This window comes from Eucalyptus grandis, chromosome 1, assembly GCF_016545825.1.
Source record: "Eucalyptus grandis isolate ANBG69807.140 chromosome 1, ASM1654582v1, whole genome shotgun sequence".
Lineage (NCBI taxonomy): Eukaryota > Viridiplantae > Streptophyta > Magnoliopsida > Myrtales > Myrtaceae > Eucalyptus > Eucalyptus grandis.
In genome coordinates this window covers 4,820,532-4,890,913 of record NC_052612.1, presented here as the reverse complement: position 1 = coordinate 4,890,913, position 70,382 = coordinate 4,820,532, and the positions used below count along the sequence as shown (strand labels likewise).

Here is a 70,382-nt window from a genome sequence, read left to right as displayed (position 1 = left end):
TTACTTTTTCTACTTCACATGTTACCTGATTATTTGAAATCCATTCCTTCAATAGAAAACATCGAACATGTTCCAAGATGATCTTACCCCTTTGATACCACCAAGTGAAAGATACGACTATTTTGACCAATATATCTAATATTGCTGGAAAAAATTGTTCAAAAAATTTTAAATCTTTTAATTGCATCATTTAAGTTATAAGCATTTTTACGTTATACTAATTAAGTCTATCGGGTTAATTTTTTTTTTCTGAAAATGACTAATGTGGATACCGATCATCTTATGTGAAATAACTGGAACAAACATATACAATGGGGGGCCATTGACCACCGAGTTAGGGGTAGCAACCCCGCCAACCACTAGATGTGGCCTTGTGAGCCCTCACTGGCCACGTGCCCCTACCAACCGTGGAGAGGGTCATGACCCTCACCTAGCTTTGAATGAGAATCCCTCGTTAAACACCACTGGGCGAGGGTCACAGCCTTTACTTATAGTTGGGCAAGGGCCGCAACCCTCACATAATGGCCAACAAGGGCTTGTTACCCTTGTGCATGGCCCTCACTCAAATCTTGGTGAGGGTTCTCGGCTCTTGTTGGCCACGTGCATGGCCAACAAGCCCTCGCCTAGTGACCAACGGCTTCCTTTAACAATTAAAAGAAAAGTAAAGAATGAAAAATAAAATGAAAGAAAAGAAAAGTAAAATATTAGTAAAAATTGTTTATGTTAGTTTTAGCTATGGCACGTGGCACGACAACATTCACGTCAACCATTTTTAGTCAAAATTAGTCAGAAAAACCAATTAACAAAATATGAAAATATTTAGAACTCAATTGACATAATTAAAATATTTAAGAATGAATTGATAAAAATGTAATAGGTTTAGGGCATTTTGGATAAGTGTTCCAATATTCTCACGCGCGTTCTCTGTCTCTCTCTCTCCCCCTCCCCCTCCCTCTCCCCTCACTCCTCCGCCTTGCCTCCATCATGTCGCCGCTCTACCCGGGCATATCCGACAAGTCTAAAGATAGGCTCCACGTGAGACTCTGCCACACCAACGAGCCCCCTCAGCCTCTCTCTTCTACCTCCCACGTGCCGCATTGCTCACGGCTCGGGTCTACAAGCCAGCCTCGGCGCGAAGTTGACAATAGCCTTGGACTTCAAAAAGCCACTATATCTTTCACCGACCCAATCAACCTCGGATCGACCTCTATCCAGTGTCAAACAAGACCAAGATTCGAGCTCAGGCTACCCAAGATTTGAGATTACAGCTTGGGTCGCGTGCGGCCGAGTTCAATACTTGAGGCTCATGCTCAATTTTAAGGCTCAACTCTCAGCTTGGCTTGGGATCACACTCATCGTTGTCACCATTTTGTCCTCATTGACGAAGCGGCGATGAGAAGCAAAGTGTGCGTGTAAGGGAAGAAAGATGACAAATGCAGAGATCGAGAGATCGACTAATCGTTGGGTCGAGCTGTGGAGCTAGAGGAGAGAGAGGGTGACAGTACGTAACGGTGCTGTCCTTGATGGACCGCATAACCGTGCAACTCGAGTAATAATTATTTTACATTATGTTCACTAAACACTATTTGTTTTCATGAAAATTTTTTGAGTTAAATGTCCTATGCAAAAAGCCGATTAACATTCTGGGCTAAACCCGCCCAAATGCACCCTAACAGCCTTTGAACATCGACAAAGCCAACCAACATGGACAAAGCCACCGAACATTGCTCGCGAATATCATCCTACCACCTCCATCCACCATCTTCAATGCCACCCCCTCAGCCCCTTTCCCTCCTTCCATCCTCTCTCTCTCTCTCTCTCTCTCTCTCTTTGAGATCATAGATGTCATAAGGACCTTTTGATTCTATAAGGACCAGAGAGCTATTATTGTGTAATATTATCCGCTTTGGGCCTTTGGCCCTCATGGCTTTAAAACGTATTACATATTGATGGCTTTATATGAGATGGGCTTAAGGCCAGTCCGCCCATGCTGGGCCCAAAAGGCCCGGCCCACAGGAATAGGGCCCGTGGATGGGGGAAGGTATAAAAGGGAGGAGAGAGAGAGAGAGATGACACTGGTTGAAAAAAACGTACGTACGTCTTCTCCCGCAAGCTCTCTCTCTCTCTCCAAAAAGAAAAGGAAAAATAGTAAAGTATACGGCGCGTTTTTCTTCCTTTCAAAAGCGATTTTGCTTCATCGGATCAAACAGGACAAAGTTTCTCTTCCTCTATCGACGTCGGTGTCTAATCTGTGGCTAACAAGGTAATCCGTGGTGTGCTTTACGATCGGTGATACGTGTTTTTCCCGGATTTCGTCTTCCGCATTGATTTAGGGGTTCGATTTAGTGTCGAATCCGGTTTTCAGGGATCCGTTATTCACAACATTGGTATCGAGCCCTAGTTCACGTTTTCCGACCTGTTTGATGTCTTTTGATTGATTTTCGCGAAAACTTTCGGCCGTACGGATCGGGCGAGAAATCCCGACACCCGAGCGCTATTCGTCCCTTTTTCTGAGTTTTCGTAAGTCCAAATCGAATTATAATGGCATAGGAAGAAAGGCGACGTCGAGGCGAGTCTGGCGACATGTTGTGCACCGTCGGGAGACGCCGCACGCGCCCACACGCGCGGCCAGAAGGCGCTGCGCGTGGGCACGACGCGCCCGGAAGCGCTAGCTCGCCAAATGCGTGCGGCACACGCGCCGGTCAGCGAACCAGCGCGTGCGCACCGCCGGCGAGCGAACCGGCACGCGCTGGTCAGCAGACCGACGCGTGCTGACGTCAGCATGACGTCACCCAACATCCGTAACCGCTGGGGTGACGTCATCGATGACGCGCAATGACGCCGATGGCAGGGCGGTCACCAGTGGCGACCCGACGAGAGACCCGACCCGACCCGAACCGCGGACGCCCGGCACGCGCGCTGCACGTGCCGGATGACGTCTGCGTGACGTCATCCCACGCACACGCGCTGCACGTGCGGGCGGTTCGCGCGAACCGGCCCGACCGGTCCGACGACTTGACCATTGACCCGTTGGCCATTGACCGACCGTTGACCGTTGACCATTGACCCGAAAAAAAAAATAAATAAATAAAGAATTTGTTTCTTTTTCAATTATGTCTGTGTGGGTTATAGGTAATCCATTTTTTATTATGCATTTGTTGCATGAATCATGGAAAATTATGTAGTTTCCGTTTTGTTTATTATGGATTATAAGTGATCCATTTTAGTTCTACATTTGTTGCAGGAACTATGATGCGTTATGCACGGATACCTGCAATCCCGAGAACGGACGAAGGAAGAGCTAGATTGAAAAGGCTGATGAAAGAATTAGCTGATTATCGGTGGCTTGATGGTGATTTAGTATCACACATGGTCGGGGTCAATCGATGATACAGAAATCATCCTGGAATGGTTATCTTATGCCGGATTTTGAGAAGGTGCCGGCTTTGATAAACACTCTTCCACCTGAATGGCAAGCAGTGTTAGATCGGCTATGGAAGGTCAACGTGGTCCCGGGTTACAGGGGGCTAGTGGAAGCTTTTGTAAGAGAGTACTATAGGATTGAGTTGGCCAAAACTTCAACCCTTAGATTGAGCACCACATGGCACAGAGTGAATGCGCCTTGGTGGCGACATGAGAGCTCTCCAAAAAAAATTTCATGGTTGGCAAATGTGCCTTCAAAAATCTCAGATATTTTGACTGATAGATTAGAAGGAACATTCCCTAATTATTTCTTAGATTAGTTTGAGATGTTATTGAGTGTGAATATCTTTTTCTATGTTGATATTTTCTTTTGTGTATATTACTTAGTGTAATGGATTGTTGTATTATGTTGAAAGCATTATTGTTTTATTGGATATCAATTATCTGTTGCTTTCTGTTATTGCTGGTTGCTGTGGATAATTAGCTGTGGGTAGTTTAGAAGTTTTTGTAGCTTCATAGAATTGATTTTACATATGACAATCATATTAATGATAGTTTTAAGTTAGGATTTTTGGAGGATGATTGGAAACGTAGTGACCTTTTGATTCTAAAACCTTACTTGAAATTGTTCATTAATATGATGGGTCTATGCAAAAGGGATGCATAAATGATAGGCATTAATTATTCGTGCATATAAGTCTGATGTGTTCAGATCGATGGTTTCAGCAACTAAGAACGTAATTGCTGATATGAACAGCAACAATTGTGAAATATTGAATACGAAAATTCAATATGTGCTGGAAAAGCTATAAGCACTAGAAGCTCTTGACCATATTATGGAAGATCTTGAGGATGTTGTGCGCCACCTTGAGCTGGTACAGGACCGCTTAACGGCATGTGAGCTAAAAATAGATATTTGCAATGCTGGTAGCTTAGAAAGGGCTTTGAGCTCTAAGCGCAAGCGTATTGATTTGTTCAATATGTGGGAATGCAAAGGATCAAGTCCTTGTTGTAGGAAATCAAGAGTTAACCAACACAAAAGAGGAAAACGTCCTCAAGTGAAGAAAAGTCAAGTGTGAGGTGTTACAATTGTGACAAGAAAATGTCACTATGCTCGCAACTGTTGTGAGCCGAAAAAGGTAAACACCTCTTGTACATTTGAGAACTTTGATTATGTGTCAAGTTCTGAATTATTGGCTGAATCCAATCCTTTGTGGACTGTAGATTCAGGAAAGACAGACCATGTAGCAAAGGATAGATGATCCTTCGTGGAATTCCGACGAATACCAACTGGAACTAAGTGGATCTATGTGGGAAACAACTCCAGAGCTGAAGTTAAAGGGATTGGCACCTGCCAACTGAACATGTGTGGTGGGCGCACCTTGTTCCTACATGATGTTCTAAATGCTCTGGAGATTCGTCGAAATTTAAGTATCTGTTTTGATGTTGGTTAAGCTTGGTTTTAGTGTGAACTTCCGTGATAATGGTGTAGATTTGTATTTGGATACAAACTACCATGATTCTGGTCACTTTCTAGATGGTTTTATTGTACTGAATGTTGACTGTGGTGATGTCAATATGTTATTCCCTTGTTTCACGTCTTTTACTTCGTGAGATAATGATGTGAATGTGTGGCATGCTAGACTTGGTCATATTGGCCAACAACATATGAATAGACTAGCCAAAGAGGGCTTGTTGGGCAATATTGAAAAAGTCGATTTGTCCATATGTAAGCATTGCCTAGAAGGGAAAACGACAAGGAAACCATTTGGAAAAGGTAAAAAAGTTAACGTTCCTCTGCATTTAATCTATTCTGACGTTTGTGGTTTAATGAATGTAAGAGGAAGGCATGGGACTGTTTACTTCATCACTTTTAATAGATGATTATACTCGATTCGGATGTGTCTATTTGATTTCTCATAAATCTAAAGCATAAGTTGTTTCAAAAGGTTTATGAACTTGGTAGAAAATCAATTAGACAAGAAAATAAAAGTATTGAGACCCGATCAAGGTCGAGAATATTTATCTGATGAGTTCAGAAAATAATGTGATGAAAAGGAATAGAAATACAGTTGTCTATTCCATATACTCCTCAACAAAATGGTGTTGCAGAGAGAAGAAACAGAACCCTACTGGAAATGGTTAGGTCCATGATGGCGCATGCTAACTTACCTATCACTTTTTGGAGTAATGCGTTGTTAACTGCCGCCTATATACTTAATCGGATGCCTTCCAAATCAGTTAGTTCCACTCCATATGAGTTATGGATAGGTAGAAAACCGGACTTAAGTTTTCTTAAGCCATGGGTTGTGCTGCCTATACTCATGAGTCCTCTCACAAGTTTGGGAAATTGGGTCCCGAAGGAAAGAAGAGTATTTTAATGAGATACTCCGAACACTTGAAAGGGTATGTGTTCGTAGGTGAGCAGGAAAGTGAGAGTATAATTGAATTTGAATCATAGGATGTCACATTCTTAGTGGATGAATTTCCTAAGAAGGGCGAAATAGGGGAAGATTACCCCTATTTGAGACCTCGGATCAGGATAATGATGTTAGTGGAGGTCGTCCAAGTGGGAGTAATATGAGAAGTGATGAATTGAATTCAACTCATTCTCAATTACAACCACATGATGAGATGATATCGTCATTATCTAATCCAAGTGGGAGCATAAAGGGGAATGATGTGCTAAATGTACATTCTCCCATATAGCGAACAAGTTGCCAAAGTATTCCCCGTCGACGTTTTGACATTGAAGGGGAAACTTTTATGATTGCTCCGCAAGATGAGGATGAGCCAAGAAATATTAATGAGGCTCTGAAATGCCCTAGTAAGGAAAAATGGATTTATGCAGTGAAAGAGAAGATGGAGTCAATGAAGTCAAACCAAGTCTGGGAACTGGTTGATCTTCCAAAATGACGCAGAGCTATTGGGAACAAGTGGGTTCTCAAAATAAAGCGAAAAGCTGATGGCTCGATTGAAAGGCATAAGGCTCACCTTGTGACGAAGGGGTATAATCAATAGGAAGGAATTGATTATGAAGAAACATTTTCTCCTATAGTGGGATTTACCTCGATTCGCATAATTCTGGCAATAGTGGCTAGTATGGATCTTGAGTTACATCAAATGGATGTAAAGACTGCTTTCCTCAATGGAGAATTAGAGGAAGGAACATATATGGAACAACCTGCTGGTTTCATAGTGAAAGGCCAAGAAGAAAAAGTATGTCGACTTTTGAAGTCGATATATGGCCTTAAGCAGTCGTCAAGACAATGGTATATATGATTTCATAATGCCATAATGGCATATGATTTTACAATGATAGATGAGGATCATTGTATATATATATATATATATATCAAAAGATCCAATGATCAATTTATGATCATATCATTATATGTTGATGATATGCCAATTGCCGGAAGCAATATGGAGCTTGTCAATACTGTCAAAAGTCGGTTGTCTTCCAACTTTGAATTGAAGGATATGGGATAATAAACCCAAAGACACTCCTATTGCAAAAGGTGAAGTATTGAGCCATAGACTGTGTCCAAGGACTCCACAAAAGAAGGAACAAACGAAATATATTCCTTATGCTAGTGCTATTGGGAGCTTGATGTACGCTATGATGTGTACAAGACCCGACATATGTTATGCAGTTGGAACGGTGAGTAGATACCAATCCAATCCAAGTCAAGCACATTGGAAAGCCGTTAAATGAATACTAAGGTATCTAAAGGGGACTGCTGATTATACGTTGAGTTATTATGGAAAGGATCTGCAACTCAAAGGCTATTCTGATGCTGATTGGAGAGGAGATTTAGATGAAAGAAAATCTACCTCTAGGTTTGTTTTCTTACCGAATAATGGCACCATATGTTGGAGGAGTAAGAAACAAAAGTGTATAGCCTTGTCCACGATGGAAACTGAGTTCATGGCATTATCAGCAGCAATAAAAGAAGATGTTTGGCTTAAGAGATTATTGGATCATTTAGGTATTATTTGAAGTACTGCAGATTCATTGTTGGTTAACTGTGATAGCCAAGCAGCAAAAGCATACACCAAAGATCCAAAATATCATGGCAAGACCAAACATATAGATACCAAGTATACTTTCGTCAAGGATATGATTACACAAAAAGATGTGAACTTAGAGTACATACTACGCATAGAATGGTAGCATATCCTATAATAAAGCCAATACCTAGAGATGTGTTTTGTGGCTATGAGAAATCTCTAGGATTGTGTAGAGTCTGATGTACTGGATTGTAATTTCCCTAAATGTTCACATTTGATGAATTTGTGTTTTTCATCATTAATGCCTATGAATCTTTGTTTGATCTTTATGCATCTTAATGCTCAGTGCATTACTTTAAGTTGAGCAAGTATGTTGGACAGATATAAGATTAGCCCACTCACACGGGTAATCGACTCTATTTACTGTGTGATAGATAGAGATGAGACTATTTTTAAGCTTATTATCTAGGTGATAATCGAGAGCTCAAGCTTAAAATACGTATATCGCCTTAACTAGGTGTTAAGATGATGACATAATACTTACTATGTCCGAAAGTAAAATACCCCACATATTTTACTTTATCTGTCTATGATGCCAGATGTGAGTTCTGATGAATTTTGTGAATGAGTAGATACGTGAACTCAAGTTAGACATTGGGTATGTCTGAATTATCATCTGTACGGTATTGAAGGTGTAGACATACGCTCCATGGGAAAGGAGTTGTTACCGTAATACGTGTTTCATACTACGTATGCATGAGACGACCAATAAGAGAGGCAAAAGTTTGATCTCAACTTTTATGTCGTGTGAGACTCTTGAGGAAAAGAGTTCCTCAATTTTTTAGTCCCCTCATGACTCTTACTTATTCTCAAGATTTTTATTTAGTGTTTGCTATCTTAGGGTGTTGCCAATGGTCATGAGTTGATTCGATCTAATGGGACATTTCTAGAAAAGCAAGCTGAACTGAAATTGAGAGTTTGAAGGAAAGAGGAAGATCGTTTTTGGAGAATCACATTGTAGTTTTGTATTCACCGATTAACCAATTATGACTGTCTTTGGGATAATCATAATTGTGAATACAATATATATATATATATATATATATATATATATATATATATCATTGTTTAAAAGAGATCAAGAGAGATATAAATATGATCAATCGATCTAGGGTGCTGCATACTAAATCTACTCGGAGTGTGATGCCCATTATGAGCTGCTATATATTCCTAACAGATGTATGGCAACGAGCTCTCAAAGTATGCTGGTCGCACGGATTATTCACCAGTATGAATGTTGAAGAGAGGTAAAGAGAATCCTGTTTAGCCCACCATGTGCAAGTGGGAGATGATGGTTTTATATGAGATGGGCTTAAGGCCCGTCCGCCCATGTTGGGCCCAAAAGGCCCGGCCCAAGGGAATAGGGCCCGTGGATGGGGGAAGGTATAAAAGGGAAGAGAGAGAGAGATGACACTGGTTGAAAAAAAAAAACGTATGTACATCTTCTCCCGCGCGCTCTCTCTCTCTCTCCAAAAAGAAAAGGAAAAACAGTAAAGTATACGGCGCGTTTTTCTTCCCTTCAAAAGCGATTTTGCTTCATCGGATCAAATAGGACAAAGTTTCTCTTCCTCTATCGGCGTCGGTGTCTAATTTGTGGCTAACAAGGTACGCTCGAATCCGTGGTGTGCTTTACAATCGGTGATACGTGTTTTCCCGAGCTTCATCTTCCGCATTGATTTAGGGGTTCGATTTAGTGTCAAATCCGGGTTTTCGGGGATCTGTTATTCCCAACACATATAGTAGAGAACCCAAGTCTTGCAATTAGCCCAAGACTCCCCCCAATCGATGAGATAGGAGACATATACTTAACCTCGCCCGCATACTACCAAGGCGTTGCACTAAACCGTCCCTCCATACTTCCTAGGTCTATGTCGTCATATTCTTCACCACTTATGGCACAATGTCCTGGCTATGGCCCCACACGCTATCGAGAGTTGGCTCTAATACCACTTGTAAGGACTAGGGGGCTACCACTGTGTAATATTGTCCATTTTAAGCCTTGGCCCTTACGGCTTTAAAACGTGTTATACATAATAGAGAACCCAAACCTTATCAACTAACCTAGGACTCCCCCTTAGGCGATGTGGGACATGTAACATGCGACATGCACTTAGCCCCGCCCACATACGGTTGGGGTGTTTTACTAGACCATCCCTCCATACTTCTCGGGTCTGGGTTTACATATATTCAAGGTCCTCGACGGTTAGGAGTTTTCTAGCATAGAGTTTTTTTGGGTAGTTGGAGAACTTAAAATTATAGTTAAGGTTGTCTTTTTAAAGAAAAAATTATCAATATGCGAATAATTTTTATTATTAAGTCAAATTCAAATTATAATATGAAAACCCAGAATGTGAAGTCCTCGTATTAGAAACATAGGTGATAAATTGATATCAAGATAAAAAATGAACATGATTCTTTTTTTATATTAGGCTGAAAAACGGGGCTAAAAGAGTATCTTATGTCTTTCGCAAGACGAGATCAAAGTGAAAAGGATGGAATAAGCCCATTGGTATAAGTCTTGTTTGCAATTTTATGCTATGTTTGGCAATCATGATAACATTTATCTTATCCCGCATTCAATATCTGTTCAAGACAAGATAAAGTCGAATATAATGAGGATATAGACTGAATAAAATTATCACATAAGAGAGATTGGATAAAAGTTGATAAAATTTCTAACATTTATAACAAGAAAGTTATTTTTCTCATATAACAAACTTCTTAAATTAACAAAATTAAAATTATTTATTAATATAAATAGTATTTGGATTCTAATATAAGAAATTCAAAATAACAAAAAACAACAATTTAGCTATTTTAATTTAATCTTATTTTTATTTATATATTAAAAAATTTATAATATAAATTCAATGCATAACATGTTTTAGGTTTATTAGTACAATTAACTATTTAATAATTTTGTTAGAGAATGATGGAAGGGGAAGAAAGAAATAAAAAAGTAATTAATTAAAAAGAGAGGAAAATGAAATAAAATAAAATAAAAATAAAAATAAATTAGGCAAGAGTATTACAATAGATTTTTACCTTTTTTGGTTCATTTATAGTAATATACAATTTATATTATAGGTGATCTATTCCCGGTCCGATTTGGTTCCACTTAGGAACCGGAAACTGACTAAGAGAATCGGTTCCCCATTTTGGGACCGAGAATCGGACCACACCGAGAACCGGACCACACCATGCAGTCCAGTTTTCATCCCATAGAATCGTTACTTAGGAATTAAGTTTTTTTTTTTTTAAATAAAGAAAAATACAAGACTTGTTACTATTTTTAAGTTTTATTGCTATTTTTAAGAAATTAAAAAATATATATATTTTTAAAAGGTCAGTCTAATCCGGTTTCCCCCCGGAATCAGGAATTGGACATATTACAAGTTATATTTTTATGGAATCGGGAACTGGACCAATTCCTTCGAGAACGGACCAACTAGCCAATCTGGTCCGGTCTTGACGGTTTCTAATTTGGGCAATTCGGCGTGCTCACCCCTAATTTATATTAAATAATGTGCATAATATGATGTGATTATATTCAACTTTATTACTACAATAACCAAATAGTTGATAGAATATAGCAAAATCCCTAAATTTTATATCATATCTTATCTAATTATATTCTAATTAAAAATCCGGACAACCGAACGTAGCCTTAAAAATAAACCTGTCCATATATCCTTCCATTCGATCCTTTTAGGTCTTGCTATTATCTCAACTATTACACTTGTTTTACCTGACCTTCATCTTGATCATGATGATCGCAAGTATAGAAAAACAATGCAAGTTTTTTCTATTTTGACTTCACTACTTAATGCGGATTGGTTATTTGTCAACACAACTTTATCCATATATTTACACATATATAAGAGCTAAGTTCGGTGGTAACCCCTAATAAGTCAATAAATTTTTCACCGCATTAAGCCACGTCAGCTAATTTCTAATGGTGTTATCGACATGACAGCAAATTTCGTCACTGAACGAATGAGGGATGATCCAAACACACTTTTCAAAAAGGAAAGAACTTTCTTAACAAAAAAGATTAAGGACAATTTTGATCTTTTAAGCTAGAGAATCAGAACGAACAGCCACATTTCACCTTCATTGTAATTATCATTACCACCTATAATTATGTCCTCTCTTAGTTGTCCAGTTTCCAATCATTATTTGAGCTTCTTGGCAATGCCCTCGGTTTGCTTCAATTGCACTATGTAGTTTATCCCTTTAAAGAGATGATTGACCCAACCACCTTCCTTCAACATAAAACTTTTGGAGATGACTTTTGGGTAGCCCGAAAGGCTGCCATTAGTTTAGGGATAGGATTGGAGTGGAGGAGCACGATATAGATTGTTATATCTACTTGAATTTGTGGATTTTGCAGGGGCCTATTTCGACCCTTGTACCTCTGCCTTCTTTTATGAAAATAGTGTTTTGTTGTTTAACTCGAAAAACATTGGTATCAATTTCAAGAAGCTGTACGAGGGTCAAGATGACAGGCACGATGGATGAGACAGAATGTATCATACACTATTTTCATTGTATATGTTCAACTATTCCTGTGGGAGTTGACTCCTTCAAGAGGAAAGTCACTTAATCTCCTCACAAATCCTTACAAGAATTACTATCATTCACTAATTTTAGAGCTTTCCTTTTGCAAAATGGATAGAAATTCCTCAACATGAGCCATTTTCAAATGCAGCCATAGTGGAAGTAATGCCCACAATCCAACTTTCCAAAATTCATAAGCAGAGTCATCCTGCAATAGTTTTAGCAAAATGCAAAGTACAATTTAGTTGCAACATGATTCAGCTTCGACATTAGATTTTGCCGAGGTTGAGGGTTGTTTTTATTGCGACCTAATGTTCGTGGAAATGACTTCCCCACTCAATCCTATGGAAACATCTCCAACTTGTTCTTCAAGGCAGATCAATTCCTAATGAGAAAACATAGGTGAACTTGATTGGGCTATATGGCTTCCAACTCTTAATTCCTACTAATCAAATTACTTAAGCAGTAACTGGAATGCTAGGATGGCAATCAGAAGGGAAAGGCAAGCTACAACTTGTCCCGAGATAAGGTCTTCGCCTCTGTGGGCCATTGTTCACAGAAGAATGCATGAGGTATGTTTCATAAGATGTAATATTATTGTATCTTTATGTGCTTATCATGTTTTGTCATAGGAACGATGAGGTCGTATTTATAGTACTAGACTTGAAAGCTAAATAAATTTTTGCATATTCTCAATTTAGTTACTTAGTTAACTATGATGATCTCCTTGGAAATCTAGTAGATATATTTCCTCGTAAAGGATTATTTGAGATAGAGAACTTAAAATCAAGATGGATTTTTACTAACAATTATGCGATGCATTTCCATATCGTTCATGCTCCTAATGTCAATAGATCACTCCATCCTATTAAACTTTTTATTCCCATTCCTATACCGGATATGAACATTTATAGTCAAAGCCAAATTACAATAATATGTGATTATACATAATTTTTAGGAAATTTTATATATATATATATATATATATATATATATATATAAATTTGTGTCAAGCAAAAAGGAAATTTCCCATTAAAGGGAGATAAGACATTTTCCTACCTAACATGGATTTTCATAGACACAATAAAATTCTTCATAAGGTCTATGCTATTACATACACATTATTGGATTTAAGATACTATACACATTACACATGACCTTCTCGTGGGGAATACAAAAGATATTATTGTCATATATTCTCTTTTGCCAATTCTAAATAGGTCTACTTTGGAAACAACTTGCTTGTAGCAATTCGCCTCATAAAATATCTTAGCGCAGTCATTTTTTTTCATCAAGGCTAATTGGGTAAGTTCAAACTTGCCTATATTCTATCCATTCAAATTATTTATACAAACTGACATATTTGTTTTTTTTTTTTTTTTTTTTTTGTCAGTCATATTTTATTTCTATTTTAACTCTCAGATTTTTCCATACTTTCTTGTAGGGCATGAAAGTTGAAACCCCCACTTGAAATTATATCGTCCTCACTTCCACCCTTACCCCCAAGAAGATAGGGATTTAAACTCGCCATCTTCTTCTTCCCATGTGGGAATGGTGGCCATTGGAGTGGTTATATAAAAGTGCTAGCTCAATCTAGTTATTAACAACCATTGGGATTCGCTCCAGTGGCCACTCTTCCAACATGGAAGGGGGAAATGAGGGGTTCAAATCCCCACCTTCTCAGGGGGGATGGGGTGGGGACGCATAAGTTTCAGGAGTGGATTTCGACTCCCACGCCCTGCAAGAGGCAGGACAAAAGTCTGAGAGTGAGTGTAGAGTATGACTGACCAAAAAAAAAATCTGGTTATTAACTATTGGGTTAATACCCTAAAAAACCCCAAACCGGTACACTTGTGACAAATTTACCCCAAACTATATTTTTTTTACCATAAAAAACCCCAAACCGGTACACCTGTGACAAATTTACCCCGACTAACTATAAAAAAATCCTAAACTAGTACATTTATGACAAATTTACCCCAAACTAATTTATTCGACCACAAAAAACCTCAAAATAGTAAATTTATGACTAATATACCCTCCGAAAAATTAGATTAATACCACAAAAAAATCACAAAAATTATAAACTGTGACAAATAGAGTGTAAAATCCCAAATTGATATATCGGTCAATTGTCACGTGTTATTTAACTTTATAATTTAACAAGAAAATTTAACTAAAATTAACAAAGGGTAAATTTGTCACAAGTGTACCAGTTTAGGATAAATTTGTCAAAGGTATACCAGTTTGGGGTTTTTGGTGGTCAAAAAGATAGTTTGGGGTAAATTTGTCACATGTGTACCAGTTTGGGGTTTTTCAAGATATTAACCTTTAACTATTTTAAGGGAACTTGAATTCCATTTTTGAATTTTCCCTTTGTTGTCATTTATTAAACTACTGCTTTACAATTCTTTCCATAACGCCTTTGTCACATACCAAAGAGTAAAACAACAATATAATAATTAGGAAATATCAATTTGTAGAGTTGTTTTGTTTTTCCAAAAAGAAAATTAAGGACAGTTCTGATTTTTTAAGCTAAAGAATTGAAACGAACAGCCATATTTCAGCTTCACAGTAATTATTATTACTGCCTATAATTATGTCTAATCTCTTAGTTGTCCAATTTCTAATCATGATCTGAGTTTCTTGGCAATACCCATGGTTTGTTTCAATTGCACTATCCGTTTAGTTTATCCATTTAAGAGATGATTGACCTAGTCACCTTCCTTCAACTTAAAACTTTTGAAGACAACTTTTGAGTGGCTCGAAAGGCTGCCATTAGTTTATGGATATGATTGGAGTGGAGGAGCACGAGATAGATTGTTATGTCAACTTGAATTTGTGGATTTTGTAGTGACCTATTTGTACCCTTGTACCTCTCTGCCTTCTTTTATGAAAATAGTGTTTTCGTTGTTTAATTCAAAATACAATGGCATTAATTTCAAGAAGCGGTTTGAGAGTCAAGATGATAGGCAAGAAAGATGACGAAATGCATCATACACTATTTTCATCGTACATGCTCAACTATTCCTGTGGGAGTTGACCCCTTTGAGAGGAAAGTCAATCAATCTCCTCACAATTCTTTACATGAATTACTATCATTCACTAATTTTAGAGCTTTCCTTTTGCAAAATGGACAAAAATTCCTTAGCATAAACACTTTCCAGATGCAGCCATAGTGAAAGTAATGCCCACAATCCACCTTTCCAAGCTTCATCTTCATAAGTGGAGTCATCCTGCAATAGTTTTAGCAAAATACAAAGTACAATTTAGTTGCAACATGATTCGGCTTTGACATTAGATTCTGCCGAAGTCGAGTATTGCTACTATTGCAACCTAAGGTTTATGGAAATGAATTCTCCATTCAATCCTATGGAAACATCTCCAACTTGTTGTTCAAGGTAGAGTAGTTCCTAATGAGAAAACATAGGAGAACTCGATTAGGCTACATGGCTTCCAACTGTTAATTCCCGTAGATCAGATTACTTCTGCGGCAACTGGAATGTTGGGATGACAATCAGAAGGGAGAGGCAAGCTACAGTTTGTCCCAAGATATGGTCTTCGTCTCTTAGGCCATTGTTCACAAGAGAATGCATGAGGTATGTTATGTAAGATGAAATATTATTGTATCTTTATGTGATTATCATGTTTCGTGATAGGAACGGCGAGGTTGTACTTATAGTACTAGACTTGAAAGCTAAATAAATTTTTGCATATTCTCAATTTGGTTCATTAGTTAACTATGATAATCTCCTTGGAAATCTAGTAGATTATTTCCTCCTAAAGGAGTATTTGAGATAGAGAGCTTTAAATCAAGAAGGATTTTTACTACCAATTATGTGATGCATTTCCATATCATTCATGCTCCTAATGTCAATAGATCATTGCATCCTATTAAACTTTTGATTCTCATTCCTATATTGGATATGAACATTAATAGTCGAGCCAAATTATGATAATATGTGATTATGCATAAATTTTTAGAAATTTTATCATTCCTATATATAAATATGTATGTATATATAATTTCATGTCGAGCAAAAGGAAATCTCCCATTAAATGGAGATAAAATATTACATTTTCCTACCTAACACGAATTTTCATAGACAATGAAATTCTTCGAAAGGTCTATGCTATTACATCCACATTTTTGGATTTAAGATATCATACAAATTACTGATGACCTTTTCATGGGAAATACAATTGATATTTTATCATATATTCTCTTTGCCAATTCTAAATAGGTTTGCTTTAAAAACAACTTACTCACAGCAATACAGCTTATAACAACATATCTTTGTGCATTCATTTTTCTTCATCAAGGCTAATTGGGTAAGTTCTATATTCTATACATTTTCCGAATTACCTCTATAAACTTATATGATTATATATTAATTATATGACTAATCGAGTGCTAACCCATTCTGGTTATTAACTATTTTAAGGGAACTTGAATTCCATTTTTGAATTTCCCTTTTGTTGTCATTTATTTAATTATTGCATTAGAATTCTTTCCTTAACACCTTTGTCACATTCCAAAGAGTAAAACAACAATATAATAATTAGGAAATATCGTTTTGCAGAGTTGTTTTTCTTTTTTCCATAATCCTTTTGAATATTAATTGAATTTGGCATCTAGTAACATGTTACCCATCTCTACCTCTCTTTGGAACTATATACGCGTGTGTGCGTTAGTTTCTCTACTATAAATACGTTTTTTGAATTGGAATTAAGAGAAGTCCTTATCTATAGCACCTAAAGACCATTGAAAAAACAGTCTCGGTGGTTGGTAACATAATCTCAAATGCCTTTAGGCAAATGGTCAAAGCAAGGCTCTATACGCCAAGTCCAATGATAAACTCCACATTAGACTCTGTCACGCCAACGAGCCCCCCTTAGCCTGTGTCTTCTACCTCCTATGTCATCCATTGCTCACGGCCTGAGTTTGCGAGCTCACCTCCGCCCTGAGTTGACAATGGCCCTAGACTTTGAAAAGCCACTTACGGCTTTCGCCGACCCAATCAACCACGAATCCACCTTGCGATCACGCTCGTCATTTTCACAGTTTTGTCTTCGTTGGCAGCGGGGATGAGAAGCAAAGGGTGAGTAGAAAGGAAGAAAGACGACAGATGTAGACATGAAAAGATCGACTCGTCGTTGGGTTGAGCTGTTGAGCTAGGGAAAGAGAGAGGGTGATAGTACGCAGTGCTGCAGTCCTTGGTGGACCACCTAAACTTTTACTTCGACATCAGCACTGCGTACCAAGCACTACTTATTTTCATGAAAACCTTTTGAGTAAATGTCCTCTGTAAAAATACAAAGCCTTTGGGCTAAGTACGACCCAAACGCACCCCAAAAGCCTTTGACCATCGACAAAACCATCCAACACCAGTGGCAAACATCTTCCTACCACCTCCGACCACCATCCTCGGCGCCACCACACATCTCTCTCTCTCTCTCTCTCTCTCTCTCTAAGATTGCAGGCGTCATCCTCTTCAAGCAAAGAGAGATGAGTGGGGGCTCAGCATTGTCGCCAGTGAAGGCAATTGGCGACGAGAGGGGCACAGGCTACGGCAGCGGCTGGTGCGATAATGACGGTGGTGCAGGAGAGTGGGGACCAAAGCTACGCCGTGGCGGTTGACGTTTAGGATTTTTCCAGTGGGGAGTTTTTTTGGGCGGTTGGAGAATAGTATTATAGTAAAAGGGCTTTTTTCTTTAAAGAAAATTGATCATTTGTGCAAGTAATTTTTAGTATTAAGTCCAATTTTGTATCTATATGAAAACTCGGAATGTTCATAATATTAGAAATTGAGGTGATAAATTGATATTAAGAAAAAATGAACATGATTTTTTTCATATTAGGCTAAAAATGTGGGCTAAAGGAGTTCCTTATTTCTTTCCACAAGGCCGGATCAAAGCAAAAGAATGGAATATGCCCATTGGTATAAGTCCACTCTGTAATCTTAAAGATAAACTTATCCATTTATCCTTCCATTCAATCCTTTTAGTACTTGATATCATCTCGACAATTACACTTGTTTCACCCAATCTTCATCCTAATCTTGATGATTGCACATATAAAAATACAGTGCGAGTTTTTTCTATTTTCACTTCCCTATTTTATGCGAATTGGTTATACATCAACACGAGTTTACCCATATATTTACGCATATATAAGAGCTAAGTTTGACCTTAACCCCTATTAAGTCAATAAATTTTTAACCGCATTAAGCCACATCAGCAAATGTCTAATGGCGTTATCACCATGACAGTAAATTTTGTCACTAAACCAATGAGAGATGAAAATTTTCTAAAAGCACGAGAACAGTTTTGAAAAGAAAAATAATTAAGGATAGTTTTGATTTTTTGAACTAAAGAATTGGAACGAACAGCCACATTTGACCTTCATAGTAATAATTCCAGTTTCCGATCATTATCTACTTCTTGGCAATAGCCATGGTTTGCTTCAATTGCGCTATCCGTTTAGTTTATCCGTTTAAGAGATGATTGACCCGGCACCTTCCTTCAACATAAAACTATTGGAGACGACTTTTGGGTAGCCCGAAAGGCTGCCATTAGTTTATGGATAGGATTGGAGTGGAGCACGAGATAGATTGTTATATCTGCTTGAATTTGTGGATTTTGCAGTGACCTATTTCGACCCTTGTACATCTGCCTTCTTTTATGAAAATAGTGTTTTTGTTGTTTAATTCAAAAAACATTGGCATCAATTTCAAGAAGTTGTACAAGAGTCGAGATGACAAGCATGATGGACAAGACGAAATGTATCATACACTATTTTCATCATATATGTTCAACTATTCCCGTAGGAGTTGACTCCTTTGAGAGGAAAGACAATTAATCTCCTCACAAATCTTTACATGAATTACTATCATTCACTAATTTTAGAGCTTTCCTTTTGCAAAATAAACAAAAATTCGTCAGCATGAGCCATTTCCAAATGCAGCCGTAGTGAAAGTAATGCCCACAATCCAACATTCCAAGCTTCATCTTCATCTTCATCGGTGAAAGTAAACCTACAATAGTTTTAGCAAAAGTACAATTTAGTTGCAACATGATTCCACTTCAACGTTAGATTATGCTGAAGTCGAGGATTGTTACCATTGTGACCTAAGGTTTGTGGAAATGACTTCTACACTCAATTCTATGGAAACATCTCCAACTTGTTCTTCAAGATAGAGCAGTTCCTAATGAGAAAACATAGGAGAACTCGATCGGGCTATAGGTTTTCAATTGTTAATTCCCGCAGATCAAATTACTTCTGCGGCAACTAGAATGCTGGGATAACAATCAGAAGGGAGAGGCAAGCTACAGTTTGTCCAAGATATGGACTTCGTCTCTATGGGCCATCATTCATAGGAGAATGCATGAGGTATGTTCCGTAAGATGTAATATCATTGTATCTTTATGTGCTTATCATGTTTCTTCATAGGAATGACAAAGTCGTATTTATAGTGTTAGACTTGGAAGTTAAATAAATTTTTGCATATTCTCAATTTGGTTCCTTAATTAACTATGATGATCTCCTTGGAAATCTAGTAGATATTGTTCCTTGTAAAGGAGTATTTGAGATAGAGAGCTTTAAATCTAGATGGATTTTTACTACCAATTATGTGATGCATTTCCATATCTTTCATGCTCCCAATGTCAATAGATCACTCCATCCTATTAAACTTTTGATTCTCATTCATATACTAGATATGAAATTTAATAGTGAAGCCAAATTATGATAATATGTGATTATACATAGCTTTTTAGGAATTTTATCTTATATAAAAATTCATGTCAAGCAAAAAGGAAATTTCCCATTAAATGGAGATAAGATATTACCTTTTCCTACATAACACGGATTTTCATAGACACAATGAAATCTTCAAATGGTCTATGCTATTACATAAACATTATTGGATATAAGATAGCATACACATTACTCATGACCATTTCGTGGGAAATACAACTGATATTTTATCATATATTCTCTTTTGCAATTTCTAAATAGGTTTTGCTTTGAAAACAACTTACTTGCAGCAATATAGCTCATAACATATCTTCATGCATTCATTTTTCTTCATCCACTCTAATTGGGTAAGTTCTAAATTCTAATCATTTTCCAAATTATCTATACAACCTTGTATGATTATATATTAATTATTTGACTAATCGAGTGCTAGCCCAATTTGGCAATTAACTATTTTAAGGGAACTTGAATTCCATTTTCGAATTTTCCTTTTGTTGTCATTTATTTAATTATTGTATTACCATTATTTCCTTAACGCCTTTGTCACATTCCAAAGAGTAAAACAACAATATAATAATAAGGAAGTTTTGTAGAGTTGTTTTTTCTTTTTTCCAAAATCCTTTTGAATATTAATTGAATTTGGCATCAAGTAACATGTTACCCATCTCTACCTCTCTTTGAAATAATATGTCACGGGCCTGAAATGCGCGAGAGGTTTAGGTCGTTCGCCCGTGGACTTCCCTACTATAAATAAGCCTTTTGAATTGAAGATGTCATTAAGCTAAGATTACGGGAGTCCATTTCCCTTTATTTATGTCGGTAGTTGGTAGACCTTCAAAGATGATTGAAAACAGATCAATGGTTGTTTCCAAGCTCAACTATAAAAGGGGTGCCCTCCTTCATTTGGAGGCATCCACTATTTCCGCAATACAAAGCAAGTCTTCTTTCCGAGCTCTTCTCTCTAGATACTTTCTCTGACTCTACGATCCGGGTGGCAGCGAGTGAGGGTGGTGGTTGGCTTAGGCGTTTTGGCGATCCATCCCGATCCTAAAGTGTGCTGTCACGATCCCCGATCGTTGACCATACGTGTGCGCATCAGTTTCTCTACTATAAATAAGTTTTTGAATTGGAATCAAGAGATGTCCGTAGCTATTAGCACCTCTGGACCTTGAAAGACCATTGAAAAAACAGTTTCGGTGTTTGGTAACACAATCTCAAATGCCTTTAGGCAAATGGTCAAAGCAAAGGCTATCCGCCAAGTCCAGTGATAAACTCCACATGAGACCCCGCCACGCCAACAAGCCCCCTTTGTCTTCTACCTCCGATGTCACCCATTGCTCACGGCTCGAGTCTGCGAGCTGACCTCCACCCAGAGTTGACGATGGCCCTGGATTTTGAAAAGCCACTTGCGGCTTTCACCGACCCAATCAACCACGTATCAACCTTGGGATCACGCTCGTCGTTGTCACTGTTTTGTCTTCGTTGACAGTGGCGATGAGAAGCAAAGGGTGAGTAGAGAGGAAGAAAGACGGCAGATTTAGAGATGAAGAGATTGACTCATCGTTGGGTTGAGCTGTGGAGCTAGGGAAAGAGAGAGGGTGACAGTACGCAGTGGTGCTGTCCTTGGCGGACCGCCTAAACTTTCATTACGACGTCAGCTCTGCACCGCCCGAGTAATAATTATCTTACAATGTGTTTACCAAACACTTTGTTTTCATGAAAACCTTTCGAGTTAATGTCCTCTGCGAAAATGCGAATCGTATGGGCTAAATCCGCCCGAAACACACCCCAAAAGCCTTTAAACATCGACAAAGCCACCCAACAGCGCTCGAGAATATCCTCCCACCACCTCCAGCCGCCATCTTCGGCGCCAGCCCCATTTCCCTCTTTTAGCTCCATGGGGACCTAGATTCAAGGTCCTTGATAGTCGTCCTCTTCAGACAAAGAGAGATGAGTGGTGGCTCAACATTGTCGCCGACAAAGGCAATTGGTGTCGAGAGGGGCAAGGTTATGGCGGCGGCTGGTGCGAGAGTGACGGTGGTGTAGGAGAGTGGGGACTAGAGCTACGCTATGGTGGTTGAAGGTTAGGATCTTTCTAGTGGGGAGTTTCTTTGGACGGTTGGAGAACTTAGAATTTTAGTAAAAGGGCTTTTTTTCCTTTAAAGAAGAATGATCATTAATGCAAATTAATTTTAGTATTAAGTCGAATTCTGTATCTAATATGAAAACTCAGAATGTGAAATGCTGATATTAGAAATAGAAGTTATAAATTGATATTACGATTAAAAAAAATGAACATGATTTTTTATATATTAGGCTAAAAAAGTGGGCTAAAGGAGTATCTTATTTCATTCCGCAAGACCAGATCAAAGCAACGGATGTAATAAGCCCACTACTATAAATTTAGTTTACAATTCCAAATATAAACCCGTCTATGTATTCTTTCATTTGATCTTTTAGGTCCTATTATTATCTCAACAGTTTTGCTAGTTTCACCCGATCTTCATCCCGATTATGATGGCTGCAAGCTATTTTATTAACCGAACATGCACGTACTAAAAAGTCAATGCAATTTTTCTATTTCGACTCTCCTATTCATTACGGGTTGGTTATTTGTCGGTATGAGTTGTTTACCCACATATTTATGCATACATAAGAGCTTAGTTCAGCCTTGACCTATTATTTGGATGGTATATCTAGTATTAGGACTTATATTTCAAGAGAAATGAATAATTTGATAAATAAATTCAAAATTTAGTAATTTATACCCATATAGGAAAATTAAAAACGGAAACTACTTAAATTACCAATAAAAAAATGCTGAACTACTGTCAAATTATCAATAAATTTATGCTTATTTATAAATCGTCACTAAAATTTAAAAAATTTTCAAATTTAATTAACTTATTTTTCCAATTTATTTTTTTAAGTGAAAGGAAAAAAAATGGGTTAATACGTTAAAAATAATGACTAAAACCCCAAACTAAAAAAAGAACCTCTCAAATCATTAAACAAACCGAACCCTCCATTTTATTCGACCACAAAAACCAATTTATTTTTTTTTAGTGAAAGGAAAAAAAATCACAAAAAATTACGCTTTCTTCAATTTCCTCCTAATTTGACTTGATCTAACAGAGTCAAATTCAACGCCACTTCTCGATCTTCACCAAAAAAATTCGGTTATCACCGTCTAATTTGACTTGATCTAACAGAGTCAAATTCAACGAGATTTCCGATGGAGGAGATGGAAGACGCGGCGTCGATGCTGCCGTACCTCCCTCTGGAGCTCCGGTCGTCGGAGCTCTCGTGGCCGCCGGCGACGGCGGAGGCCCTGGCGGCCATGTCCAGGGGCCCCGAGCACGGCGGGGTGGCGTCCGGCGAGGCGCTCGCCGCCGCCGTCTCCGGCATGAGGCGCGCCTCCGATCCCTCCCCCCTCGCCCGCTTCGCTCCCCAGGGCTACGCCCTCTTCTTCGACGAGGTGCGTCGGATTAATCGTCACTTTCCGTCCGCTTTTTGAGCTTGCCGATTGCCGTTCTTCGTGTGGCGTTTGAGCTTTGGGATTTTGCTTCGCAGCTGATGCCTCGCGAGGATGCGGAGAAGTGGTTCGGGGAGGTGATCCCGTTTCTGGCTAATCTGTTGCTGCGGTTGCCTGAGCTGCTGGAATATCACTGGAGGCATGCTCGCGGCTATTCTCGGTCGAGGAAAGGGCGGGTCGAAGCCGGTCTTCGCATATTGGACCGGCAACAAGCAGGGATTGTTATACTGAGTCGGGTATGAATCGGGATGTACCTTTCCGTTTGTCGCTTTGACTTATCTTGACTAAATACGCAGTGCATGATAGTAAAGCTTGAACTTTTTTGATGGCGAGAAGTGGTTTGTAGTATGATGATTAGAGATGCTCCTGGGAGTGTGATTGGTTTGAGATAAAAGCTTGTTCTGTTGTAATTGTCGATGTTCGAAAAATGGTGTACATCCGTTGAACAGAATGAATTATTTACACTGGGCTGTTCTTTCTAGATATAGAACTGGCTTTACTTGTGCATTGAATGTAATTAAGGTGGAAAGAGTTTAGAATGAACTGAGGAAACTTCTGGTTGAATCAGGGCATGCCTAATTGTCCATGTATGGTCTTATTTTTCAGGAATTGGTTGCTGCTCTTCTGGCTTGCTCTTTCTTTTCCCTGTTCCCAGTCATTGAGAGAGGTTTTAAACATCTTCCCATGATCAACTTCGATAGCTTGTTTGCGTATGTAACCTTCTAGTTATTTGTATTTATGTAGAATAACCTTTTTGGGTCTGTACTTTAACATTTTGTTATGATTGTTATTGTGAAGTGTATGCAGTTTAGCTGTAATGACTGGACTTGGATTTGAGTAAGCTGTGAATCTCTTTGGTTCTCTCTGCTAACTAGTTTCAAATAACTAGTTGTGCATGGAAATCCCATTGCATGTTTCTCATACTGTATGTATAATATTAAAGAGATTGTTGTGGTAAATAAGATCGTTAGCTGAGCAATGACTCCTCAACCAGGTGTATTCTCATTGCTTCACAATACTTTAAGAATACTCACAGTGGGTGAAATGGCACTAGTAGTCCTCGTACTCTTACCCCAAATTTAAAACCATCCCTGAACTTCTTTTCAGTCCACAATCATCCCTATATTTTTTAAAATGTGTCACCGCCAGTCCTTCCGTTAGGTTGGTATTTGTTAACCTGGACAACCGGATTGCTGAGTTGGATGTTGGAGCACACATAGACTATTATGATTTGCAAAAGATTTTCATGTGGTATTGCCACTTCAGCCAACATAAATTGTAAAAAAGGAGAGAGAGAGAGAGAGAGCTCTTGGCCATGGTGGCTAGAGCTTCTTTGAGCTCACAGCCATGGCCCCTCAAGCTTCGTTGAGCTCAGCCATGACTGTTTGAGCTTAGCCCACCTTGCTTTGTCCAGCTTGACCATGACCACTCATGCTTTATCGATCTTGCAGCCATGGTGGGCTAGAGCTTCTTCAAGCATCCGCCCATGTCCACTCAAGCTTCGTTAAGGTCAGTCATGGCAGCTGGATATTCTTCAAGCTTGGGTTCATGGCTGCTTGAGAGTGAGAGAGAGAGAGAGAGAGCACTAAGCTGTGTCAGCAAATTTCTAGTGGCATGGACACCATGTTGCAAATTCCATTAGTGGACCGACCGGGGATGACTTGTGACACTTTTTGACGGTTTTGATCACACAAATAAAGTAGAGGGACAGTTTTGATTTTTGGAATTAAGTATACTGACCAATGATGACATTACACCTGCATAGTATTAATTATTACAACCTGTAGCATTTCCTATCTCTAACTGTCCAGTTTCCTATCATTACCTGAGCTTTTTGGAGATAACCATGGTTTGCTTCAACTGTGCTATCTCTTTAGTTTGTCTGAACGGCAAAAAAAAAGCGGTCCCTTGCTTCTTAGCCATATGCTTATCACTTTATCCCTTTATGAGATGATTGCCCCACCCATTTAAGCAATCCTCTTCATTGCACTTATATTCCTTGAAGAAAATTTTAGGGGCAGTTAGAAAGGCTGCTATTAGTTGATAAATAGGATTAGAATGAAGGAACATGTGATCTTTGTGCCTTTGTACCTCTTAACTTTTTTTTTATTGATATATTGTTTTTGTTGTTTAACTTTGGCAAATACTTTGGCATCATTTTCAGGAATCTGTATGAGAGTTATGATGAAAAGCCAGAAAGCAAGATGAGATGTATCACGCATTATTTTCATCGTATAAGTTCAAATATTCCTGTGGGGGTTGTCTCATTTGAGAGGAAAGTTCTTCCGCTGGACAGTAATCATCTTGTGCCTTATGGGAAGGTGGACTTCTGGAGTAAGTCTGCCTTTCCTCTCTGCCACCTCGAGGTAACAGTTGGAAGAAATAAGTGAAATTGTTAGTTAAAATTTTACCTGAGCCTGTTTTGTTTTGTATTATGCAGTTTTGCCTTCTAATAATTCTGAGAGGTCTCTATGTAAATTTTAGGTACATGATTCTGGCCTCATGGAAGACCATTCTGGTGAAGCTCTTCAAGTTGATTTTGCAAACAAATATATTGGTGGTGGTGCTCTTAATTGGGGCTGTGTTCAGGTATAACTTCCTAGATGTGTGGACCTAATTTTATGAACGAAAGAGATTGATTTATGCCTGGCAGTGCATTAATAGATCCTGGGGATGTTCATGGCTGTACTTAACCATAGATTACAGATGTTTATCAGGTAGTTTATCAGGTGATCCGCATACACTCTATTTCATCTATCTGATGCAGCTTTAGTATTGTCTCTCTCTATAAAGATAAGTTCTGGGAAGGGCGACAGAGTCACATTTTGTGTTCTTTGGCAATGACATACTTGAGGTTTCCAGATTCTGCCATCTCCTTTTTTGTTGACCTTTAGGCCTTGTTTACTTTAGAGACTAAAAAGGCAAAGAAGTACTTTCTGGAAAATGAATTTTCTTTTTCCCAGATGGGTGGAAGATAGATGCGATAATGGAGTTCATAATGAGTCTTAAATATATCATGTGCATTTCGTTGTCTTATTTGATGGCCTTTAATAGTTTTCTTTTCATGGTCAAACTTGATATGCTGCTCAAATAACATGCAGGAAGAGATACTCTTCATGATCAATCCTGAATTGATTGTCAGCATGCTTTTCTTGCCAGCCTTGGCGGACAATGAAGCTATAGAAATTGTTGGTACTGAAAGGTTTTCAAATTATACTGGGTAAGTATGAACATTTGCCTTGGTGAACTTGAAGTGATACGTATTAGTTGCGATGCTTTTCTTAATTATCGATGTCTCCTTAAGAATTTTGAATTGTAATATCTATGGACTGAACTATGCCTCGTACTGGAAATCAAGGATGTCCACATGAACTGCTGTTGTTTCCTGTGTCAATTTCTGGATATTATGACATGAAAAATTGTTGCAGGCCCTTAAGACGAGCTGCTTTCACTTCTGTAGCGCTATTGGTTCCCTGTCTTAAAAATGAAAATATGGAATTTTCAATTACATCGTATTCAGATATGTATGTGGACAGCTTAGTAATGTTTACTTCTTTCTCCTTCCTTTTTCACTGAATTGACAGTGTACAATGGAGAACTATAAATGATTGTTATAGGCTTTGAAGAAAGAAGGTGTCAAATGTAGAAGGTTTATGCATAATTATGTGATTGATTTGAATTTGAGCTTAAAGAGTGATCATTTTAGACATGCTTGATCTTTATTAGATGTTATTTTGATTATTCAGCTGGTAGGTAGACATCTTTTAAGTATGTCTAAATTGACCTCACTGTATGATGGCTTCTGAATTGTGCTCTAAACTTGAAGGGGTGCAGGTATGCTTCTTCATTCAAATTTTCTGGTGACTATATAGACAAAAAAGATACCGATCGCATGGGAAGGCATAGAACAAGAATTGTTGCAATAGATGCATTATGCAGGCCAGGAATTAAGCAGTATGAATTACAACTCCTTCTGAGGTATGTGGAGTTTTTTCCCCCATGATTTCCGATCGTGGTTAGATCTTACATGTGTAGGTTGGACAAGAAAGAAGGACAAAGCCATGTCAAATGGAAATCCTCTTATTTTAGTCACTAATTCATAAATGCCCTCTTTGCTGTGATTTACAAGTAATACACAGATTCAAGAAATAAAGTTTGGAGTGAAGGTTCTATTCAACCAATTTTTTGGGGTGACTTAAGCTTGGGGACTGTATCACTTGCTCTATTCTAGGGCATCTTCAGGATGGATTTGCTTATTGAATAAGGCATTTAAAAATTCAAAGTCAAGTTAATATGAAGAGCAACTTTTGATCAAAGCAATCGGAAGTACCCTTTGAATTGTCTATGAAATTGTGTCTAGGATGTTAAGTCAATCATTTGGTTCTGTTGTAAAGTACACTCTAGGGCTCACAGTCGACGAGTAAGTCTGGTCAAACGAGAGTTGAAAACATATCAATGAGAACAAGACGTCTTACTAGACTGTTCAGTTTTGTAGTTGGAGACATCTCTTCCCTGGACCTTTTCCTTTCACTTGTCAAATAAATTTTCATGATAAGAAACAAAGAATTAGATTATCCAAGTTCAATAGGAAGTTAAAATGATATTTTAGCTACGAAGGATTACTTAAAACATGATCAACTATAAGACAAGTGAGACTAAGGAGAGTATTGAACAATATCCAAATTGAATGAGGTTCTGGGAACCATGTGTTTCAGCTGAGCTGAAGGCAAATCTCATTTTCTAGCCATTTTTGTCCAAACAAGAATCATTGTCTTGGAATTTCTTAGAGTTATCTTTTTTATCGGTTCCTTGGTTGGTCGAAAAAGAAGTAAAGTTGTGAGAGGATATGAATATGTGGGGATTCACCCAAAGATAGATGGGATATCATCTTTCTAGCTTTTGATCATGGAAAGAAATGGTTTGGCTAATGCTGCTAATGTTTCTTATGTAAGAATTGAGCAACATCTAAAATCAGTCAAGGACTTATTTCTTTCTAGGTCATGGATGGAAAGTTCTCCTATTTATACATGATAATAGTCATTTATTTTGACTACAACATCTACAGTATCATGCTGGTTATAATAAAATTTGATGGCTGTTATGGCGAATCCTAGATGAAAATTTTCGTATTCAATCTATCTTAGTCAACTTACCATTTTATGCACATTTATATCAAAACCCATACGTATATTCATGTTTTTAAAACTGTGAGAATTGCTTGTTGCAATCACAGGGAGATTAACAAGGCATTTTGTGGCTTCTCTGATGATTCCAAGTATCAGTTGTATGAGAGGGTCTTCCAGGAAAATTGTTTAGCTGGATTGGTTGATGGCCGAGTCCAAGTCTCAAATCATGTATCTGGGGATGATGCTTTGGTCAGGGATTTTCACATTTTGCAGTATTATTTTTCTCCTTTTGTTAAGTCATTGCTTTTATGTGTATGTAAATCCAGTTCTACTTATCTGAGGATGTTGTCTGTTTTTGGATACCAGCAGAAAGATCCTGCAACATTCCCAAGAACTGAAGGAGGAGCAGGGGACAAAGAGATCCCAAATGCCGAGGCTTTAACTCAGATACCTGACGATGAAGACAATATTGGAATTGTGACAGGGAACTGGGGTTGTGGAGCCTTTGGAGGTGATCCTGAGCTGAAGAGCATGATTCAGTGGCTTGCTGCTTCTCAGGTGATGTTATCCTTTTTACTTTAGCAATATCATGCAATTGCCAGTCATTTTCTTTGATGTGGCAATGCTAAATATGACTGAGCAGGTTTATCTGATGTCTACACATTTAGGAATATACAAAATGTCATGAAGTGCATCAGTATATAACATCTTAACTACGATAAACAAGTATAGTTGGATGATCAATTTGAAGTTTTCAAACGGTAGCATGAGGATGCTTGAAGTTTTGAGAATGCAAGTACAGGACAAGAAGTTTGTTTGTGAATAGAAATGTTTGATCATAACCAAACAGGAGCAACTTTTCAGGAAAAAAAAAAAAAAAAGGATGTGGGATGAGATAAAATTCAAACATGGGATCAGTTTAAGAAGTGTTAAAATAGTTAGTGGCAAAAATACTTCATTATAGGCAGCCCACACTTACCTATTGGTCTTTTTGATGCATATGGAAAAAGAACAGAACAGGCAAGCTTACAGTCAATAGCCTAAAGAGGAGAAAGCTTCAACTTTTTTGGGAACCAGATTTTTAGATGGCTTGGGCAATCATGGCTGGTCAGGCCAAAATTCTAAGGTTACGTCATTTGGCCATACCATCCCCCTTATCTTTTCTGGACCCCTTCAATTAATAAAAGTACCTTGAAACGCTAGAAAAATTACACGAGAATATTTGAGGTGGATGGATTGGGCAGGTCCAGAAAGGAAATCCATCGTCCAAGCCTGCCTATGTTCACAAACTTTAAAATGAGCTCAACCTAGTTCAACGAATAATTTGAACCAACCCAGACCAGACATTGGAGAGGACAATCAAATCCATTCAGCTGCTATGGTCTGCAGAGAAGACTTGAGCTTGTGAATTGGCCCCATCATAGACATTGGCGTTGGCTTCTGGAATTTTGTAGTGTAAAATAAACAGAAGGTTTGACACTATATTATCATGGTTGTCAATGTGTAGATGAAGAAGCCAAGTACTAAGAAGACATCTGAAGGTGGTTTCTGGCAGCCTTCTTTCTTACTATGGTGGTCATACTAGGTCAATTACCAGCTTTAGTATAGTCAGAATATGTTATGATTAAGATTAAAACGAGGGTGTAGAATGTTGTGATATGAGGATTTCAACTTTGTAGATGTGGACATTGTCCTATACTTTTCTTTGGCCATAATAGTCTGCTCTTTGCTAAATTTTCAATCGTTCCACTAGTCGATGGAATGTATAGGGCATTGATGGGTCTTTTGAGAATATGACGTGTCAACATTTTTGTTTCATCAGATTCATATCTGTCTGTATTTATTTTCAGGCATTGAGACCTTTCATGTCATATTATACATTTGGCACGGAGGCATTGCAGAACCTACATCAGGTACTTTTTGTTATTTCGCATGGTTCAGATCAATGACAGCAGTTTTTGTAAGATTTTTCCAATTTCTGTCGCATTCTTCTGACTATAAGAGTCTATTGATTTTAAAGTGCCTAAAGAATCACGGCGTTGACACCAGCTATTTTTCCACAAGCAAAGTTCAGTTTCCCAGCATTTATTTTCCAAGCTTTTATTTAAGGTTATACCCTTGTTTGCTTTTCGGCTGCATTTTGTAGCAGGTGTATAATATCAAACGGGATGGTGTTATTCATATTTTAGTTAGCCTTTTGCCTTCAATTAAGGTTGTTAATTGCTTTTCTTCAACTGCTTAATTTTGTGAATCCCACGTTAGAGGATATCAGCTGTCTCTTTTATTATGTTGAGCAGGTGAGTCAATGGATATTGTTGCACGGATGGACAGTGGGAGACCTTTGGAATATGTTGGTGGAGTATTCATCGCAAAGACTCAAGCGAGAAACTAAGCTCGGTTTCTTTGCTTGGTTGCTTCCGTCTGTGACAGCTGATGATGCCATGACATTTAATACACTTGATGCTACCTAATTTTCTTTTGTCAGTAGAATTGAAAGGTTTCGTGCGTTGTATTTCTATAACTTTTCACTCTGCATTGCTAAGATGTGTGCATTTGTGGAGATTTAGCGAGTTGAAGTTTTTTAGTCTTCAAAGTAGAAGGGTCATTACCGACAAGTAGGAACATGAGTTGTGCTGGTCATAATAAATGAATTATTTCGATGCCCATTTAAACCAATAATCAGCCGTAGCCCGCTATCTTCAATTGGCTAATCTCATCTACATCATCATCAATCATTTTGGTTCGGTTTTCTCATGGGACTCTGCGTCTCCGAAACCCCATGGGAAAAAGTTATGTCGTTGGACAAATATTTTTTTTGGACCACCTTGAAGAAATGTTAGGATTGGGAAGACTAAAATCTCAGGATAAGAGCTTTCGGCAGGTTTAATGACTTTTTCCCTTCCAATTTTGTCCTTACTAGTAATTTTGTACTTCACTCTTTCTCTCAAGAAATGCTGTTCATCTTCTTTAGCCTATCGACTCTCATCTTCTTCAATGTATGGCCTTTATGCTTGCGGGTTGCTGATGTTGCAGCCCGGTCGACTAGGTTGAGGTCGACTAGGTCGAGGGTCGACTGTCGAAGCCGCTCAGGTCAAGGATCGACCCATCATCTTCTTCAACCCATTATCATCTATCTTCTTCTAACCTTCAGCAGTGATCACCGAGGTCGTGCGGCCTCGATGTCCTTCGCCCAGGTCTCCATTGAGGTTCACTTTTCTAGGGTCTCCACCTGGTTCATCTTATACAGCGTTGGCTGCACTTGCGACTATTAGGCGAGATCTCAATGTCAGGACAATGGTCGCCGGCCTCGCAACAGCCCTTAGAGCTCTCGCCTGAGCCGTCCAAGACGATGAACCCTCCAAGACGATGAACGGCAGCTCCCTTTGTTGTTGTTGTTGTTTTTATTTTTTTTACTGTTTTATTTTCTTTTTGCTTAGAAAGCAATCTCATGGAAAACTACAGAAAACTTACTTTTTAGCACCCCTTTATCTATATGCAAAATCGCGGACGAAACGCAAGATCGACGCACTGTGCACCGTGGGTTGCTGCAAACGTGGAAAAAGAGACACAAAGTAAGCTGAAGTTGCTGTTGCTCCTATCCTCTAGTACACAGTATTGTGGCACTCACTCAAGTGAGAGGATGCAGATTGCGTTAATCCGGCCCTTTGGAACTAAGAACGCTCTTTGCAAATGTAAATTAACATCGATGTTGGAGTTATTCGCTTATTAATAGATTTTGCCAATTGAAGTCAATTTCACTTTAATTTTTCAACGCTTTATCTAGTTTAATATATATATAAGAACAAAAAATTTTATGCTATCCATTGTGGCATAGGAAATAATTTTTTGTTAAAGTTTTATAAGATTTAAAAATGAGGTTTTTCGACTTGTTTGAATTTTTTCTTTATTACAAATTTCGCAAGTTTCACGATGCAATACCCAATGTCTCTAAAATCCATACGAAATGCAAATTTTGACGATTTTCTAAACTTGAAAGGTATAATTTTTTTTCCTATTTTCAATTTTGGCAAAAAAAAAAAAAAAAAAAGATCATGTAGAAAATAAGTTGTCCCATCCCAACATCCGAACCTCTCTCTCTCTCTCTCTCTCCTAAAAGGCAAAGGTTTTTACACGTTTGGAGCATCCCCTGTTCTTCTCTCTCGGCAGGCGAGGTGATGCACGCTGAATTCCGTACACCTCCAAGCCAACCACCAGCCAGGTGAAGTTCAGTCTCCACTTCCCCACTTGCCTGCAGCTTCTTTCATGCGTCTTCATGTTTTTATCTTCTTGCTCGTTCCACGGCTCGAACGCATATGTGTAAATTCCATTGCCCACTTGCCATTCTCGTAGAAAAGAAGCTTTCCTGCACCCTCCTAATCCCACTAGTGTTTTTGTGATTAGCTAACTTTGCCCATCTTCAGCTTTGGTGAAGAGGCATAGAGAGAGAGAGAGAGAGAGAGAGAGAGAGAGAGAGAGAGAGAGGGAATTGCAGAAGCTGAAAGCAGACTTGTGGGACAGAGCCCATTCCCAAGCTCCAGGTAAGAAATTTCAGCAGTTGTTCCTCGATATTCACTGACTATTTATGATGGCTATGGTCTTTTTTATCTTTGGTCGAAATGATGGCTGTAGATGGTGGGTTGTATTTTCGCGGATTTTACTGCTCTAAAACCTGATAATCAGTTTATGATATATATGTTATGAGGCTCATCTGCTGTTATGGTCACTGGGTGCCTCAGTTCTTCGTGCCACTGCCATTTGGGTCCCTGTACTCAGCTTGGAGTTGGTGGTGTGCCAATAATTATATGATGTGGTTGAGCCAATGAACCTTTTTTTTTTATTTTATTAGTATTTTCTCAATACTTGTTGATAGACGATGATATCATGTTGCTGATGTTATACTTGATTGGAATTGGCTTTCTGCAGAAATGGCACTCCAACAAGCAAGTATCCTTCATGTTCCATTTCACACTCTTAAAGGCAGCAGAACAGTTTCTACTTTACTTTCTAGCTTCAAGACTCCATTGAAGAATACAGAGAGATGGTTTGGTCTCTCCTCAGATATTCTGCATGCACCTCGGCAGGTGCGATTCTTTGGCGTCCACTTAAGTTCTTTTGATGCTTAATTTCGCATTGGTGCTTATTCTTATCTTCCGTGCAAATTAGGGTACGGATATGAAAAACATTGTCGTAGGAGCTTCTAAAATGTCTCAGAATCCCAAATTTATCGGTGGAAAGAAAGAGCGAGATGATGATAGCAGTGATTCTGATTACGAGGAGCAAGACGATGAGGTGAAGGACAATGACCCTTATCTCATGGATCCTGAAGAGAGGCGAGAGTGGAGAAGGAAAATTAGAGAAGTGATCAATAAACATCCTGATGTTGAGGACGAGATAGACCTTGATGAGAGGAGGAAGAAGATGCAGAAGCTCCTGGCTGATTATCCCCTCGTTGTGGAGGAGGATGATCCTGATTGGCCTGAGGATGCTGATGGATGGGGTTTCAATTTGGGCCAATTCTTCAACAAAATCACTATTAAGAACGTTAGGAAAGAAGATGATGAAAATTATGATAGTGAAAATGAAATTGTGTGGCAAGATGATGATTATATCCGCCCCATCAAAGATATCACTACTGCTGAATGGGAGGAAGCTGTTTTCAAGGATATTAGTCCTTTGATTGTTCTTGTACATAACCGCTACAAGAGGTTAGTATTCAGTTCTCATTCTTCATCTTTCCACAATTCTATTGCTTGCAAGCCAATACATGTAAGGCCTTCCAAGCTGTCTAAAAGGTGCCATATCTTCTCTTTTTGTACGGGAAATCAGTGCCACTTTCTTTCTTTGTTGTTTGAGAGAGTACATGATGCACTTTTAACATTTTTCCCCTTTTGGAAGCATTGATAGCAGCATGCACAGTTGCAGTTTCTTTTCTGTCACTTTATGTAGTTCTTTTGTAACGGAGTAGCTTGAGTTGATTTGCTTCCAGTTAAATTATTTTCTGACTCATTTTTGGAGGCGAGGAATTCATTTAGCTAAGTATCTTGGCTTGCAAAACATGAAAAATGCTAGTATCTTGAACTCACTTTTACCAGTACTATGATTGGTTGAGTTTCTGTTGTGTCTAGTGATCATTTGAAATATCGGAAGACAAAATGTAAATGTACATCTTTTGATTATTGCCTAGATAAGTTTAGAAAAGAAAAGTGGCAAATGATTTGCTTTTAATATGTTTGTTTGGCTACTTTATGTTATTGAAATGGCTGAAGCCCTTGGAGGTAGATAATATGTAGAACTTGGTTGTTTGTCGTGGTCTGGATACACTGTTTGCAACTGTACCATTGCTGAAAGAAACCTTCCTATTGGATATTTGAAATTATTTTTAGGCCAAAAGAGAATGAAAAGATCAGGGATGAATTGGAGAAAGCCGTGCACATAATTTGGAACTGCAGACTACCTTCACCAAGAGTAAGGAGATTATGCCTAATTCCATCATCTATCACCTTTTTAATAGCTTCTGACCTGTTGTTACTGTCCTGTTAAAAAGTGTGTTGCAGTTGATGCTATTAAGGAGCCTGAGTTGGTATCTGCTCTGCAAGTTTCCGTCTTTCCAGAGATTATCTTCACTAAAGCTGGCAAGATTTTATATCGTGAAAAGGGTAACTTACTGCTCAAAAACTTTTTTGAAAGGGTTCTTGCAACATAAATCTGGCCATGACCCTTGTTTGGCTTGTCTACTCAGCTATTCGAACTCCGGATGAGTTTTCAAAGATGATGGCGTTCTTCTACTATGGAGCAGCCAAGCCACCTTGTTTGAATATAAGTGAAGATAGCCAGGAAACAATTCCGTCTGTTTGAATATAGTGTATTGTATATCCACAGTCCAGCTTAGTAGTACTTAATACCCTTAGCCTTTCTTGCAGTGCATGTCATTGCAGAAGGCTGACAATTTTGATGTAGCACACTTGACTGTTACTGGTGGTTTACTTGTAAACAATTCTGAAGGAAAGCAAGTATTACATAATTTCCTGTTCTGGGTGTCTAACTAAAAATAATCTTGGAATACAATTTGAATTGGTGAACATGGATGGGTTGGTCTCAATGCAGTTTATGTGTTTACCTCTTCACCTTTAGAATTCAAATTCTTTGCAGCAGGCCCAATTCCATAAAGGGAACGTTTGATCATATGAGACTTATAAATATCTAATAGCACGCATTCTTCCCAACTATATACTGGCACTCCTGCTGCTTATCTAAAACAAGGTAATGCATCCACAAACTGTTGAAAATATCAGGAATAATTCTGTCCCTGATGTGAATGTGTTGTTTATTTTCTGAATTACATTTATCTGCTTATCTTGTTTATCATAGCTAGTTTTGGTGGTTCTTTAGGTAGTTTTGGTTGTAGGTGACTTCTTTTCCTTTATTAGGAACTATTCGAGCCTTCAACATGACTTCTGGATTTTCATACATATCTTTACTTGATCTAGGCTGAATTGGTGGATGTGTGTTGAGAGAATGGTAGTGAATTGTTTTTCTTTTCTTTTTTCTTTTTTTCTTTTTTTTTGTTTTAAATTTTTGCACTGGTAGAATTAGGAAATTTTCCTCTTTGAAGATGGTAGCTATAACAGGTACGATTTGCATGCTCTCTGCTCCCAGTAACGATGGAAGCACAAATCTTTTGTCTGAACAAAGCCGAGAACACACATGCAAACTTCCATGGTGAATTGGCTTTTACTCACGTTAGTAAGAAGAATCCTGATTGGTCACAGGATCCATGCAAGAAGTTTGATGATGTTGGATATCTGACTGGTTAATTTAGATGTTTCTGCAGTTTAAGGAATTTTTTTTCTTGGTCGAATTTTCTGTAGTTAAGGATGGCTATGTAGAAAAATGTCAGGTTGCGATTAAGACTTAAGACCACATATTTGGATATGTGCCGTGGCTGGATGAAGGAAAGGAAGAGATGATATGGACGATGTCAGAATAATACGGCCAATAGTGAGGGTGAAAAGTAGGGACTTGAACCCTCCGCCTCCGCCTAAAATGAAGAAATGAGCAGGGGGTAAATTCGATTATTTTGATTTAAGAATGAGTAAATAATTGCAGAAGGATCTGGGAAAATGTGAGGACAAGAGGATATCATCAAGAGGAAGGATAAATGTGGCGAATCTGATTCTGATTCTTGGGTAAGTAAAGTGGAAGATCAAGAAGGAAAGAGAATGGGAAGAGAAAAGGTAGCCTTTAAAATGACTAGGATAAGGGCTTCAGGAGACGATGAAGGAGAAGGAGGAAGAGTAAGGAATTGTCTGAGTGAGACAAGCACTGCCGATCACTGTAAGAAAGAGTAAGAAAGAGAGAAGGACTAGTACACTGGTGACTTTGACATGGATAACTTGGATTTATTTTGAAGGAACATAAAAGGAGCAGAGCAGGAGGGCTGTCATACCATAAGGTTATGACGACAGGCTCGTTTGATTTGACTGCAAATTTGTGAAGGTGTGAAGAGTCAAGAAGAGCAATGAAACCATTGAGACTGTTCCATCTTGATCAATCCCATGCTTCGTTTTTAAAAGTGCATCCGAATTTATATTCTTTGAATATTATCAGCTCTTTTCATTCGTGCTGCTTGGGTTGTGGGTCTACATTGTGTTACTGCGAGAGCTTAGGGGAGGTTGTAAGACTTGCTGTTTTTTCAGATTCACTGTCAATAGAGGTTTCTGTGGAGGGAATCAAGGAGAGACACGCATTTCGATTAATGACAAGTAGTCATCATTCTGTAAATGGAATTGAAGTACAAGAGCATCATTTCATAGCAATGGTCATATGCCTAAAGAAATTCCTCCCTTCCAACAGCTGCTTTCGGATTTCAGAGTCATTATTTAAGAGTGATAGGACGCATTGAGAGTTGTCATGATGCACAATGACATTGCATCATATTTTGCCCATCATCAGATAAAAATATTAGCTGACATATGTGGCCTTTATGACTACTATTTAGCTTAAACTGCACTGTGGTTTTGGACTAATTCCTGGACGTTTATTCATTGTGAAGGCCACAGCAGCAGAAGGCCTTGTGGTAATGGAACCGGAAGGCAAAGAGCTGGTAAGGATTGGAGCCATCAAACTTGCAGTCTGATACTCCAGCTATTCGCTTCTCACCGCTCCCGACAAAAACAGTGAGGCATTTGCCAGTACTGCCGGAAACCCAAAATCGAAATTCCTGATGGTTGAACTTCTTTGGTGGGTTAATAGATTTCCAGTCCGCATCGGCAATGCTTTCGAGCGAATTCAATGACCGCAGGCTCACTTTCCCATGCTTGTCCACGGTGAGGTAACTCTGTCCTCCGGAGCACTTGTCCATGTAATTGTTGAATCTGTGGGGCATTGGAGTAGGAAGTTTGTTAGAAATGGAAACAACACAAACGACCACCTCGTTTGGTTCAACCTTATGAAACAAGTAATTTGAGTGTAAACATTTGCAATACTGTGATACACATTAACGCCTCTAATCGTGAATCTACTGGATATTCGCGTGCAGATATCCCTTTTCTTCTGGCTATGTTTGTTTTATTACCTGTGATAACCAGAAGCTGAACCAGAAGTGGATTGCCAACCATAATAGGCATTGTAATTGGCAGACTCACCACCCAAAACATTTGGGACAGAATAAACTCCTCTGTCGGTGGCGGCGACATAATCGGATTGCAAAGCACCGGCAATGAGAGTGTTGTCCCAAGCAGTCATGTGGGGGTAGGCTTCACTTGGTGGGCATGTCGACGTGTCGCATTTGGAGCATTGCCTGCACAGAAGCTCGCTCTTCAGCGGTACATATCCAGCACTGTCAGCAGCCGAGCCACAGATCACCAGAGCAAGCAGGTATAAAGAGAGCAGAAAGAAGTTTCTGTGCATGATGGTTGGATTGTTTTCTTTGGCTGGTCATTCTTTTTGGATAGATTTTGCTTGATTATATACACTTCTTTTGTTCTCGAACTCATCGGTTTCGGTCGTTTTCTACCATCAGGTTCGATCGATTGGGACAAAACATAGTTGTACTTTGTTCCATCTGAACATTTTTTAATTGTTGGGCATAGATAATTACGAAATTTTCAGCTGTATCTGGATTTTGCTACAAGATCTGAGGGACAATTTGTCCCCCACGTTTAATCTTTGGTTATACATACACGAAATGTTCTCTTGATATTTGTAATATCTTGAATTCTTGAATCTCACTTCTATGGTTGGAGAACCCTATTGGCTCCCGATGCTTATATATTATTATTTTTCTTTTATCTTTTACGTTGCTTTTTATGTAAACTTAGAATAGGATGAAAAACACTTTTCTTTTTTCTCTGCTTTTGCTAAGATAATGAAATTATGTTGCATGCAAGTAAGGTTAATCTTCTCCTCTTTTTGCCAAAATTTTCATTTTTTATTTAACGAGGACTCTTTTTGATGCATAGTATCATCTATAATCAAAATAATTTGTTTGCATACAGCTTAGGTGCGTATGAAATGAGGTGTAACTTTACGATTCTTGGACAGTTGATTTGGCGGGTTGGCTTGTCTTAATGATGTTGGAAGACGGCGACTCTTGTGATACTTCTCTTGTGATTCGATTTTAGATTCAAAATGCCTAATTAATTCAAGATTCTCTAATTTCCTTTGGCATCTGTGTCGGGAATATCTTTGCTTGGATCCGGGTCGTGCAATTATTCCCCCCGTTACATCGTGCCTGTTACATCGTGCCTGCTTTGACGACGCTAAAAAGATCAAACACGGCAATATATCATAGGAATTTCAAAGACTCGTTAGGTAAAGTTAACCTTTTTTATTCTTTTTTGGGGGAATCGATTTAGAATGATATGTCCAGTGATAATAAAATGCTGAAGTTTCACGTGATTCGCGATCACAGCTTACATGCCAATTATTATGCTTACTATTTTTTCTTTCTTGGGTAAGATTGTGCTTACTATATTGCCAAGCAAACAAACAATTAATTTACTTTCTTTTTCTGCTTTGTTACTATCAGGGGAAAAACAAGGGCCAGCCTATGGATACTGATGGGGACAATTGCTACCAACTGGGAAACCCTCAATCTATACAGCTTTAGGCATTTTGAAGTTTGAGCCATCAAATTCAGCTGGCAAAACCCAAAAGACTAAAGCATGATGAAATTCAAATCAGAATGCCTAAGCTACTGCGAGCCAAGTCAAGCTCATCTAGAACCGATCTAATTCTGAGTAGTCACAATCGAAGGTCAAAGAACTTACGAATTAGCTCCAGGGGTATTTTTTCACCAACGCTGTATGACCAGTCTTAATCCGCGCAAAAAGTTAATAGCAGTAGACTTTTCTCAAGAAAATCACTATGATGACATCGAGGAAATTGCCATCGCGGGATGCTACCAACTTAAATGGAATCGACGTTATCTGGACCACCGTCTCTGCATCATCAATTAAGAATGAACTTTTTTTTTTCTTTTTGGTCGGAAATCAAGAATGAAGTTTAGGAGGAAGTAGTATTTGGAATGCTCATGAGGCTTCACCTTATTTGCTGGAAAATTCTGCAGCTTCTGCTTGAAGCCGTCCCAGAGAGAAACGCCATGGAGTTCCTCTCCTTTATCGACTTATTTCATACATTAATCCAAGAAAAAAAGGGGAAAAAACCAGGAAAAAATAAAAGGACTTCTCGTCTCTGTAGCACCCAAATTTACAGACTTGAACAGAGACTTTCATGTTCCTAGCACCTTCACCACATAATTAAACCAAACCAGACCAAACCAGAGGAGGAGGAATGAGAGACTGAGAGATTCATCATGAAAGCTACCTAAGCACCGGAGAAACAAGAGAGCACGCTGCGGCTCCTTCTGAACCTCGCCACCTGCTTTGAATGCGGACCAACAGCGCCCTTCATAACATTCATGCTGTCCTCATCGCCGCCGGGCGTGAGCCTGAAAGAATAATCTCCGGTCGAGGCATAACGGCGATGGTGGCTTTGATTGTGAATCATTCTGTCGCTCGCAGGCCCCGAATACAAATGGGGCTGAGCCTGAGCTTGAGCCTGAACCTGACCGTTCATGTAGAAGTCGGCAACATTGAACGTCCGAGAAGCAGTGGTCGACAAGCACTCGTAACGGCTCCGGACTCGGTTCCTCTTTATTGCCCTGTACATCATTGGAATCAGACCGTCCATTTGCGGAATTCAACCCTCTCTAACTTGCTCTTTCTGGGTATTCTTGGCTGCTGTTCTTGAAGAGGGAAGAAACCAGAAAAGAACAGATGGGAGTAGGCGGATTTTGTCAATATTGTGTTTGGTGGAAATGGGAGAAGGACCGTTCCACGATGCTTCTTCAACTTTTCCCCTGATATCTATAAATAGACTGTTCAGAACCGCAAGGGTTATAACAAGTCCAACACGGCAATTTCTTCGATTTTCTTGACTTGAAGCCAGGAGAGCCCCACCACCAAAATAATCATAGGCATTCTTTTTTCGTCTTCCTTGATCCTGACTAATATATTAGACTTCAAAGCTTCAACTTTCGATCACACCCATGTCAGTTCCGTCATCCTTAAGGCTTAAAAAGCAGATAACTTCTATCAGAGATTTAAATCAATTAATAATTTTTTCGCGGGTTCATTAAGCTTTTCGCCCTCTTCCATGAGAAGGACGACGATAATTTAAAGAAAAAGAGCATATTAAAATCGACGACACAGTGCAGATTGATCCACCCAAAATCAGGTGTCTCAAATCTCTACCAAATGTTCTTAGCCTTCCAGGCTCAACTTCACAGTCATGTCCCATTCATCTTCCTAAAGGGGCGAAAAAAATTTAAAGAAAAAGAGCATATTAAAATCGATGACACAGTGCAGATTGATCCAGCCATAATCATGTGTCTCAAATCTCTAACAAATGTCCTTAGCCTTCCAGGCTTCAACTTCACAGCCATGTCCCTTTCATCTTCCTGAAGACCCATATCTTTGCTTCCATTTTATTATTTAATTTCTTCTCTGGGGTCCTCCTTTTTACCCTCGTTTACGAAAAGGGAAAAAAGTAATCTAAAAAAAACCGAGAACCAAGTTTGCAAGATTTAATCATAGAGATGTGATCATGTCCGCCAAGCAACAGCAACTCGCGTTTACTGCAGTATAGCGCTGATATAATAGAATATCAGCACAAGTGCAGGCCCGGCGCTGGGGACGTGGATCGATCAGCACGAAGAAGGATTTTGTAAAGATTCCATTTACATCACATTAATTGATGAAAATGAGATCAAGTGATCATTAAATTGTTTTCTATTCCTGGGTTCTGAAAATATAATAAATTATGTCCTACAAGGATCGCATCTGATTGCAGTACGCATGCACCAAGAGGGCCAAAGTAACAGCAATTCAACAGGAATAGAATTGCCGAAGAGGGTTTTGTACCAGGCTCTGAGTCCTTAATCAGGTGCTTCAGTAGAAAATCCACCAGTTACGATTAGTCCATCCCTGTTCTCAATAAAAATTCCGCGGTTGATGCCTTCCAAACTCTTTCGTATATTATGTGTTCGTTTATCCTGTCTATACCAATTAGAAGTTGTTTAGGTTTAAAATATAAATCATCCAAAATCCATGCTTGTGTTCGGCACGGGCGGTCATCCTCCATGGTCGCTTCTGACTCCTGCTGAACGTATGGACGACTCTTTTGATCCGAGTGGTAGAAATCGGAACATTGCCCCGTGCTGACAACAAACTTTGACTGGCAACTTGTAGTTGTTAGGTTGGTAACGCGTTGAAAAGTTACCAATACTTTTACTGGAGTTCCAGAAGTTATTGGATTGTTTCAAATGATCAATTACTTCGATAACTGGTCAAATAATCAAATAACTGTTAGCACTTCAATAAAACTGTTAGCAACTTACACAATACAGACTAAATAACGATGGGTATCTCCATAAATATGCTGGCAATTTACCAACAAATTTCAAGCCGTACAAGTGGCCCGTCAAAATTTGGTCACCAGTAGGTTTTGAAATTTACCAATGCTTTTAAGGAATTATCGGCACGGAATTCATGCACAGAAAGCTAGAAATCTCACGCAAGGTATACATTTCATTCCAGAATTGGATTCTATTTTCGAGCTTTGTCCAAGATGGCAAAACCCATGAGCCAGGCAAGACCAAGTGGTGTGATCTTTCTAATCTAATTCCTGCAAATGGTTAATTTAAGATAAAGCGTTAACAGAAAGCCCACGGTTTGCACATTGAATATTGTTTGAAGGCTTTTATCTGATAAATGTCGACATCACAATCATCATGGATGGACACAGAAGATTGCAATGACCCGTGCGATGCCAAATGCTGACTAGCTTGAATCAATGTTATAAAAGGGGCAAATGGAGGGAGGCGTCTTCTGGGTTTCCATCAGAGTCCTGATTGGCATGGGATATGCCCATTAGATAAGGCCAACGAAGACAATGATACTCATTTGACAAAGTCAATGTTTGCATAGGATGAGATTGATATATTGGGCAGTCACTCTTTCGGCTGCCTTTTGTGCTCCTTCTAGAGGTTGACCAATTACAATTTCCAAGTCCAGACGATGAAGTGGGCTCCGGGATTGCTTTCTCGCCCCATTTGTCTTCCTTTCTCTCTTTCTAAAATCAGTTTATTAATTACACCATACCACCTTCTCTTTCTCGCATTTTAGTACTCAACAACGGAGTAAAGTTGGGGATGATGAGATGATACACTGAGAAAAAGGGGTCCACATCGATTCATCAATCGCATGACGAATCACTCAAGCACAATGAATTTTTCTAAATTATCAAATCCCAATGTCGCATTTCTTTAAAGATCTCACGAGTGACATGCATGTTCCGTGGCTTTTGAAGCATTCCACGAGTAGCGCATCATTTCAACGATGAGTCCTTTTCGAATATCTGCTTCGTTTCTTGATTTCTTTATTCTTCTTATTTAATTACATGGTTAAGGGGGGCATCTCTTGCTTATGTAATCCTATTGGCTGTATTATACCTAACAAGTTTCATTATCATTGTGTTCTGACTTGTTCTCTGGCCCAGTTGGAACGTACGATGGTCTCTGAAGTTTTGCGTCCCTGGGCAAGACAGAGTAAGCGATTGGATGAAGAGCATATGCCTTTTAGTAACTTTTGCCAAAGGACAATCCAAAGCTAACTGCCTTTCCTCCTTTCTCACGAACTTGACCGACTCCGTTTAACTCGTCTTCCGTAACTTCGCAACCTCGAAAGCGATCATTTGGAGTTTCTTGGTCTGATCTTTTTCTGTCCTGTCCTAGATATTCTGGAAAATCAACACCATGTGAGTTGACAATTCATGTTACCAATCGCACTTGTGTCATGTTAAATTAGACATATTACATGGATTCTAAGTAGAACACAGTTCGGTGATCTATCATGACAAGATTTCAATACATGAATACAAGCTCATCACTAAACAGATTGCAAAATGTGCAACACAAAATAGCTAATCTGCATTTTTCAATAAGGAAACTTGTTAGCAACATTCTTTTGTAAATGCATATAAACATGTTTAAAGCCTAAAATTATGAGATTTCAGACATGAATAACAAGTGAACTGCACACCACGTCCATGAGTTCTGTGTCCTGGGTCGACCAGTGCAAACAATAAGTTTTAGTGGGACACAAAAGGAGATGCTTAGCTCCATGTCTGTTGCAATCCAACCACATCTTAAAACAAATGCACCACGAGATAGCATTCCGTAACGAACCTTCTCTCATTGAAGGAACACTTCATTTCTCCATAAAAGAAGTAACCATTTCATAGTTACTGAGATGGACCTTCAAGATTAGGTGTAATTAATCCTTCATAATACAGACAGTATAAGCTAACCCCTCAGTATCATTGATGAAGTGTATTAAAAGCACCACCAGTTCTATATAAAGCTAGAAAATTAGGTCGCCATATCTGAGAGGAGATTTGAGGAATTATCATCTGGTATTTGATTCATATATCAACCACAAGCACAGTTCAGTGAATCAGAAGACAATCTGGGGTGAACAGTAGTACCAACCACCCTATTTTCTTAATTAGCTTTCCACCACAAGACAAGTACAACTAGCATCCCTTATTAAGGACAGTGCATCAACAATACAAGTTAAATTTCTCCAGATATGAAAAGTTCCAATCCCGACAATGTATGCAAGCTTGTCTCTTAGACAGCATGACATATGACTTAACCTAATGAAGTTTTCAAGCAAAGCATCTCAGAAGACCAAAAAAAATTGGAGCAACTACACAATCTGGAGAAGCAGCGGAATGAAAGATGAAGGAGTTTTTGGATCTTCAGTGAGATAAGGAAAAGACATACAATTAAAGTGCACACAGACTACAATTAAAGCATAGAATGAGCCAACCCCATTGGCTGATAAAATTTCTATCTATCAGGTAATGCAAAATGTGACTACCACCCACTTAAATAGTTGAATCTGCAGAACTGAGCAGATGAACAGAAGGCATGACTTCATTTTTTAGCAGCGTATTTCAAGATTAGAACATATAACCCAAAGCAACTATTCCTAAACAAGGGAACACATCCAGCAGCACCAGCGCTTTGCAGACATAACAAGTCAAAAAGAGGAGCAAGTTCAGATACCAAATTCCATATGGCTATATCCAGTCACCTTATCCAAGAAAGATTCTGGAAGAAATATCGTGTCGCTAACATCAGGCCACATTATATGCATAGCGTTGGTTAGGAATTGAGTTTAATAACAACAATATTGGATTACCCACAGAATCAGCTAAAATATTTCAAAGTTATGTTGCAGCTGTTGTACATTCTCAGTGCTAGACTGTGCATCAGAAGATGGAGGGCAGCAGGAGAATGAGAACATGAGCTCAGAAAAATGGTTGTTGTTAACAAGTGCCAATAGGGCAGTTTTTAAGTACTTAATATGAAATTCCACTTTCAAACGACTTATTACACATAACACAAGTAAATCACTGCATAGGAATACTGCAAACTTTCTTTATTTAGCTGCATAACGAGTGCCATCAAGGCATTCCTTAACAAAACCTGACAAAATATATCCTATGAAGCAGGTTGATGAACAATTTATCCTGTACCAGCGTTGCTTCACCATGGCAGTTCATGCTTCCATTCTCTTCATCAATTAATTGCATCTTTAACTTGCTGCTGGTCATACATATAGGTTTCAATCAATCTTAGAGCACCGGGATAATCTGTTTCCACCATTAGGTTAATCTCTTTCTTGTATATGTTTAAGGGACTCTGGATAAATTTTCATATATAAATCGCATAGAAATTCCTTTGATTATGCAATGGAACCAGAAGTAAAGGGAAAAGAAGGAAAGTAGGGTTTCCGGAGGTAGTATCTTACGGTTCAGGATTGAGTTCAACAAATCACGATCAAGTACTGTCAGTTATTGTTTCCTTAATTAATCATATTCCTCGCTACCATTTGGATGGAAGCACAAGATGGGATCACATTGAGAAGTATTTTCCACATATTTTTGTCACTGTCATTGAACCATCTGTAGAAGCAGCCATATAACCAAGTGTTAACTGTACCATTCACCCTCACTCACCTGAATCTCAAAAAGAGGTCCCAAACTACGAGTAAGATCAAACAATGGTATCTCAATTTGGCTATTCCTTAATCATTATCGCTTCACTTATATAACTTGATGCTTTATCCTTCATCTAAAAACCAAAAGCACCGTTTTCTATAATTAGTAATGAATTCATAGAACAAAGAAAGAAGTGATACAATTCTAGTCACCAGGTAAGTTACATGGCCAAAAGCACAATTAGATTACAAAACCATAATTGCACAAGGCTACCAAGAGCGGTGTTTTCAACCCCAACATTCAAGATAAATATCTAATATTTTTTACCGAAAAAATTCTAACACGCTAATCTGTCAAATGCGTGTTTTTTGCCATCTTGAATGCTGACAAATTTGAACTACATTTCAGCAGTTACAGAAAGCAAATGCATATTGGAATGAAGAAAGAAAAGAATTCACCAGTGCTCTTGAAGTGGTAATCTTTAGATTGCATGGAAAGAAAACCTCCGTTATGTTAGATTTCAAGTACTTAACCTTGGTCAAGACTAGATGAATGATCCCAATGCTTTTACTTGAATAAGCTGTTCTTGTAGCATAGATTCCAGTCTGAATCACTTGAAGTTGAAGCTAGAAGACCACCTCCATCAAAGCTTATGGATTCAGCTGATTCAAATTGTTTTTGACGGGAATGCATGTCTTCGACTTTCTGATCATTTTCATGCTTCTCATCCACAAAATGATTTGAGCCCAAGGTATTGTTATCATTAACATTTTCAGCAGCAGCATTCTGAGTGTTTACATTATGTGCAGGACTTTTATGCAACTTTAGATCAATATCACTGCCAGTAGCATCCTCATCATCAGACAAGCATTTGCAAAAATCATACTCGTCCATCTCAAAGATCCTACTAACTAAACCATCTCTCCAAGATATCCTCAAATCAGATTGTGATACATTGTCTACACTGGAATTGGAAGCCCAATGTACTTTGCTATCAAGAACATTTTGAACTTGTGCCAAATCAATGGAGTTGGATGGCATTGCCAGACAATCTAACCGGAAATTTAGATTTGTTGAATCGCATGTAGACATAGAGTAGTCTGGAGATAAAGTGGCATTACTAAAAGATTGAGTCAGTAGATCTATCTCAGAATCTGTTTGATCCTTCCTTCCATGCTGAGCATTATTAACCCACGACAGGCGGAAATATCCATCTGAACTTGAGTCGGAGTTTGGGGTTCGTATAACATTTCCACTACCCAGCGAGTCTGCATTTGATGGGTCATCCAGTCGATCAACATTGTAACTCAATTTCCTTTCTTCCTTTAAAGAAAAACCCTTCCAAATAGGGGTCATCTCTGCTGGAGAACAAACATCACCAGTACACTGTGGAGGCTGCAATAATTCATCAAATTCAAGGAGTCCTCTTGAAGAAGTCACCTCAGGATTCCTTCCCCCACTATTGCTATCTGTGCCTGTCGTCGTACATGTCACATTACTCTTATTACCAGCATCTGAAGAAAAGACAGGACCAGACAAGGGTGAAGTAAGAGCACAGAGAGCAGACCCTTCCTCTTCAACCCTCTCAAATGGGCATGATTCATTCTCAGAATCATATTTATGCTCCTCATCCTCCTCATTACATGGAGACAACAACCACTGCATCGAAGCTTCGCAAGGTAAAGGTACCGGCGAGATGCTAGGTTTGTCGGCAAGCCGACTAAAACTTTCACCATCACCATTGCCGTGACTACCACTAACGCTAAAGTCCGACTCGTTCTCTCTAACGCTAAGAATCCCCCTAGGCCTGCATTTTCTTCTATCGGCGACTCCCGAGACGACATAACCAGCACCGAAACAAGGATGCGTCCCGGCCGTTCCTCCTGCCGACGCGATCGTCCCAGAGTAGTTCATCAAACCCGACCCGCATTGTATCTCCGGAGACACGGAAGCCAGGATAGGAGGAGTCTTGATTTTGCTATTACTTGAGTTCTCCTCCACATTTCTATCGCCCCCGCACGGCGTCTCTACTACGCCAGATCCCTTACTAATCGGAGTAGAAGTAGCGCCGCCATTTCCAGCCGAACCAAGCTCAATCCGTTCCCGCTTCGATGCTTCGGAACCGGAAGGAAACTCGCCAGCGACATTGCCATCGGCTCCAGAAACAGGAGAGCTGCCGCTCTTCTTGCCAGTCCTGGAAGCGGCCGTTTTCGCAGATTGCCACTGGTAAAGACAAGGAGGGTTCTTCTTGAGCTTCGGCTGCTTGACTGCTCTAGGTACCTCCAAATCGGCCGCCTTCGCCGCAGCGCCGCGATTGCGCTGGTGATCGGACTTCGACGGCCTCGCCGGCGCCGACTTGGGCGTCCTCGCCGGAGCACAGGTCCGACCGGCGACGTTCCTGGTCGAAGAGGAGTGAGAGAGGAAGAACCTGAGGCAACCTCTGGGAGCTTCGATGGAGGCGGCGGTGGTGGTGGAAGAAGAAGAGGAGCAAGAGGAGGAGGCGGAGGCGTGGCTGCTCCGGCCGCGGCAGGCGGCGACGCCGTTGAGGTGCCGCAGCGGGCTCCGGCGGCCGGCCGGCGGGGCCGGAGCGCATCTCCGGTGGCCGGACGACGAGTACGACCCCCGTTTCATGGTCGGAGAATGTAGAGAGAGAGAGAGGACAGAGATCTCAGTGAGGTCTGACGGGAGAGAGATTTGATTTGAAATCGTGGAGTTACTTTTGGGGGACATTTTCACCCCCGACATCCTCCTGAAATTACGAAAATGCCGCACGTGGACGAGGAAAAGAAACAAACGGTTAACGGGCGAAAGAGCATTCCAATGGAAATCGCCGCGTGTCCCGACAGTAAGTGAGCAAGTATCGAGTGCACCCGGGTCATGTGAGCCCGGTCCAAATCAACATTTAGATCAGGTGGACATCTGATCCAAGGGCCCAAGTAACTTAGGGGAGTGCAGCTAAGATTTTTTGTCTTTGGAAAATGACATAAATGATTTTTCAACTATGGCTTAATATACAATGCAATTCTCGTACTTTTAATTTGTTCAACGCGATTTAAGCCGTGAATGTGCAATATTATCCATGAATTTTTTATTCATTTGATGCGAAACCTGAATTTTTCATAAATGTTCAATCTAATCTCTAAACTATATAAGCATGTTCAATGTTATCTTTTTATTAATTTAAGTTCAAAGATAATATCAAACATTTTTCATATAGTTCAATCGAATATGTACAAAAAGTTAAGGATTACATTGAACATATAAAAATTCATAGATGACATTGTATATTAAGATAAAGTTTAGGGACTATATTGTGCATTCAATAAAAGCACGTGAATGAAGGTGAGGGAATTTTTCCCCAAACCCACATTTTTTACATTATTTTTTCTAGAAAAAGTATATGATCGGTCTTATATATGTCTAATGAGAGCACTTCTATGTCGTGTGAGTATTTATTTAAATAAGATTATAAGCACCCTCTTTTGGGGGGAAAAGTTCGTAGAGAAGGGTGGGGAAAGAGAACTCCAATGTATGGTGGATCTGAGTGGGGAAAAGTATTTTATCTGTTAGACTCACCTAAATTTGTGCGATCAAACAATCACTTTTAGCTCTATGATATGACTATAATCACTTACAATATTATAAGTATCAAAATCACTTACTTTCGATCTGCTTGTTATATTGTGCATCACATTAAATATTTTCTGATAGGGTGGAGATGGAAAGCAATTGATGAGATCAAAATCACATGAATTAGACTTATGATGCTCACTCATCAAAATATTGAAATTAATCCAAATCATTTATCTAAGTTCCGCACAATTATAGCCACTCTTAGTAGAAAAACCATGGTACAAGCTAGTATTACCAGTTGAGCTAAGACAATTGTTAGGAAAGTTTATTAATTAATATTCTTTTCCACAAGGAATTGTTTAGAAAACAATTGAACCTGAAGTTGAATTGTCTTAGTGTCACATAATTCATGAGGCTCAACAACAATTGGTAACGTTTTCATGAAACATGAAATCCTAAGAGAGCCATGAGCTCCGATTGTGAATTTTAGTGTAACAAGAAAGAATGATACAGATATATACATACATACATATATATATATATATATATATTCTAGCATATTTTCATATCTATATTTTCTTAATAAGATTGCTACAGAAGAATTTAATTTACGAATTCAGGTAATGTAGTTATTTTACCATTTTTATGCTGCATAAACAATTACATATATATCTTTACCAAATAAAAAAAAATCAAATATATATCTTTATTACCTTTACCAAAAATACAATTACGTATATACCACTTCATTGTGAACACGTTCATTAGGGCATTCCCCTTCTTCCGATTGGAGGAGGTTCGAGTCACTGCATGCGCAATTACGTGACTTAAGTGCGTGTTATGGAAGATGGGTCCCTGCGCTAGTAACGCCTCGGGTTTACGTCGCCGGCTGCCGGCTATACAGTAATCCCGGGTCATAAAAAAAAAAAACAATTACATATATTATCCAAAACACGTTCCCGGGCATTCCCCTTCTTCCGATTGGAGGAGGTTCAAGTCACCGCATGCGCAATTACGTGACTTAAGTGCGGTGTTATGGAAGATGGATTAACATTTTCGGGTTTACGTCGCGGGGCTGCCGGCTATACAAGAATCCCGGTCATAAAAAAAAAACAATTACATATATTATCAAAATCAAACCCCCCCCGCCCGGTTGCTAGAGAGATTAAAATAGGTTCCCGTTTTGCACGTGGATCGGGTAACATCCAGTTCATCGTGGGACCCCTCCCTCCTTCCCTGTCGGCCATCGCTTCGATCCGGCCGAGTCATTTCGCCGTAAAAAGATCATCACTTCGTGATCCGTTTCTGCTGCTACTGCTCTCTTCAATCTCAACGAGGCACGCACGCGCTGTCAGTCTGTCACTAGCATCTGCCGTGTCAGCGAAAGACATGGCCACTGCGAAGAAGAAGATCATCATCGACACCGACCCCGGCATCGGTATGTAGAATTTCAAGTACCCCCTTCTAGAAAGTTTCGATTTTTCAATGGAATCGCCCGATTATGCATCGTGGGTATGCCTCGATTGTCACCGTCGTGAATGGGTTCGACGTCTTTTCAGACGACGCCATGGCGATCTTCGTCGCGCTGCAGTCGCCGGAGGTAGAGGTGATCGGCCTCACCACCATATACGGGAACGTCTACACGACCCTGGCCACCAGGAACGCCTTGCATCTGGTATGTCTTACTTGGGTGGGGCGGTGCGTGATGGTTTACTGCGGGAGGTTTTCGGGATTTCGTATGCTTACTTTTTCTGGTGTCGGTTGAAGGACTGAATCGATTGTACAGTGAATTTTCTGGGGGTCACAAACGTTTTGGCCTTACTTTCTTGGGTTCTTTTTTTCCCTTTTTTATGTGGTGCAGCTGGAGGTTGCAGGACGGACCGACATCCCTGTGGCTGAAGGGTCCCATGTGACAATTACCGTATGTACTTTTCTAATTGCACGCTTTCGTACATTGCCGATATAGGATTCAGGGGATACTATTGACCGCTTACTCTCAATTTGGGCTCTTGAAATCGTGGCTTGTCACCTTGACAAAATGATGAGTGGTTGAGACGCATTTGCGGTTGGTGGGATGAACATGGTCGCGTAAATGATAGGACCCCAATCTGTAGATATGACCAGGTAGTGGTAGTAGTGTGACACTAGCACATGTGAGGGACCCTTGATTTTGTATGCGTTTTCGGTTACCGCGTGTCTTTGTTCTGGGACTTGTGTGCGTGCAACAATGGCTCACTATAGCAAGGAATCTCTTGTTGTCACCATAGCGAGTGTCGACACTAGCACATGTTAGGGACCCTGGATTTTGTATGCGTTTTCAGGTACTGTGTGTGTCTTTGTTCTGGGACTTGTTGCATGCAACATATGTGATGGGTTTCCAAGGATAGAAGAGGTTTGCAGGTCCTCTTGTTTTATTTTTGAAGTGTGGGCAGCTCTCATTTGTCATGGCTCACTATAGCAAGGAATCTCTTGTTGTCACCATAGCGAGTGTCGACACTAGCACATGTTAGGGACCCTGGATTTTGTATGCGTTTTCAGTTACTGTGTGTGTCTTTGTTCTGGGACTTGTTGCATGCAACATATGTGATGGGTTTCCAAGGATAGAAGAGGTTTGCAGGTCCTCTCGTTTTATTTTTTGAAGTGTGGGCAGCTCTCATTTGTCATGGCTCACTATAGCAAGGAATCTCTTGTTGTCACCATAGCGAGTGTCGACACTAGCACATGTTAGGGACCCTGGATTTTGTATGCGTTTTCAGTTACTGTGTGTGTCTTTGTTCTGGGACTTGTTGCATGCAACATATGTGATGGGTTTCCAAGGATAGAAGAGGTTTGCAGGTCCTCTCGTTTTATTTTTGAAGTGTGGGCAGCTCTCATTTGTCATGGCTCACTATAGCAAGGAATCTCTTGTTGTCACCATAGCGAGTGTCGACACTAGCACATGTTAGGGACCCTGGATTTTGTATGCGTTTTCAGTTACTGTGTGTGTCTTTGTTCTGGGACTTGTTGCATGCAACATATGTGATGGGTTTCCAAGGATAGAAGAGGTTTGCAGGTCCTCTCGTTTTATTTTTGAAGTGTGGGCAGCTCTCATTTGTCATGGCTCACTATAGCAAGGAATCTCTTGTTGTCACCATAGCAAGTTTATTTTATAAAGCAAGAAAACTCTGTAAGGCCACCTCTTGGTTCTTAATAATTATCACTGGAACTCGTAATTGCTGTGCATCAAATTTGTGATGTTCTTAAACTGTAACTTTGTAGATCTCATACCTAAGTTTGGTAAATTGTGATGGCGTTCTGACTGTGAGCTGATTCTCATGCACTCTTCTAAAAGACTTAAAAGCCAATTCTTTATTCTAAAGAAACATTATCAGTTGTTTGATTTTATCATTGTTTCTCCTAAAGAAAGGTACAAAGCTTCGAATTGCGGATTTTGTCCATGGCGCCGATGGACTTGGCAATCAAAACTTCCCACCACCAAAAGGAAAACCAATAGAACAGTCGGCAGCCACTTTTCTCATTGAGCAAGCAAACCTTTATCCTGGGGAAGTTACTGTGGTTGCATTGGGCCCTCTCACAAATATTGCACTGGTCAGCTTCTCAATCTTTTGTCATGCAAGTTTCACTTGGTAGTAAAGTATCATACTGGTTTTGTAATGGCTTGTTCATATGTTGTCAAATGTATGAGTAATCCAGGCTCTTGAACAAGATCCAACCTTTTCAAAAAAGATTGGGCAGATCGTGCTTCTTGGTGGAGCTTTTTCTGTGAATGGCAATGTGAATCCAGCAGCTGAAGCCAACGTAAGTTGGAAATTCTTCTTTTTCTTGCAAGAGACAAATATCTAAATTTGCAATGTAAAACCTGAGCAGCTGCCAGAAGTTTTCTTGAAGGCTCTTTTTCTCTAATTATCCATGGCTAAGACGTCTGCGTTGCCTCATATTCTTTGCTAATTGTCCCATCATAATGGTGGTGTATGTTGTGTTTGATGTACCTGGTTCTATCTGAAATAGCTTCTAAATGTCTGTTTTATTGTTTGGGGGTGGAGTGACTTACCATTCAAACCTGAAGTAATTTGAATGGCTCAGGCCCAGAGCTTTAACTCTCCTTCTCATTCTTGTCCATCTTTGACTGCTGATCAGATTTTTGGCGACCCAGATGCTGCAGACATTGTATTTACCAGTGGAGCTGATGTTCTGGCTATAGGAATAAATGTAACCCATCAAGTTGTTTTGACAGGTAAAGTCAGCTAGTGTTAAAATTTGCTAATAGTGCACATGTTTTGATGGACTTAAATAGAGATTTAGCATAGATTATGCAGAGATAATGCTAGTGATTTTCTAGTGATTCTTTAATCATTCTAGTTATAAGTAAAGCATCCTATCTGCTGCTTTTGGAGAAACCTATGGTGTTAGTTTTTCTTCTGATGGTTGAACTGAAGGGTAAATTTACTTAAGGGTCAGAACTGTTTCCAGCATAGTTTCACAAGTCCACTTTCGTTGCTTACTCTATGGATTTTTCTGTTTTTGGCCAAAGAATGTTTTTATTGATTGAGTGCGACAAATCGCAAGTATTCAGCTTCTTACTGTTTTGAAGTATTTTCTGCCTAAACAGTAGTGACACCAAAAGTCAGGCCAGTCAACAACCATAAACTTAATCCATTTAATAAAAGATTTGAATTGTGTAATAATCCTGGTATTGTCAATTACATATTTAATTATTTAAATAATAATGATGAAATTTGGATTGCCAGGTTTTTTAATCTGAACTGTTTTGAGACACTACAGATGCAGATAGAGATAAGTTGGTCCAATCAAATGGAAGATTTGCTCAATACCTCTCCAGAATCTTGGAAGTGTACTTTGCCTATCACCATGAAGCATACTTCACCAGAGGTATGCTTACTGAAACATCTTGATTCAGGACATGGTTTTTATTATCTTCCCATCGTTTATTTTTAACACTTATATCTCATCTTGGTGCAGGAGTTTACCTCCACGATCCAACAACAATAATTGCAGCTTTGAACCCTTCACTTTTAACTTTCACTGAAGGTGTGGTTAGAGTGCAAACGACCGGTATCACAAGAGGGCTCACTATACTATATAATGGACAGAAAAGGTAGGTAGAATGCTGCAGCTCAATTTTCAAGGGCCCTTTCAGATCCCTTGTTCTACTAATTCAACATAATTTTTTTTGAGTGCCAACCACTGATGGTGGGCATCATGTCATGAAGCAAGGCTGTCTGATATTAGTTAAACCCAATAAGAAGTCCAGGATCTAATTAATATATTGTGAAGGGCACAGTGCTGGGTTTGAAATCTGCTTAAACTCTGGAAAAATAAAGAGTTATTTCCTTGAAGTTTCGATTTTGAGAAGATGTGACAAACGGATTTGTATCTCAATTACCCTTAAAAGGGACAAAGAATTTTTCCCCCTGTATTGTTGCTGAATAACAAAGAATAGAAGTATAGAGGAGAGGTAGCGTTTCTAATCTAAACTATAGGAGGTTGGATTACCCTTCTCATATGCTATGCTTGTAAAGAAGTTCCTCCACTTGAGTATGCTTGTTGTAACCACTCAGCTATATCAACTTCGTTGATTAGGTTCGGTGAACACACGGAATGGTCTGACAAACCGAAGGTGAAGGTGGCGGTGACTGTTGACGCTCCTCTGTCGTGAAATTAGTCCTGGATCGACTCATGGAGTCCTGACTTCAGAAGGCGCCAGGTAATTGATTGAATGAATCGGGTAAAGCTCATTGTAAACAAATAACAGCTTTGTTCGAAGGTCACAGTGCTAGATGATTTGCTCAGATGAGCGGAATAAAAATGCCAGTTGCCAATGGCGGATTCAGAAATTCCTTTGGTCTGTGCTCATTGCCACTGACTGGAACGTCTGATTTGGTTTTCTTGTATCATGTTGAAGTGACCGTTTGCTTCTTGCAATAATGTTGTCCCATTGCTGCGTCCGACTGACCATCATAATTTGGCATGTCGCTTGAGATGAAACTTTTCCCTTATCGCCTTGTTAAATGCTTAGCAAACTTGTCTGGGACCGTCTCGGGTATGGGCTTGTGTGGGTAGCAACTTGGAGCTTTTCTAACTTGACGAAATAGCAGAGATGTAATTTGGAAGATCGAACCCTTTTCTCCTTAACTTTGTCAATTGGCCTCTTCACTAAAACGTGCGTGTGGTGACGGGGAGAGAGGAGAATAATAAGCTACATTTGAACCACCCACCGCGGTGGCTCAGCTGGATAGGCACTAGACTTCCATCGAGGAGGTCTCATGTTTGAAGCTCCTACAACGCAAGTTGCCAGAAGGCTAGCTTTGAGTCCTTTGGCGACTTACCTGGTGGCACGTATGTGGTGGCTAGCACGTGTTGCCCCAGTGGTTTATCTTCGGCTGCCGGCCGTGCGGGGTTTCTGGGTCAAAAAAATATATATATTAATAAAAATAAGCTACATTTGATACATATTTTACATTTTTCAATAATTGTTTTTGTTGTAACGGCAGTGAAATGAATTTATGTTAAGTGAAATTTTACTCATTCAATGTAGTAAGTTCTGCGCAAATTATAATTAACCTACATATAAATTAGATTTCGTATTATTGTTTTTACTTTTGTATTCCTATAATTAAAATTAAATAGAGGTCCTTGAGTTTATTATTATGATTGTTTATGCAATATGAGATAACAGTTCGAGGATTACAAATAAGCTAAAACTTGTTGTTGCATTTGTACCATGAACAACGACATGTGTGAAGTCAAACGCAACAAAAATAGTCTCTCAATTTCGACTTTAACCACCTAGGTTTTGCGACTCTAAATTAATGACGTTTTATTGAATTGATCCTTTCCGACGGTTTAGGCTTTACCATGGTGAATTGAGCAACTTTCTTTAGGTTCATAGGAATATAAAAAGCTGGTTGTCTGAATAGAAATCAATGAATCGAGTTTGTATCTGTTTTCCATCTTGTTCTGACCCGACGCCGCTTCTTTGCTCGTGCTTTAATATCTCGACGCGATCTCCATCCAACGTGCACCGTCCACTGCATTCTCACACGCCATCCATTATTTTAGTCGCACAGGGATTACATGTCAACAAAAATCACAGATATAGAATCGCACGTAGTCCTAAATCTTGTATTAATTATTCCATAACAATCGAAATATAGCTTATCACAAAATACAACATTTTGCACATTATCAGACGAGAAACGGGGATTGATTGGATCGATGGCATTGCGACGAATCGTAAAATTGCTATAGAGGCTTGCCGTTCATATGATTATCCACTCCTTGGCATCTCATGATAACTTCAACAAAAATCGTATTCAAGTTATATGAATAACGTCGACAACATGACATCCTGCTCTCTATGATGTATCCAGTTAGGTTTGTAGTAACAACCGAAATGAACCATCAACAGCCAAACAAAAGCTAGAAGCTCTCCACCTTTGCTCAGCACCTGCACGTGCGCTTCTCCCTTAATATCAATTGCTGCATTCAACAGCATCTCCACCCACACTCCGCTCATCATATCCCACTTCCTTTCCTCGAGCCTTTCCATCTTTTTTGCCAAATCGGTTCCCCCATGGAGGGAGGTGCGCATTTCGGAAGTTGTGACCCTCAAACAATTTCATGCATAGCGTCTCTAAACCAATGGTACCATTCTCATTGTGTAAGTAACGATCTCGTAACATCCGAGCTGATGTCATTTGAGTAATTGGGTAACGCCTGCCACAGCAGACATCACATTAGATAATTTAAATAAAAGATACAATAACGTCTTGTTGAATTCTCTTTTGTTATCTCCTACTTATTTCTCTTTATTGTACCATATTTCGGTAGCAATATGTCACGGTATAATACTATCATCGTAATTAAGCTTGGTGATATACACTAAAAGATTGTCACGATCGATCCTTTCTAGTCTACTCTTGAGAAACAAATCACCTCTAGTCTCAAACATTTCCCTCACCTTTTCGTGATTATCAAATTCTCGGATTTATGATTCACCTCCTCAAAAAATAAAGATCCATAGATCGTTAATTAAGGGATTTTGGGACACGTTCTTTGTATTTGCAATATTTGGTATCTTCCCATCAAGATCACAGTCCCAGTCCCCGCAAACCTCACCAACTAGATGAATTAAATCGGTGATCTTAGAAAAAGTGGTGATGCTCCAGCATCGATTGCACTTATAAATCTTTCTCGAACTCCTTGAAAGATACATGGATAAAAGGTTGCAATCAAAAATCAATTCTAACCATCTTCAAAATATTAATGGTGTATCTAACATTTCGTAAGCAACACTGGCATTAGGCTTTACTTTACATGGGTTGAATTGAGATTTCCTTAGGTGATCCGTGGCAGATATGAACTTTCAAAATAAAACAAGTGAATAAAAAATATTTTATCATCCAACAATGTATGCCTAAAGGATTTTGTTGATATTGAATATATTTTCAGTTGATCTATTTTCCTAGCGATATAAGCAATTAAAGTTAGGAAAATCCTTTTTCAAATTTTCAAATTTACATGAAATAAACGGAGCAAATGTGCGTAATTTTTTAAAGTTTAAGTGCGTCTTTAGGTTTTAGTCTCACACAAAAAAACATATAATCTCTCTTCTTCTTTTTTTGGCATTTGATCCTCCGATCAATATAAAAATAAGGAAATAAATTCCACTCTAAAAAAAAAAAAATCTTCTTTCACAACTTGTTTAAAATCTATATTGATTGGACTAATTTGCTCTTATAACTCATCCACAGAGTCCACGAGGATTCTTGATATGTATTTTGTATAAACATAGTAATATCCTCTGCCAAATTGGGTAGATAATCAAAGAGTCTAGGTTACCTTTTTTGCTGCTACAACTTGAAAAGTTGTAGGACGTGCCCATGCTAGATTGAACTAACTCCCGTGCATTGATACCTCTTTTCTTTTAGGAAAACATTTTCAGGTGATCTCGGTTCATTTTATTCCCTAAAATTTAATTTAAATGTCCATGTAGGAATGGCCATCTGTGGAGAATCATCAAAAGTAAATAATGCAAATGAATCAACATATCGTGCAATGTCTAAAATTATCAAAAATTGCATAAATATAAAAGAAAGCAAAATAAAACGATGTATAAAAGGAAATGACCCGAGCAATTCTGGACAACATTAATCACCGCTTTGGCATTATGTCCTGGGATAAGAACTGGTGAATGGTAACAGGAACTTCTAAAGAAATTCCAAATGAGTTTGGTATAATGCGCCGATGCTCAACGCATGTAAATATGATATGACATGCAAAAAATACCTACCTAAATGAGGTATTTCCCTTCAATGCGAATCTAGGCATAGAAATAAAACATAGCCTAGAATATTCAATACGCAATGCACTCAGTCTAAAGAAAAAAAATAGTAATTTAACACCTTATGCGATCTGCTTTCCTATATGTTAAACATGGAATGATGTTTATCATAAATGATATGAATATGCAAGCTTAATCTAAATGCAACCCAAGTAGTATTTTTATCAAAAAATATTTTAACCGAAATGCACCCTAAAATCCTAGCATGCAAAAAATGATTTTTCTCCATTTCCTTTTTGATGGTGTGCAAATATGATTTATATATATACGCACGCGTGATCTCAATGAGCATTATAGCACATATTTCTAAATAACCCTGAGTAACCTATCGGGGCAATTTAATTATGCAAATATGATGAAAATGTTATTTTAATAAATATTTTACCTTGCCGATGGTGAATGTTTTCATCTATGCATATATGGAAGATCTCTTAAAGTGTTATTTTCTAGATATGAAAAATCCTAGATATGCATAAACATTCGAATGTAAATTTTTAAATATATGTAAAGATGCAAATTCCTAGATATGCAAAGATGAGAATACTCCAAGATATGCAAACTCGAATTTCTAAAGATGCAAATATGAGATGCAAGCTCCTAATTCAATTAATATACGAACTTACATGCATTAGACGTTTAAGAACTGTTATTTGACATGCAAACTAACATGCAAATTATCATGCAATTTAATCAAACATGCTTAACGAAGAACTTTACGATGAATAACATACGATATATTACTAAATGTAGTAAAAGAGATCTAATTTTGAAAACTATATGGTTAGAGCCTAGCATGCTAAGATAATAATGGCCATCGAGAAACTGAGAAGCAAATATTCACAATAAAAAATACTAAGGCTCCGTTTATTTTGTGAATAACGAATGACCTAAAGTTTTTTTTCCTAAAAATGATCTTCTATATTGCTTATAACAATGAATGAAAGAAAAATATTTTCATTATTCATCAAAATGTTTAGTAGATAATGATAAAGATAATGATAAAGGCCTCTTTAGTTCATTATTTTAACTAATAGAAGTGATTATTTTCAAGAAAATATTTTCAAAATCATTTATCTTTTGTGAAACAAGTAGAGCTTAAAAACAAGAAAATCAAAGAAGGTCCGACCAAATAAGATGAGCCAAGCCCATACCATCATCAACCGTGGGGGGACCAAGCACCAGCCATGCATCAAGCACCATGGATGGGCCAAAGTCAAGGGCTACGGGCCACGGGCCACGGCTTGAACGGTGCAGAAGTCACCAATCCAAATCGACATTTTTGATGATGCATTCACGTATGGTCGGAGTTGACTCCTTGGAACGGGCCACGGATAGAAGAACATGGTTGAAGTTAATGATGCATTCACGACAGTTCTGCTCACTGCTATCGTGGACTTCGATGTCAACCTATAAGCTGAGTCCAAGATTTTTATTTTGTTTCGGTTTTCTGTAGCCGGTTTACTTCACTCAGATCGTGCCTCTTATGTTGATTCGCAGAGGCATTGCCGTTGAGAATAGTTTGCTCACATGCTGCCGTCTTTCATTGGAGTCACGCCACCCTCCAATCCTGTAGGTCTTTATCACCAACTCATCGCTGGGGTAAGGATAAACTGAAGCTGGGGAATACATTGACTTTCTGATTTTGAGTCATATACTATAGGAGCACGTGTCCTTTTCCTTCTTGTTGTTTTGCAGTCTGAAAATTGACGTAGGTCGACTAAATATAATTGTTAACCATGTAATCCGCACTTAAAAAAACTGTCCAAAAAATCATAAACATATTATGCTTTTACTAATTCAGTCTTAAACTTTTAAGTTTTGCCAATTAAATCTTAAACATTTTTACCTTTTACCAATTGAGTTCATCCGGCCAATTGACAAAAGTGCAGTATGTTTAGGATTTGCTAGACAATTTTTCTCCCTTATGGGAAAGTGTCACATTGAATGTGTGATATGTTTTATTGAAATGAATGCATGCCAGACTTTGCCATTGAGATGTGATATGGGATTATTTTGACCTTCCTCGAATCCTATTTTAGCTCGTCCATGATTAGGGTTTATGTCTATGATTTCCTAGACACTTTAATATGTTTGGATAACATTCTCATGCACGAAAAATAAATTGTATTTGCTGTAATGTTGCTGGTCGATATTCGTTGAGAGGGAAGTTGGCGGATTTCGATGTCATTTGGTGCTTTAGTTGCTCATGATGACACGTTGACATTCTCTTAATTTTTTTTTTTTTTTTGTCATTTCTAGCATGTGTTGGTCTCGTTTCTACGCGAAGATAAGGCCATATACAGCTGTCCAACTCATGGGCAGCAAGCATTGGTCCCCTTGTTTTTCTAGACGAATAACGTGATCCGGAGTAGTCTCAATCGGTGGCCACGACCGCGGGTTATCTCCTTTAGGTTATCGAATCATTTCATATTTGCATGTCTCACGCTAGTCCATATTAGGTTCATGTGCACTTTGTATACTTAAATTTAGGTAATGTATGTCTTAGGTAAAAAATGACCAAATGAAAAATAGAAAAAGGTGAAAAAGACAGTTAGAATGGCATTTGGCTTAAGGTTGTATGTAAGGATAGGTTCGCTGTCATCGCTTGTTAGCCATTCCATTCGGTTTCTCTCACCGGTTACTGTCCTGAGGCGTAATAATGAGACCGTATATATTTTTTACCTGGCTTGTATCAGGTTTTTACTTACTGTGCACTTTGATCGCATATTGATTTTCAGATTTTCACTTTGTTCGTTTGGCAAATGATATATATTATGTTTATGTCGTGCTCAATGGGCATGAACACCTATTGAAAGGTAACTAGGAATTCATAACTTGATAAGACTACATGACATAAATAAACAAAGCAACTTAAGGTAATAAAATAGCATTAATTAAATAATTTACGTAATCAAGTCCCGAGACCCAAATCTCCGGTTCGTGGAAGTAAAGGACCTCTCCAGTTTTACTTGTTTCCTAACCGACCTCCAAAAGGTTATTGCAAATCTTGAAGTAAAAACAATTCCATTATTACTCGAGGAAACCAAATTGCAATAGGTAGGGTTTGGGAAAGTCCATGCCCAGCACAAGCGCCACCTCGCGTTTGCGCCAGCTTGGCAATCCGTCAAACCTCCTTGGGATCCGCCTCAAGAGGGTCACGACACCTATGTATTACACTTGGAATGAAGAGCTCATGCCAGTCTTCATAATATATGCCCCGTTCAGGAGTGTAGAAGCAACCGAAATGAGCCATCAACAACCAAACAAAGGCTAGAAGCTCTCCACCTTTACTCAACACCTGTGCATGTGCAGCTCCCTTACTATGAATGGCTGCATATGACAGTATCTCAACCCACACTCCACTCATCACCTTCCACTTCGAATCCCCGAGGCTTTCCATCACTTTGGCCAAATTGATCCCCTCGCTGAGTGGTCTCAAAACAGAGATTTCGAGAGGAGCATCATAAAATGCGTTGCATAGCCCCTCCACATCCTTGGTTGTAAGACTGGGGCACTTTCGTAGCACGCGCAACGTCTTTGCCAATATCATTTGGGCATTGCCCGCCACAGTGGACACCACATTAGGCTGATTAAGTACAAGATACAACATGTAGTCGGAGAGAATCTTACTATATTCCCTTTCATCATTTCTGGTTGTGGATTTCGCTCTATTGTACCAGATTTCAGTAGCAAGATGCCACAATATAATACTGACATCGTAATTAATCTTGGTGACATACACTGAAAGATTGCCACAATTATTCTCCCACAAGCTACTCTTAAGAAATAGATCACCTTTGGCTTCAAATATCTTCATCACTTCTATCTAATCATCCGCGCTTTTGGATTTACGTCTCACCTCCTTAAAGATAAAGATCCATAACTTCTTAGCAAAGGGATTCTTCGACACATACTTCGTATTTGCAGTCATTGGTATGTACCCATACATATGAAACCCCGAATCACAACCTCCGATGATTGTCTCACTAGCTTGATGAAAAGAAGAAATGATCTTCTTAGCCATACGGAATGGAAAATTGTAGATATTAGAAAAAGCAATCATGACCCAGTGCCGATTACACTTGTACATCTTTCTTGGACTCTCCAATTTCTCTGATAAAATGTTGCAAGCAAATATGGATTCTGACCACCTTCGAAATATTAATGGTGTATCTAAGGCCATGTAAGTAACGTTGACATTAGACTCTAATTCTAATGGAATGAATCAAGGCTTCCTCCAGTCATATAAGCCAGATACCAAATCATGGAGAAATGAATTTGGTTTAAATGATCCTGTGTCATACCACTTGATTCTAGCGATAGTCCAATCAGAGAAAACGAGCATAAACAGAGCAATCACATCAAGAAAAATCCCTCCAAAAAGAAGGGAATAAGTAATTTTCAAATCAAGTTCTAGGAGCCGATGCTTCTTCAAGCTATTAAACAAAATGAAAGCCATCACAACGTCAACGATGGCTATGAAACGAAAAATGTAGTTCCATTTGTAACGCATTGCCAATGCTTTTGTGTGGAGCACCTCATACATGAAATGGAGTTCGATTGATATCACCCTCAACGCATCCATTGCAGAAACTTTGTTGAAATATTCACGGCTGAATTTGCGTTCTCTAGGAGTGAATATGAGATCTCCAAGGAAGACCTTAAAGATTTGAAAGAAGAAATAAGCATGCTTCACCACAATACTCTCGGCAAGCCTTGGTTCTTCTTCATCAAAATATCCATCCCCTAGAACATCGAGTTCTTCAACCAACTCATTCTGTTCAACATTAGGAAACTCCTGCACCCATTCCCTAAGCCTTGGTAGGCTTGAGAGATTGAGTGCTAATATCCTTTCAAATTTTTTATGATCATGAAAGAAAACACTAGCATCGTTGGGATCATTAGTGACTTGTCACTAGGAAATATATGTACAAAGACATAGATGGCAGCACCGATTTGGAAGATGAGACTAAGCAGATGCCGTCGCCAAAGTGAACTATCCTCCAAAGAGAAGGCAGTGATGGTGTCCGGACCACCAAGATGTAACAAAAGAAATGAGGCCCAAAATGCCTGAAGTGCTTTATCCACTTCAGCTACATGAGTGAATGAATTGCCTTGGTTGTGAGAGATGAGCCCGATTGCGAATGCAGCTACCCAGTCAGCCATCAAATAGGCCAACCACAAGAGGAAAATGATGTGGTTCTCAATTATTTTCTTTCTAAGGGATGAAAATAGAATGAGAAAGACCTGAATTAAGAGACTCATAATAACGAACCATCAGATGTTCCATTTATTTCACATATCCGAAATCAAGCGAAATGCCATGTTTTTGCTCAAGTTGAATTTTATCGTGCCTCTCTAATATAATTGCCAAACCCATCCATTATAATGAACTTCACAAGACAATGACAATGTGCTTCCACTCGATTATGATATTGCTTCAACCAATGAGCAAATTCCACCAAAAAGTTTGCTTTAGCCAAAAAGTTTACTTGTCCGTTTACGTGGACGGTATAAACCAAAAAGTCAATATAAGTGGGACGCTTAATAAAGGCATGTCTGTCCCACCAACGCAAGTGGCCGCGGATTTTCTATAAACTAGGAATCTCTTTTTATCTTTTATCTTTTTTTAATTTCTGGATTATTGATTTCTGCGACCTGAAGTTGCTCCTTTATAGACAAGATTAACTTCTATAAAATTAAAATTTATAGGAAAAATATAAAATTGGTAAGATTGCGTGAACTTAATAAGTTTTATCCGTGTAAAGGGCAAAATATTGTTTTCTTCTTTTTGTCACCTTTTTCCGGATGAAGACCCTGAAGAATTGAAATAAGTAGTAGGCATGATTTACCACAATATCCTCCGCAAGCTTTGCTTTTTCTTCATCAGAATATCTATCTTTTAGAACATTGAGTTCATCGGCCAACTTCGTATGTGTAGCTTCATCCACTCGAGCAACGTCTTCGTCATCCAAATTGTGCCTTGGGAGGCTAGAGAGCATTGCTTGCTGGAGCCTCTAGAGGCTTGAAAAATTAAGTGCTAATAACCTCTCCACATTTTTTATAACCCCGACAAGACACAGCAACATCGTTGTAAAACTATAACTTATTGCTGGAATATATTTGCACAAAAAAATAGATGGTCGCACTGACTTGGAAAATGAGAGTGAGCAAGTGCCATCGCAAAAGGGAACTGTCCCCTAGAGAAAAGGCAGTGATCATATCCAAACCATCAGCATGTAACAAGAGAAATTAGGCCAAAATTGCTGAAGTGCTGAGTGTATTTCAGCTTCATCAGGGGGTGGCTTGCATTGGTTATGAGAGATAAGCCCGATACAGTCAGCCATCAAATAAGCCAACCACAAGGAGAAAATGATGTGGCCGTTCATAGTTTTCTTTACTAGGAGTGCAATTTAATAAGAAAAACCTTAAGTGAGAGGCTTAGTATGATTACACTTCAGATGTATCATTTGTTCCATAGGCTCGCAATGAAGCTAAATTTCCCTTCTTCTTTTTTCGCTTAGTTTAAATTTTATTGCTTCTCTATATAATTTCGGTTAGTAACGGGCCAAATGTCCACGAAAGTGGAAGATGCCATTAGATTATAAATTGTTTAACAGTACGTGCTTCACAAAATAATGACAACTTTCCCTCAATTGTGATCTAGATACAACAAACGGCGAAATTTCACCAAGCCAAGGAGTCTACTTTCCCTTTAATGTGGATGATATAAGCCAAAGCCAAATTAGAGTTAATCAGAAAGGCATGTCTGTCTCCCACCAATGCAAGTGGCGACCGGTTTTCTAGAAACCAAGAATCTCTCCTTTCTTTCTTTTCTATGTTAAGATTGCATAAAATATATTCTTATCCTTTCCTTTCCTCGCCCTTTTGTTTATTGTCCATGTAAGGCAAGTTATTCTTATTCTTCCTTTCTCTCACCTCATTCGCTCTTTATATATAGACATGAATGGACAATACTTATTGCTTTGTGTAGGGTTGAAGTTTTATCGTCAAATTGGTCTTATCTAGACATTACTTGTACTTCCATCTGTAATTGCTTGAGTTTCGAATATGAAACTTCAGTACCCATGACTAGATTAGTGAAATATTTGGTGATGCTACCTAACAAAACACTTGATATTATTGATGAATAAGATGTTATTTAAAAAGTCATACGAGTGTGCTTCTAAAGGATAAGCAGGTTATCCTCCACAACAAAAGTATAAAATCCTCTTAAACCAACTTAAAGATTAGGAACCTGACAAGCCAAATTTATAATTATAACATGTGTTACGTTCAAAGGAAGTAATGAAACTAGTTCTGCAACTCCTCAGCCTTTCGAGTATCAAAAACTTGACGAATAAGGGGTTCTGAATTTGTAATTATATACAGATTATTCTCTTGGATATATATAGTAATTTTACATAAATCCAAGATAAATCAACCCAGTTGAAGAACTCAATAGTGCTGCAAAAATATCAAATAAAAATTCAAATCGAAAATTAACAAAATCGCGTGAGACCCAACAAATTGGCTGATTAGTTACACGTTTGGTTAAGATAAGACAAAGTCATATTCAGATTTCAGTGTTTCTCAGTCTTAGGATTTGTGCTCACCATTTTAGGGTGGTCCCATACGATGCTATATGATAAATATAAATGCACAGGGCAGTTTGCATGCATTCATAATTGTATAATGAGCCGAAAAATCAGAAATCCATATTATATGACAAAACCCTATATATATATATATATATATATATATATATATATATATATATATATGCTGAAAAATGGACCAGCATTATTTAATCACATTAATCATAAGAGGATTAATTTATCGTTTAGAGAACCATAAAAATATCCGAATTGATTTGAATCAAAGAGCACAGGGATCGATTTGAACAAAATTAATTTATTAAAGCTATAGGTATAAAACTAGCTTATGAAACCGAGTTGTGAACAATGTGGCAAATATTTATTGAATATTTAAACAAAACTCACTTGTTCAAGTAGCTACTCAAAGTTTATTGCATCATTTCTTCTATAAATCAGAGTATCATTTGTTTTTTTTCATTTTGAAAAGCGGTGCTTGTATTGATTTTGGAGTGGGTCCTTTTCTTCCAGAGGAAATATAAAAAACATGTCTCACTATTGACCAATAACTACTTCCAACCTTTATTTATATAAATACCATTCACATACGTCTACACAAAACCTTAATTTTTTTTTTTTTTTTTGGGGTCTAAAACGATAGTATTATTAAGAGTGCAAAGAGTAACAACCGTTTGACAGTGCTTTAGAATAAATAAGGTCAAGAAAATGCTGAGGAGGAGATACAGCTCAGTTTGTTGGAAGGAGAGAGCACCCATGGGCTTTGGCGGCCCAGTCGGCTATAACATTTGCTTCTCTTCGGCAATGGTGAATCTTTAGATTAGGGAAACATGGCAACAGCGCCGTGCATTCAGCGAACAGAGCTCTGTTCTCCCAAGGTGTCAAGGTTGGGTTTTGCACGACTTCCACAAGAATGGAGCAGTTAGATTCCAACACAAGGTGATCGTTTGATTTCCCTTTCTGCAGCAGAAATCTAAGTGTAAGAGTGAGCGCCTACACCTTTGTATGCAGAGCTGAGGAGGCAGTGACGGTGCTGGTAAAGTCGTCGGTGAATTGGCCTGAAGAGTGTCGGCACACACACGCCACTGAGCCTTCATATTGGGCTGATGGGTAGGCACCATCTATGTTTACCTTTACCACTCCCGGATCTGGTGCACTCCATCTCTGCTCTAGATTCGATTGCTATAAACCCTGTTTCAGCTTCGTTTGATTGCAGCACCGAATGGATCCAGCGTTTGCTAAAGCCACCTATACCACCTGCTCAGAAATTGGCCTCTGCTAGCGGAAGACGAAGTTGTTGCGGGCCTTCTAGATTTGCCACAGAATGGAAGCAATAGTCTCGATCAGGTGAGCCAACACTGTTTTCGATTAGATCTGTCAGCCAAGCTTCGATTTTGTGCACTCCACTAAAATGGATTGTTATTTGGACTTGTGCGTGAGACCAAATATCCCGTGTCCAGGGACATAATAGAAAGAGATGCTCTATAGATTCCGGGACCTGATCTTTACAAAGACAGCATACCTAGGTTCTAGTAAAATGTGTCATTAGATAGATTCTGTTGTAGATAAAGCGTTGCTGCAAACAGACCACATAAAGGTGTGCAATTTGGGGTTAGTTTTCATAGTCCAAATTTTGTTCCACAACTTACGGGGGGTCTAGAATGATGATGTAGCATGGGTATGTCTGTCTTTGTTGTGTTGTGATCTGATAGAGTTGTAACAACTCTTCACCGTAAACATACCATTTAGCTTCCCTCTCCAAATTAGTTGATCAATAGTGCGGTGAGGTCGAAGTTGAATAGAGAGAATTTCTGCCATAGTTTGATTATCAAAACTTTCTGAAGAAGGGAAACATTCCATGCATGTTGATGCAGGATAATAAAATTGGCCACTTTCTTCGGTTCGCCTTTAGGTGCCAAGCCCACCAATGATGCCTTTAGAAAGCCATCTATCCTCTCGGATTTTGATACATTTTCCATCACCAACAGACCATTAGAGCTTGTCTTAGATTGAATCCTGGCCTAGTAGTAAATTCTGCCATCCCCAGGAGGGTCTTTTTCCTTTTGTAGCTTGCCAGAATTCCTAAGAATGAAAGTACAGGCCTTTGAAGAGTCTGCTCCACGGGGATTTAGGATGTTGCAGTAGCCGCCAAGCCTGTTTACCTAGTAAAGCCTTATTAAACGCAATAAGATCTCGAAAATCCATACCCCAATTGTCTTTCCGATTCTTGAGAGTGTCCCAATTCTTCCAATGTATGCCGGATTTGCTGCTATTAGTTTGCCACCAGAATCTAGCAATTTTTTGTTCTATTGACTTGCGAGATAGACACGGGGATTTTAAAAGTAGACATAGCATACTGCGGGAGTGCTTGTCTGTTGTTTTAATTAGAGTTTCCTTACCCCTTTGGAAATAAGCTGTTCTTTCCACCTTTCTAGCTTGGAGTTCACTCGACCCAAAATCCAGGCGAACATCTCCCTTTTGACCGCCCCAGTCGATGGTATGCCAAGATACTTGCCAATCTTGTCTAACACGGGGACTCGAATTCTCTTGCCAAATTCACCTAAAGAAAATACCAGATTTGTTTCGATTTACTGTTTGTCCTATAGCTAGGCAATATTATTTAGGATATTGGCTAAGTTCTGGCATTCTAGGAGTTTACCTTCTAAGAAGAATATGGCGTCATCTGCGAAAAAAAGATGAGAAAGGGTAGGACACACCTGTTTAATTTAGTACCTCTAATATTTTACATGGCCACAACTTGACTAATAAGAGTAGATAGGACGTTAGCCACCAGAATGAACAGGTACAGAGAAAGGGGGTCGCCCTGCCTGAGACCCCTTGTTGGATTGAAGTAGGATAGGGGTTCTCCATTAAACTTGACACTTAGGGAGACCGTAGTGATACATTGCATCACCCATTGAACCCATTGTGCATGAAAGCCCAGCTGAAGTAGACAGTCTTGTAGGAAATTCCATTCCACCCGATCATAGGCCTTTTGCATGTCTAGCTTCAGAACTACTTGAAAAGTTTTTTCCTTTTTCCTTATCCTGAGTTGATGGAACACTTCTTGGACCACGAGAATATTATCTTGAATCTGACGACCACTGACGAAAGCGCTTTGTTCCGTCGCTATTAACTCAGGTAACTAGGGCTTCAATCGATTTGCTAGGACCTTTGATATTATTTTGTAGATAAAATTGCAAAGACTAATTGGTCTATATTGATCAAGTCGTTCTGGGTGAGATATTTTAGGTAGTAGTGATATAAATGTTCTGTTGTACTCGGGTCGCATCACTCCGAAGTTGAAAAAATCCTGCACATAAGAGAATATGTCTTCCTATAAGATATCCCAATGAGATCGGTAGAACTGTCCATTCAAGCCATCAGGACCCGGAGCTTTTGTTTCCCCCAATGTCGCTTTCTGAACTTCCTCTCTAGTGACCGCTGCTACAAGATTATAGTTTATTTCCCCTGTCACCACGGGTGTGCATTACGCTAGAACAGGTCCATAATCACGATGTCCCGCTAAAGTGTATAAGTTTTTAAAAAATCGCAATGTCATTTCCTTCAAGCAATTCGGTTCATGTACCCAATGTTGATGTTCATCCTGCAGCATGCTTATCCTATTACGTTGTCTCCTTTGAATTGTAGTGGCATGGAAAAACTTTGTAATTTTATCCCCCCATCTAAGCCAGTTAATTCTTGATCGCATCACCCAATATTATTCCTCCCGTTGCCATAACTTCTGAATTTGCTCTTTTAGACTAGTAACCGTGGCTTTGTC

At 39.0% G+C, this 70,382-nt stretch overlaps 7 protein-coding genes and 1 long non-coding RNA gene across 17 annotated transcripts in view; 4 read left to right on the top strand and 4 right to left on the bottom strand.

Annotated features, from left to right (window-relative positions):
* Positions 1 to 23,047: 23,047 nt before the first annotated feature.
* Positions 23,048 to 31,156, top strand: LOC104454843 (poly(ADP-ribose) glycohydrolase 1). 2 transcript variants are annotated; one of them, XM_010069813.3, is made up of 11 exons: positions 23,048 to 23,294; positions 23,390 to 23,587; positions 23,958 to 24,061; positions 25,516 to 25,717; positions 25,836 to 25,940; positions 26,453 to 26,571; positions 27,186 to 27,329; positions 28,585 to 28,726; positions 28,847 to 29,035; positions 30,328 to 30,390; positions 30,775 to 31,156. In XM_010069813.3, exons 1-11 carry the CDS (start codon positions 23,052 to 23,054, stop codon positions 30,946 to 30,948), a joined length of 1,683 nt encoding a protein of 560 aa, XP_010068115.2. In that variant the 5' UTR covers positions 23,048 to 23,051; the 3' UTR covers positions 30,949 to 31,156. The 2 variants fall into 2 exon arrangements, with proteins under 2 accessions (XP_010068115.2, XP_010068056.2); XM_010069754.3 differs by having other exon boundaries at positions 28,844 to 29,035.
* A 1,410-nt stretch (positions 31,157 to 32,566) lies between these two features.
* Positions 32,567 to 38,675, top strand: LOC104455112 (thioredoxin-like fold domain-containing protein MRL7L, chloroplastic). Of its 7 annotated transcripts, XM_039312235.1 has the most exons (9): positions 32,573 to 32,696; positions 32,879 to 33,015; positions 33,401 to 33,558; positions 33,641 to 34,182; positions 34,861 to 34,942; positions 35,022 to 35,133; positions 35,217 to 35,737; positions 37,530 to 37,934; positions 38,016 to 38,675. In XM_039312235.1, the coding sequence occupies exons 3-7, from the start codon at positions 33,403 to 33,405 to the stop codon at positions 35,330 to 35,332; spliced, it is 1,008 nt and encodes a 335-aa protein (XP_039168169.1). In that variant the 5' UTR covers positions 32,573 to 32,696; positions 32,879 to 33,015; positions 33,401 to 33,402; the 3' UTR covers positions 35,333 to 35,737; positions 37,530 to 37,934; positions 38,016 to 38,675. The 7 variants fall into 7 exon arrangements, with proteins under 7 accessions (XP_039168162.1, XP_039168169.1, XP_039168173.1 ...); XM_039312228.1 differs by having other exon boundaries at positions 32,567 to 32,696; positions 32,899 to 33,015; positions 35,217 to 37,934; XM_039312239.1 differs by having other exon boundaries at positions 35,217 to 37,803; positions 38,100 to 38,675.
* LOC120293238 lies at positions 37,493 to 38,407 on the bottom strand. The gene is made up of 2 exons (XM_039312247.1): positions 38,052 to 38,407; positions 37,493 to 37,851 (listed from the first exon to the last, which is right to left on the bottom strand). Exons 1-2 carry the CDS (start codon positions 38,384 to 38,386, stop codon positions 37,515 to 37,517), a joined length of 672 nt encoding a protein of 223 aa, XP_039168181.1. The 5' UTR covers positions 38,387 to 38,407; the 3' UTR covers positions 37,493 to 37,514.
* A 1,306-nt stretch (positions 38,676 to 39,981) lies between the features above and the next one.
* LOC104455214 lies at positions 39,982 to 40,858 on the bottom strand. The gene has a single exon (XM_010070067.3). The coding sequence runs from the start codon at positions 40,667 to 40,669 to the stop codon at positions 40,304 to 40,306; it is 366 nt and encodes a 121-aa protein (XP_010068369.2). The 5' UTR covers positions 40,670 to 40,858; the 3' UTR covers positions 39,982 to 40,303.
* Positions 40,859 to 43,385: 2,527 nt separating this feature from the next.
* LOC104455315 lies at positions 43,386 to 48,719 on the bottom strand. The gene is made up of 2 exons (XM_010070159.3): positions 46,582 to 48,719; positions 43,386 to 43,777 (listed from the first exon to the last, which is right to left on the bottom strand). Exon 1 carries the CDS (start codon positions 48,677 to 48,679, stop codon positions 46,616 to 46,618), a length of 2,064 nt encoding a protein of 687 aa, XP_010068461.3. The 5' UTR covers positions 48,680 to 48,719; the 3' UTR covers positions 43,386 to 43,777; positions 46,582 to 46,615.
* A 2,104-nt stretch (positions 48,720 to 50,823) lies between these two features.
* On the top strand, positions 50,824 to 55,651 carry LOC104455620 (probable uridine nucleosidase 2). The gene is made up of 9 exons (XM_039310477.1): positions 50,824 to 51,059; positions 51,181 to 51,296; positions 51,483 to 51,542; positions 53,024 to 53,209; positions 53,315 to 53,419; positions 53,759 to 53,855; positions 54,404 to 54,511; positions 54,602 to 54,737; positions 55,223 to 55,651. The coding sequence occupies exons 1-9, from the start codon at positions 51,011 to 51,013 to the stop codon at positions 55,296 to 55,298; spliced, it is 933 nt and encodes a 310-aa protein (XP_039166411.1). The 5' UTR covers positions 50,824 to 51,010; the 3' UTR covers positions 55,299 to 55,651.
* A 6,458-nt stretch (positions 55,652 to 62,109) lies between these two features.
* LOC120294930 lies at positions 62,110 to 62,802 on the bottom strand. Its single transcript, XM_039316006.1, has one exon. The coding sequence runs from the start codon at positions 62,800 to 62,802 to the stop codon at positions 62,110 to 62,112; it is 693 nt and encodes a 230-aa protein (XP_039171940.1).
* Positions 62,803 to 67,392: 4,590 nt separating this feature from the next.
* Positions 67,393 to 70,382, top strand: part of LOC108958287 — a 5,891-nt gene continuing 2,901 nt past the window's right edge. For all 3 annotated transcript variants that reach the window (XR_005550026.1, XR_005550022.1, XR_005550019.1), the window contains exons 1-3: positions 67,393 to 67,537; positions 67,610 to 67,708; positions 67,799 to 67,945. This is a non-coding gene — a long non-coding RNA (uncharacterized LOC108958287). The remainder of the gene's footprint in view (positions 67,538 to 67,609; positions 67,709 to 67,798; positions 67,946 to 70,382) is intronic.

Bases quoted from the DNA above. Each gene is read 5' to 3' on its own strand.
- LOC104455315 (XM_010070159.3), bottom strand. From the start codon at position 48,679: ATGAAACGGGGGTCGTACTCGTCGTCCGGCCACCGGAGATGCGCTCCG.
- LOC104455214 (XM_010070067.3), bottom strand. From the start codon at position 40,669: ATGGACGGTCTGATTCCAATGATGTACAGGGCAATAAAGAGGAACCGA.
- LOC104455112 (XM_039312228.1), top strand. From the start codon at position 33,403: ATGGCACTCCAACAAGCAAGTATCCTTCATGTTCCATTTCACACTCTT. The intron at 33,559-33,640 runs GTGCGATTCTTT...CGTGCAAATTAG, and splicing joins TTCTGCATGCACCTCGGCAG to GGTACGGATATGAAAAACAT. The intron at 34,183-34,860 runs GTTAGTATTCAG...AATTATTTTTAG, and splicing joins GTACATAACCGCTACAAGAG to GCCAAAAGAGAATGAAAAGA.
- LOC104454843 (XM_010069754.3), top strand. From the start codon at position 23,052: ATGGAGGAGATGGAAGACGCGGCGTCGATGCTGCCGTACCTCCCTCTG. The intron at 25,941-26,452 runs GTATAACTTCCT...AATAACATGCAG, and splicing joins TTAATTGGGGCTGTGTTCAG to GAAGAGATACTCTTCATGAT. The intron at 26,572-27,185 runs GTAAGTATGAAC...GAAGGGGTGCAG, and splicing joins AGGTTTTCAAATTATACTGG to GTATGCTTCTTCATTCAAAT.
- LOC120293238 (XM_039312247.1), bottom strand. From the start codon at position 38,386: ATGCACAGAAACTTCTTTCTGCTCTCTTTATACCTGCTTGCTCTGGTG. The intron at 37,852-38,051 runs GTAATAAAACAA...AATGCCCCACAG, and splicing joins TCAGCTTCTGGTTATCACAG to ATTCAACAATTACATGGACA.
- LOC104455620 (XM_039310477.1), top strand. From the start codon at position 51,011: ATGGCCACTGCGAAGAAGAAGATCATCATCGACACCGACCCCGGCATC. The intron at 51,060-51,180 runs GTATGTAGAATT...ACGTCTTTTCAG, and splicing joins CGACACCGACCCCGGCATCG to ACGACGCCATGGCGATCTTC. The intron at 53,420-53,758 runs GTAAGTTGGAAA...ACTGCTGATCAG, and splicing joins ATCCAGCAGCTGAAGCCAAC to ATTTTTGGCGACCCAGATGC.
- LOC120294930 (XM_039316006.1), bottom strand. From the start codon at position 62,802: ATGAAGATATTTGAAGCCAAAGGTGATCTATTTCTTAAGAGTAGCTTG.